General features: G+C 43.7%; 2 protein-coding genes across 3 annotated transcripts; one reads left to right on the forward strand and one right to left on the reverse strand.

Moving 5' to 3' along the window:
- Nucleotides 1-2,064: 2,064 nt before the first annotated feature.
- TSR3 (TSR3 ribosome maturation factor) lies at nucleotides 2,065-11,422 on the reverse strand. 2 transcript variants are annotated; one of them, XM_066576334.1, is made up of 7 exons: nucleotides 11,165-11,417; nucleotides 8,958-9,084; nucleotides 7,428-7,644; nucleotides 6,726-6,919; nucleotides 6,468-6,641; nucleotides 3,679-3,742; nucleotides 2,065-2,366 (listed from the first exon to the last, which is right to left on the reverse strand). In XM_066576334.1, exons 2-7 carry the CDS (start codon nucleotides 9,070-9,072, stop codon nucleotides 2,183-2,185), a joined length of 948 nt encoding a protein of 315 aa, XP_066432431.1. In that variant the 5' UTR covers nucleotides 9,073-9,084; nucleotides 11,165-11,417; the 3' UTR covers nucleotides 2,065-2,182. The 2 variants fall into 2 exon arrangements, with proteins under 2 accessions (XP_066432431.1, XP_066432432.1); XM_066576335.1 differs by lacking the exons at nucleotides 2,065-2,366; nucleotides 3,679-3,742 and adding an exon at nucleotides 3,756-4,741 and having other exon boundaries at nucleotides 11,165-11,422.
- A 27-nt stretch (nucleotides 11,423-11,449) lies between these two features.
- On the forward strand, nucleotides 11,450-31,215 carry GNPTG (N-acetylglucosamine-1-phosphate transferase subunit gamma). Its single transcript, XM_066576336.1, has 11 exons — nucleotides 11,450-11,514; nucleotides 13,956-14,010; nucleotides 15,528-15,595; nucleotides 15,918-15,972; nucleotides 19,365-19,448; nucleotides 19,702-19,795; nucleotides 23,815-23,929; nucleotides 24,006-24,088; nucleotides 24,212-24,343; nucleotides 25,385-25,463; nucleotides 26,152-31,215. Exons 1-11 carry the CDS (start codon nucleotides 11,481-11,483, stop codon nucleotides 26,238-26,240), a joined length of 888 nt encoding a protein of 295 aa, XP_066432433.1. The 5' UTR covers nucleotides 11,450-11,480; the 3' UTR covers nucleotides 26,241-31,215.
- The last annotated feature ends 20,104 nt before the right edge of the window (nucleotides 31,216-51,319 follow it).

Below are 51,319 nucleotides of genomic sequence, written 5' to 3' on the forward strand. Positions count from 1 at the left end.
ATCATCACTGACCCCTTCCACTCTGTAGGCGCTGCGTCCGAACACCACAGAACTCCAGGCGTCGTCGATGTCACCAGCACAAGGGTGTCACACAAGAAATATGCGGCACTACTGTTACCTTGGGCTTCCTCATCTATAGGACCAACCTCTCCTGCTCCGTAGGAGCCGTGTCCTTAGCACACAGGATCCCCGATGCCGTGGACACCATTTCCATTGAGGCGTTTTCCCGCAAAACAACTTTCTTCTACCCCTGGATAACGGTGCAGCAGCTCCTGTGAGGTCTGATTGTACTGAAAGTGGAAGTCAGGTGACCACTGCAGCCAATCAGAGGTCACAGTTTGTATTTTTTATTATTTTATTGCATGGACAGCTGTTGAAAAAAAAATTAAAGCGGTTGCACAGCTTTAAAAAAAAATTTAGTTTTTCAATCGACATAGCTGCCTCGAGGTCTTGTTTTTTGCAGGACAAGCTGTAGTTTTCTATGGTACAACTTATCGTACTGAAAAACTTTAAAATATTTCTCCGTGGTATGAAATGGAAAAAACCCTTGTGCTACTTTGGGGGGCATCTTGTGTTTACGGCGTACCTGGTGCAGCTGACTTTATTCTGTGGGTCAGGACGAATAAAGCATAAATTTGATACGGCCATATTTTCTTTCACTACTTTCAAAAAAAATATTTTTTGTAAAGAGAAAAAAGTTACGTACTAAAAGTTTCATTGTCATCTTCTAACCCCGTGACTTTCCTTTTCTGTCGATGAGGCTGTAGGAGGGCTCATTTGTTTGCAGCACATCCTGCAGTTTCTATTGGTATTATTTTCAGATACATCATGACTCTTTAAATGCTTCTTAAATCTTTTCTTCGAGACAGGATGACCAAAAACAACACAATTTTAGTGTTGTGTATTTCTTTTCACTGTGTGGGATAAATCTTTTTGTTTGTTTTACAAATTCATTGATAGGACTTTAATAAATCCAATGTTAAAAAGGAGAAGGGGGGGGTTGAAACTGTATTTTTTTTTCTTAAGGTAAACAGATTTCTAATTTTTACATTTTTTTGTTTGTTCCCACAGGGAACTTAAACTTGCAATTATTTGAATGCTTATAACATACTGCAATTTCTCAGAATCACAGTATATTGTATTTTTGCAGACATTCTATAGGCGAAAATCCATGGCAGCCCGTGATCTCGGACATCGGCATACAGTGGGAGCCCCTTCCGTCTGTTGGGCCATTTAAATGCTGCTGCTAGTACTGACCACAACATGTAAAGGCTAGAGATAAGCGAGCACGCACGGTAAGGTCAGTTACTTGAGCGAGCCTTGCTCATCTCGAGCAACTGCCTTCTCCTCCGAGCGTGCTCGGGGGGAGAGTTAGAGAGATCTCTCTCTCCCCCCCCCCCCCTGCTCATAGGAGGAGAAGGCAGTTACTCGAGATGAGCGAGGCTCGCTCGACTAACTGACCTTACCGAGCGTGCTCGCTTATCTCTAGTAAAGGCCCATTTAGACACAACTATTATCGCTCAAAAGATGTCTTTTGAGCAATAATCGGGTTTCCATTTACAGCGCAAGGTGATTGCTCAAACGTTGAGCGATCACCTTGCGCTCCAAGCTGGGGATGCAGAAGACAAGCGGGGCTGCATGTCTTCTGCATCCAGCTATTTCCTGCTCAGAGCGACCGGCTGTTATACAGCCAAGCACTCCGAGCGGGGGATGAAGAACACAGCTGGACAGCTGTGTTCTTTATATCCCCCGCCTGTCTTCAGAGAGCGGGATACAACTGAAACAATAGTACCAGCTGTATTCCGCTGTGAATTCCTGATAACCGATCGCTATCTTTCAGCATGCTGAAAGATCAGCAACTGCTTAACGAAAACTTGACAATGTCAGTGCAATTAGACACAACGATTATCACTCAAAAGACGGCTTTTGAGCGATAATCGTTGTCTAAACGGGCCTTTACTTGTTAATAGCCAGATAGGGCCCACTTCATACAAACCCCATGCATATCCGATGTACATCAGCTGTCAGCCAAAGGTTCAAACAAATCAATATTAGTGCCCAATATGTGATGACTAATGAAAATTTAAATTAATTTTAATACTCAACATGTACATTTACAGTACAAAATACTATACATATATGATTTCATACAGAGGGATGTGACCATCATGGTTTTCACAATTCAGTCTCTGAGTCTCTTTTTGACTCCTTTCCAAACAACAGGTTTACTACAGGCTGCCTTATCATCCTCCTCCTCCTCAGTCTCCTCTCCAGAGGCTTCATCACTTCCTTTCGCAGCATCACTACTACCCTCTTCTTCATCCTCATCAGAGGACTCTTCTTCATCACTTTCATCATTTGTTAATCTGAAAAATTAAAAAACATCTTTTTAAGACTGCATAGATACCAAATGCCGGTGCCAACGGAATAGAAAAGGTCATTGCCAATTATACAGCTAAAGGCTACATTCCCTCATCGTAAAGCATTCCGCTCTGGATTTTGGTGCAAATCAGGCCAACTTTGTCATGGATTTCAACTCCATTTATGAAACGGTGAAATCAGCGCTAAGAATCCGCAGCATGGATTGACAAGATGCAGAATTAAAATCTGCACTGTAGGTTATTTTACGCAACGGATTTCCACTGCAGCGTTTGCTTGAGATTCCTTGGAGTCTCATCTACACTGCTGATTCTGTAAAATCCTGTGGATTTTCTGCAGCCAATTCTGCTGTGGAAGGTTTGCAGCCTTTTCATGATCTATCAGCATATTTGCATCAGTATTGCAATTATTTTCTATTGGACAAATGCTGATTAACATTTGCCCAATAGATCGCAAAAGGCAAATACTGATGACAAACGGCTGTCACGTCATCTAAAACATGTCCATAATACCCATCAGTGAACGCCATTTCCACCTTTACAATCATAGCAATAAAATGGCGCAGCTCTACAAATGGTTAAAAATCTACACTTTTGCGATGACAAGTTCCATACAGATTCATCATAACAAATATAAATAAGCCACATGCTATAATTTTTCAAATGGTCTCTGAAGATTGACAGCTGGAGACTGACTGGTTTCTATGAGTAACTTCTTCACTTTACAGTTACGGGGCATATTTATAAAAATAAGTGCAAGACAAAAGATTTGCCATGTTGTTGCTCTTAAAGGGGGTTTCCAGGGAAATACTACTGATGACCTATTATCAGGATAGGTCATCAATAGTTGATTGGCTGGGGTCTGTTGCCCGGGGCCCCGATTGATCAGCTGAGCGGGTGCATGCTGTCAGCGCCGCAATAACAGAGGTCGGAGTGGAAGCCACTAGATGGGAGGTCAGCACGGAGGCTTCCGCTTTAAATACACAGAGGTGGGGCGGAAGCCTCTGCGCCGACCTTCTTATAGTGGCCGGCGCTTGTAACTGCAGGCACAGCCCCCATAGATTTCAATGAGAGCCGTTCCTGCAGTTACAAGCGCCGGCCACTTCACAGAAGTCGGTGCGGAGGCTTCCGCTCCGACCTCTGTGTTATTGTGGAGCTGACAGCATGCTCCCGCTCAGCTGATCAGTCAGGGTCCCAAGCAACAGAGCCCGGCCGATCAACTATTGATGACCTATCCTGATGATAGGTCATCAATAGTATTTCCCAGGAAAACTTTTTTAAGTTTGTAAAATCAGATTACCTTTTTGAGCAGATGACTCGATTGGGATTTGAAAATTCTCTGCCAGAATCAACATCAAATGGATCTAAAATAAAAATAGAGGTGTGTAACAGGAAAAATGTAAAGCGTACATACAATCAGGCAGTATCATACTATTAGGATATGTTCACATGTAGATAAAGATTTTCCACAGCGAAATTAGCTGCAGGAAATGCACAGTATAGTACAGTAGCTGCAAAATGAATGGGATTTTGTGAATTCGCATTCACATGTGAATGCGTGGATTTCCCCCACCGGTAAAGAATGGCCCACTGGAGAAGCCTTGTGTGAAACTGCCTGAATAAGAGGGCCTCAAAGGATGAAACCATCAGTCCCAGTACTCTCTTGCAGTGGCGAATAGTCATTGGAGACTAGGTCTGCAGGCCGCACACTTATGGCTAAAGAAAAACCACTTTCTGTGGAGGTCCATGTCATGTTGAATTACAGACCCAGAAAAGTTAGAAGTTGAGATTGTGAATGACAAAACTTGGGGTGGTTGATAATCCACCCAAACCGGGGCACAGTGTCCAGAGTAATATGGAGGATGTACAGATTGTCCAATTGAGTCGAAGCTTTCAGCAAAATGTCATTGAGGTATCCCCTTGAAGTGGAGGACAGCCATCACAGATGCTATAACCTATGTGAAAACTTGTGGAGCAGTGACCCGAATGGCAGAGCTGTGATCTGAGCAGATGGCAAATTCATGGGATCGCTGGTGTGCTCGACATATGGGGACATGAAGATAAGCGTTTTTGAAATGTATGAATGACAGAAACTCCTTCCATTTCCATAGAGGCTATGACTGACCTCAACGACTCCATGCGGAACTGTTGGACCTTGACAGAACGATTCAACTTTTTCAGGGTCAAGAACGGGTCTGACAGTGTCATCCTTTTTGGGTATTACAATCAGGGCAATGAAGGAAAGAGAGAGGGACAAGGTGGGAATAGAAGATACTTACCCCGGCGGAGAGGAATACTTACCTGTCCATTGAATGAAGTCCAGCTCCTGGTCCTAGCAGTGTATTTGCCAGTGTCACACCTGCCTTTGACAAGGGAGAGAATGCTAAAGTGTGGGGGTCACTAAGGCTGACAGGTTAGGGTCAAAACTAACGTTGACTATGCCTCCTTGTCTTTTTAGGCTTGGACTGTCAAAAGAGAGGTGAAATCCGGTCTGTTCGCCCTCCTCGGTGGGGTAAACAGGGAGAGTCTAATGCCAGCCCTGTAATCCCAGAGTTACGAAGACTGATGAATGAAGAGGTCTGCCTCCTACGGACACCAAGCTAAAACTCAACAGCTTGGTGACTGCAGGAGGGCTTTAGCTGGTAAGAGGAGCTAACACTTTTTTTCGCTTCGTGTCCGCCTCCTACTGGCAGTAGCTATACCCATGGTCCTAAGATGTGTTCCCCAATACAACGGACAAGAAATGCCACGTTTTTTTAGTTTATAAGTCATAAATGTCTGCCTTTTGAGAGAGGTCCGATAATTGATATGTTCGAAATGGGGGCATCATATTGTGAAATCTCCCGAAGCACTGGCTGTAGTGCAAGGTCAGTATGGAGTAATTACTCAGTGGACACAGAAACCCTCCAGTACTTGCAGATCTATCATAGGTCCATGAAGAAGGACAACACCATGTGAAGACCACCAAATTGTGTAGATGCTGATAGACAGGAGACTGCAGCAGAGATCCGAGCAGTAGTTGGAGTGGCCCCACAAACAATTGTAAACAGATTGCATGAAGCTGGATTGCATTTTCAGACCCCCATGCAGTGTGTTCCTTTAACTGCCAGCAATGACTAAAATTTGTCTATCAGCATTTTGGAGAAATGGCCCACCCTGCTGTGATTTCAGAGCACCACACAGGTCCTGGACTCATGGTCTGGGGAGGAATCAGTTATGACTGAAGGATGGAGTTGGTAGTAGTTGGAGGCACAATGACTGCCCACCAGTATGTGGACAGAGTGGTACATCTTGCTGTCATACCCTTCATGACCACCATTCCAAATGGCATCTTCCAACAGGATAATGCCAGTCCACATACTGCAGCCATCACAAGACAAGGCGTTACAACCATGGATCGGCCAACATGTTCACAGATTTATCCCCAAAAGAGCTTGTCTGGGTGCCATACGTAGATGCATTACGTTATATGGCCACCCACCACAAACTGTACAAATCAGGCAGGCACAGAGAGACCCCAACAAGATATACGAACACTTATCGATTCAACGCCTAAAAGGATCTAAGAGTGTATAGGTGCTCATGGTGGCCACAGTTCTTACTGAAACCTGAACCCAACAGTAAAACCTTGTATGATCCATTCTAATTTGCTATCATTTATTTTGGGTAGGACTATCTACATATCTACCATGTTTCACGACATTCCATCAATTCCTTCTGAGTGTAATACTTTCATTTTCCACCAGTGAGTTTATGACACAACCCCTTTAAATACAGAAGTGCACTTCCCTTCTGTAATGTAGACATCATATTAAAGGGATTATCCAGGCAGCGCCCGTAGGGATACACTGGGGTTGGAGCAGAAGCGTTGCTGCGACCTCTATATAGCCGCCGACGCTCATAATTGCAAGCGCAGTTCTCACTGAAATCAATGGGAGTTGAGCTTGTAATTGCAGGTGTAGCTCCTATTGATTTCAATGACTGCCTGGATAACCCCCTTAAGTACTTACCGATAGTTTGGAAATGCAAAGGAACATTTTAGGAGTTTAGCTAAAATAAACTAGCACATAACAGATGGGTGTAACGCACCTATTTCTTCAGCATCCTTATCATTGTCTGCAGCCAAGAATTCAGCTTCTACTTTCTTCACTTCTTCCAGGTCTTGGCACTTACTGTACTTCTCCAGCAGCTCCTTGTTCAGTTCAAGAAATACTTTCCCCCATTTAAATTTCCTTAATAAAATTGTGGCCAAATCTGGAAATCCTAAAAATAGTGAAGCAAATAAGATAAAGGAGGGAGGGACAGAATTCTAACCTACCGTATACGTACAGCAGAGTCATTACTAACCTACAATGCAAAATGTTGCAGCAAAAGCTTCCACGCAGGACAGTTTGCAGGGGCGGCCATAATTGACAGGGTTTGCAGCCACCAGGTACGGCAAGAGTCGAGGATGACTTCCTTTCATTTTTGTAAATGGCGTCTCCTCCAGCTTAGCCCAAGAACAATCAATAACTGCGACTCCACTGTCCGCAACAATCTGCCTGATCATACCAAGAAATAAATCCGGTCATCACAACTGAGAGGAGTTTACACCTTATGGCGTATTGCAGGCAGCACCAGAGAGGTTTCTAACGTCTGACAAACAGCTCCATATATCATATACTAGTAATCATTAGGAAATTATAGCACCAGTGCGCCACACACATGGTACATCCATTATGCAGATGCGGGGAGGGAAAAAAAAAAACGCTCATGTGTATGACCACATTTAAAAGAATGGCGTATATATCCGTGCGAGATCTGTTCCTCTCACAGCGCACAAATCTCGTGCGAGGAACCTGCTCTTGTGAAACTGGCCTTTGGTAGTTAGTAAATGGCTGCAGCCATCTTGGACGGCTGAAAGTAGGGACCAGAACTTGTGAGTCAGAGCAGTGGCAGATAAGAACAACTTTGTTCTGAAAGCGGACGGTCACATTAATTTCAAAACTAGTTTAACCAAATTACCAGGTAAATCTCATTTGGATTTGTATGACATTGTGGACAACTTACTTGTCCGTGGGTGAAACATACATCGTCCCCATAGGACTTAGGATCAGACCATTGAATCTCTGGTTTAGGCGCATGTTCCTAACCAGTCCTTTTCGGGCTAACTTTCGACCTGTACATCTCTTGGGGTCACAGTGCCCCAGGTCCCACATTGCCAGGGCACACGGGAACTTCACCTTGTTCTCTCCATCCTCCCCAGCAGTGTCTCCCTGGATGCTGGCTTTAACAGCCAAGAAAAATAAGAGATGGCATAAGAAAGAGTGTAACATTAAAGTAATTAGTCATAGGACATTAAATATATGCGAACCGAGGACCCCTGTATAAGGGCTGATTTATAGGGTCATATCTGAGGTCCAGTAGAAGGACCCGAGAAAACCTTCTACTGCTGGGATCTGTTCCTAAACATGGAGATCAGACTCATATAACACACCCTAAAGTAGGGGGCATGCTTGCAAGTATGGAAGGGTAGAGAGCCCAGGTGACTTCAGCTGTGGAACTGACCAGAGGATGGTCCCACGGCGATTTCACAGGAAGCGGACAAAGTCCAATTTTTCACAACTGCACCAAATAATGATTGCGGAATGGCCGTGGCACGGACGGCTTCCATTGACTTCAATGGACGCTGGCCGGGCATGGCCTGCAGCACATTGCAGCATGCTGTGATTTCTTTCCTGCGAGCGGAAAATTGCTATCTATTTTCGCTCATGGGAGGAAATCGTGTTTTTCCATAGAATGCTATGGGCTGGATTTGCCGCGAAACATGGAAGCGTAATCCCGCTATGCAAATCCGCCCTTGGACAGGAGGCCTTACTGCTATCTGTAGTTAGCACAGCGTATATTGGGATAGGCTTCATAAGGGCCCTTACACAGAACCATTATCGCTCAAAGTTCAAACAAACGAAGTTGTGCAATAATCGTCTAGTGTAAACGCAAAAAAAATTGCTTAATATTCGTTCACTTCTCGTTTCGCTTTCAGTCTGCATAAAAATCGTCCCTAGATTGCTGGCTTCTGGCTCAGTGTAAACGCTCCCCGCTTCACAAAGAATGTAAAGCACTGAGCAAGAAGCCGGCGATCCAGCAGTGTTCTCTGCCTGTCCAAACGCTCTGCACGAGTGACAACGACCTTAGCAACAATGTCAGCGCTCGTGTGGTCGAACCGTAAAAATGGGACATTACAGTAAATAAGGGTGACAGACTTCCTTTAAAGCAAACCTCCAGACCCGGACAAACATAGATAACTAAACTACTTCTCTGACTACCTGATGTATTGGTAGTCTAAGACGCTACATGCTGATGTGATTGGCCAGGACTGCTCACATGGGCAGCACTAGGTAATCAGAGCAGGTGTAGTGTCTTATGCTAATGGTGTACATATACTAATGTACAGTGGGCATCCAGTAGTCATTGAAGCTGGTGCGGCCATCTTTGTTTGTCCAGGCCTGGAGGGTCGCTTTAGGAAATGTATTATGTTCTTCGGTTTGTAGCCACATTATAGAATAACGCCCTTATCCCATCCCTGGACTGAGAACTTACCATCTAGCGCTTCATGCACCTCGCAGGCGAAACTCTCCAGACTTTTGGAAGTTTTCTTAAACCGAGATTCTTTGTATTTGGGTCTACAATCCTTCTGCGGCTTCTTCCGCCCCATGACAAGTCACAGCTGGAATACAAAACATCACCTTAGGTTGGGTGCATACTACTGTGTGTGGGACCATGCGCTATCTATGCAATGTGGGACCATGCGCTATCTATGTAACGTGGGACCATGCGCTATCTATGTTAATCACGGTCCCATTATAGACCTATGCAGCTATACATATTGCCTTACTATTTACTAACCAATGGTCTGTGTGAAAAAAACTCACGGCATGTCCTAATCCAGAACGAGGAATGGGACGTGCCGATGCCCATCAATCTGCAACGCCTGCGGAAATGAGATAGCACATGGGCTTGTGTCCGTCTGCTGACCGATGCCAGCTGCTGCCACTCACAGAGGCCTCAATATACTAAGTACACTGCATATATGACGGCAGAGCTAAACCAAGGCTTCCTCCATCCCTCTATACCAGCAGTTGCCAAACTACAACTCCCAGTAAGCCCCAAATAGCCGCCAGCAGTCAGATTTCAACCTGTTGAACCAATTGTCTGTAAGGGTGCGTTCACACGTTGCCGATTTGCTGCGGGTTTTGTTGCTTATTTTGGCGCAGATCTGCTCCGGATTTCAACCCTTAAATTTGAATTGAAAGGGTGAAATATGCTGCAGATCTGCGCCAAATTGTGCAACAAAATCTGCAGCAAATCAGCGACGTGGGAGTGCGTCCTACAAAGGGTTAATGCCACTATAGGGGGGTTTCTCCATAGATTCCTTGACCCAACAGTCACATTACATTTGTAAAAACCCTCCTGAAAATGTCACCTTTTTTTCGATTTGAATGTATGTATCACGTAAATATATTTGGCGCACAACTCAGTCGCCTTAAGTGCATTTTTAACCCTTTAGTGACATAACTCATGCTAGCCATAAGAACCAGTTTCCCCTTCTGCGCTCCTGCAGTCATAACTGTATTATTTTCGCAGTGTAGCTGTGTGACATCTTGTGGGACGGGTTCTAGCTTCTAGAAGTACCAGTTTTTAGGTCTACATAAAGAATAATTTCATTATTAACCCCTTTAGTGCCACGCCCGGAAAATCTCCAGGGCTTGCTGCCCTGACCATGCAGTTAAACCCTGGAAGATTTCCGTGGACAGCTCTAGTGCTGAAATGTGCAGAGCACTAAGCTGTCATCTGAAATCTTCCGGGGTTTTTACTGCATCATCAGCGCAGCAAGCCCCGGAGATTTCCCAATGTGATTGTTGCATTCCTCAATAAGTACTTGCCAGATTAAATTGCATTGTTGACTCATTTAGAAAACCTGCCCTGTGAGGCATGAGATGGTAATAATAGAGCTGCCACTGAAGGGGTTAATCTTTGGCCAGGGGTAAGGGAAAAACAGCTATTTCCCCACGGTTTTCTGGGATTTAGTTTTATGGCGTTCGCCATAAATAATGTAACATGTTATCGTACGGGGCGTTATGGGCGTGACGATACTGAATATGTATTAGGGGGCTCTTGTTCTTTTTTTTCAATATTTAAAGCCTTGTATAAGGGGTTAAAAAAAAAAAGTTTAACATTTTCTGTAAAAGCGTTTAGATGTTACGGTCAGCAATAACTGCAGCATCTGCGGGGTTAACTAGTGTAGATGAGCAAATCTTCATCTTTTTACTCCTTTTCTCAGAAAAAGCCCCTGATATGTGTCAATGAGTTAGGCCTGGGTCGCACGAATGTATTAGCGCACGCAATACGCAGTGAATAGAAGCCATTGATTGGTCCGCTCCCAGGCCTGTAGTTTGTGAGCGCATTTCAGTATACAGTATTTTCCTGAACATTTGCGCACGAAAATAGCCTGCTTGAAGCTGCATTTCTGCTGCGGAAATCTCGCGTGAGGTCCGCTGCGGTCATTGTGCGAGATTTCCACCCCCGTGTGAACCCAGTCTTTCACAGGCTGCTACAGTTTATCTACTTTTCCTAGGTCTATACAGGTTTTTAGCTTCTGCGTGGAGTAAGAATGTGTCCATTCACTGACAGCAAACAGAAAGCTTGGAAAGTGCGAGGAATTGGAAGAAAGAGTATAGCAGAAGGGCCCCATTGCACGGCGACCACCGCTCAGACAGTAGAACCCCTCGATGCCTTCCACATCTCACCTCTCCGCGTCTTCTCACGTGGTCTCCACAACAACAACTTTTAGTTTCACGTCTCCGCCTCACCGGGATTTGTCCTCTTTATTGATAAACGCTAAAACCAATAACACCGGACGTCTTCGCACCGTTTCTCATATACACCGAGCATTACACATTTCTTGTCTGTGATCTAGTGATACGGCTGGAGAGCGGCGCGGGACACATAACAGCCCTCCCGCTTCACTACGCCTTACATTCCTGAACGTCACCCACAAAATCGTCCGCTGAGAACTACGCGGCTGCAGTTCCGGGCGGTGGGTGCGTCACGTGACCGCACATCATGGCGTCCTGCTTGTGGCTGTTCTTGTATCTTGGTGAGGAGACTGCTCACCATATGTATCATTAGAAGCTCAACTACAAGTCCCAGCAAGCCTGGGGAGGTTATTACTGCTGCGTACTTGTAGTTCGTCAGGGACTTGTTAGTAAAATAGCAATTGCATGATATTCTGTGAATTGTGACAGGTCAGGGGATTGTGGGACTTGTAGTCCCAAATGTGAATTGTGGGGTGTGCCGGGGTCGGGCCGGCTGCACGCGGGCGTATTTACATGGGAATGGAACCCATTGACTTAAATAGGTTTGTTCCCATTTCCGTGATTTTGCGCACGCATTTCAGTCTCGCAAAAAACAAACGGCGCCCTGTTTTTCTGTGTGTTTGCGCACCGAAGGTCTCCATAGAAGTCAATGGGGAGAGGTAAACCGCGCACGTAACAAGCTAAGGCGTTCGTGAAACACGGCGTAATCGCGCTGGATAAAGAACGCATCTGGAGGTCGGTACGACTAATTGGCCATTTCAATCGTCGCGTCTTTGTTTGTCGCGCGCAAATGAGCATATCCTGCGGGGCCAAAAAGTATGGTGAGCTACGCCAATGGGCGCGTAAAAAAGCTTCGTTCACACCGCAAAACGGCAGCGCTCAAACGTGCGCAAATAGTATCACGTTCGTGTGCAGCCGGCCTCGGGCCACGCACACACCGGGTTTTACCGCGTTTAGCGCTCCTCTTCAAACGTCACGCTAAATGCTGCAAAACATCTCTGTTTCTAATGTCGCAATTTTTGATCGCTGTCTTCTCTTTTTTTTTTTTTCTTTCACGCAATCGAAAATGGGGGAAAGTATCTGTTGCTATGAATGGTCTCTATTCACTGCGTATTACGCGCCCCGCTACTGAAAGTAGTAGTTCGCCAGTTGTGCCGCAACACAGGGTCAGGACAGACTTCTATCTACTGTTGTAGCTAAAGTCTCATGGGCCCCGGGGCCACAGCATGATGTGCAGCACAGTGCGGGGCCGCTCACACTAGGGTTTAAGCATACGTTTAGCTGCATGGACCTAGAGGCCGGAATACGTCTTTTTTTTTGTTGTTGTTGTTATCAAATGTCTTAAAGCAAAAAAGAAAAAAAGTTTTAATTATCAAACTTTATTTAGAAAAAAAAAGTTTACACTGAAAATTGTATATAAATTTTTTTTAATGTAACGCCGGACACAGACCTGTAGGAGCGTACGGCTGTATCGTGTATGTTATATAAATAACGTATATGATAATCCTAAAGCGGACTCCCCTTAAAGGGGCGTTTTAACTGATGACCCTATCCTCTGGATAGGTCATTAGTAGAGATGAGCGAGCATACTCGCTAAGGCAAACTACTGGAGTGAGTATTGCCTTATTCAAGTAGCTGCCCGCTTGTTTCTAAAGATTTGGCGGGGGCCGGGGGAGAGCTGGGAGGAACGGAGGGGAGATCTGTCTCTCCCCCCCCCCCCCCCCCCCTCCCCCCCCCCCCCCCCCCTCCTCACCGATGCAACTTACCTCTCACCCTCGCTGGCAGCCGAATCTTTAGAGACGAGCAGGCACTACTCGCTCGAGTAGTTTGCCTTAGCGAGTATACTCGCTCATCTCTAGTCATTAGTAGTTGATGGTCAGAGGTCCATCACTTCGGGCGCCCCGTCCATCAACTGATCATCCGGCCTCATGTCCAGTGCAGCGGGCTGCATGTTGTCATCAGCAGATGGGAGGAAGTGCGTGCGCCAGCATCACTCCCATAGAAATCAGTGGGACAGCCGCCTGGCTACGGCACTTCCTGCGCTTCTCCTCTGTAGAAAGAAGAATAAGGCCGCCTTCACATGGGTGAAAAATTCACACTAGTTTTGTGTTTTGCAAGACTCACGGATATGAGCCCCATTCTTTTAAATGAGGTCCTACACATGAGTGATGATTTCCCTGTCGCACCACGATGTGATGCAGGAAACTGATCGCGGTATGTCCCATCTTGTGCGCGCCCTCGCATCCCGCCGCCATTGTTATCAATGTGGCTGGCCGTAGCATCGCGCCACATGCTGGGTACACGCAAAGCCATGCCGGATTTCTTCCCTGATGTGAGGCGGGAAATTCACTTGTTGGCGAGCACGGTATCTGACCGTGATTCACGGCCAATATCGCATTTACCAGTGTGAAGTTAGCCTAAAGGCCCTGTTAGACACAACGAGAATCGCTCAAAGCCGTCTTTTGAGCGATTCTCATTCTGTCTAAATGCAGGGACATCATGCAGTTTTCGGGGACGAGTCGCTGATCGCTGAATTCTAGCTTGCCAGAATTGAGCAATCAGCTGTTGTCAGCGGAGCAGGTGGTTATCAGCTGGCTGCGCTGATAAGATTCTCTGTGCCTGTGTCCTGCTGTGAATTCATTGCTCGGGTGGGGGAATGTCTGCGCAGTCTGATGGTAGACAGTTATTTCACAGCTGCCTATTTGTTATCTTGTCTTTTTAGTATGTGATGCCGCAGCCACCAAGATGAAGATTGTGGAGGAGCCCAATACATTCGGGTTGGTGATTATAGTCCTCTTGTATTTTATTGTCCTCAATCAATGCCAAATACACACAAAAATAAAGGAATGTGGTTACTTTTCCTCTCTGGGGTACATGAAAGGGGATCTCCATCGCTGCAAGGAAACCATCAGCAAGCTGATGTTGGATCTGGGAACATTTAGTACTTTGGAATTACCAAATCAGTTGGTTTTGTATCACACACATCCTGATGCTTCTGCCTTTGCAGTTTAGGTGACGGATGCTACTGCTGGTGGGGGTCTCCTCATTAGAGACCACCCCCTCGGCGGATGTCATTCTGTTAATATATTTAGATCGAGTTCAAGCGCAGCAGATTTGGTGCGGTTTCGATTATTATTTGTAGCAGACTTCACCCCTTGAAAGGGTGACATCTGCTGTGGATTTGCCTCAAAATCCACCATGTATGATCGCACCCTTAACCCTTTAGTGACGTGGCCTATTTTGGATCTAAGGACCCGGCATGGCCACGCGAGGGCTTGCTTTCTGTGTGGTGAGTTGTAGTCTATATTGGTATCATTTTGTGAGTATATATAATGTATTGCATAACTTATAGGAGTGGATTGGGAGGGCAGTGAGAAAAAAACTATTCTGACATTGTTTTTCTTTTTACAGCAGTTATCATGCAGCATAAGCCTCGTTCACACAAGCGACAGTCGTGTTGCTACAATGCTACAAATCGCATGTATGTGAAGCCCATGCTTTTTTATGGGTTACTGCACACTTGCAATGTTTTGTAGCATGCGACATCGCGACACAAAAACCTCATGGGTCCGGCGATATGCCCACGACTCGTGAGGTTTTGTAGCCTACGTTTCCTTATAGACCCTTCCTCTCAGTTGCATCGCACCAACATGCAATTTTCTTGCCGTATGATACAACCTTTACAGTAGGAAATCCTACTGTCAAAGCGATGACCTAAGCCCTAGCAGTAGAAAATTCGTTCACATGAATGAATTTGCTCAATAATCGTTCACATGAATGAATTTGCTCAATAATCGTTACACGTAAATGCGAAGCCATCGCGCTATTCGCTCATTTATCGTTGATCACTCAGTTTTAGCCTGCATAAAATTGGTTGTTAATTCGTTTGATTTTCGTTTCATTTAAATGGCATTCATTCAGTTTTTGAAAGACTGAACAACCTGAGGGGAGGGGGGAATTGTTTGCTTTGCAAAAACACAATAACTACTCGCTTACTCATGCCATCAGAAGACAATGGGTTATCTTCACACTAGTTAAAATCCTCCTGGCCAGAAACTCCTCGCATAAACACACGCCCACAGGAGCAATCAACATATAAAGGGTTTACTTTAGCTAAAGGAAGTGGTGAGGATTTCACACCAATATCTGTACATTTAAATACTCAGTATTTTTTATGCAAAAAAGTGTTAATTTGTTCAGTCTTATGTTCGTGCAAACGCTAATCGTTGTGTGTAATTGGGACTTTACTGCGACTGATCAGCTGGTAATGACTTCTCATATTAATCTCTTCAAGGTTGAACAATCCCTTCTTAGCACAGACAAACAAGCTGCAGCCCAGGACGGAGCCTTCTCCAATCTCAGGTAACAGAGATATTTAAGGATGTCGCGTGCATAACAGTCATACTAAAGGTTTTCGGAGCCTACAAGATAACAAGTAGGCTTTGTACAAGATTAGAAAAACATGGCTGCTTTTTTTAGAGAAACGGCGCCTCACCTGCCCATAGGTTGCTTAAAGTATTGCAGCTCCGCTTTGTTAAAGTGAATAAGGCGAAGCTATAATACCACCCGCAGCTGCGGCGCTGTTTTGGAAACAATAACCCCCTTTACAGATGGAAGTGATTATCTTGGGTGATGGTTTTCTACTCTGCTATTGGATTCATAGGTACTTGCATTGTATTTACAGGACCACCGCATCTTTTTAGGTTGGCTGGAAGGTGTTTCAGTTTTATAGAATCCACGTAAGTAAACAACACTAATACTGGGTACCAGCAGGGGGCAGCAGAGCATGCATGACTCAGATATGAGGGATAGAATGGGGTGCTCAGGCGCCATGTAAAGGCGTAAATGGGAAAATGATAGTATTCAGTAATAAGATGACTGGGCTTTATATCAGTGGATAGAAGCATCACCCCTGTCACAGTCGGTCTACAGAAGCTCAGTGTACGGACTCGTAAATACGCTGCGTAATATGCAGTGAATGGAACCCACTGATTTAAATGATTTAATTTACATCTGCATATTTTTTGCCATTTTTTTGTCATTTGATAAAATACGCATGTCCTATTTTAGTGCGTATTACGCCCCGACATAGGCTATAGAAGTCAATGGACATATTTGTGCATCAAAATAATGGGCCCTTCTGTGTGGTTTTTGCACACACAAATGCAGTGTGTATTTACGTGCACAAATAACCTGCAGAAGGGCCGAAATATGCAGGGAATAGGAGTTCTTCGGTCAGCAAATACACTGCATATTCACTGATCAATATATGCCCATGCCTTTGTGAATGAGCCCTTGAGATCGCTTTAGCTTCAGAGATAAAGACACCTGACATCGCGGGGTGATCTCTTTCCATATATTCTGGGTGCCGGTTGTTTTTTAGGCTGACACCTGGCGACAACAGCGCCGATAAGCTACGCTGCTGATCGGGGCTGTTAACCCTTTAAATTCCCCGAGCGATGCCCCTGCCATGCCGGTGTCATGGCAGCCGGGGGCCTTCTGAAGGCCCCAGGGTTGTCATGGCAGAATGCCCACCAAGCCATCCCCATGGGGTGGCTTGATAGTCTGCCTGTCAGATTGCAGTATGATGTAATGCTATGGTATTATATCATGCTGCAGGAGCGATCAAAGCATCGCATGTTGTTGTTCCGCCTGGGGACTAATCAAAAATAAGATAGAGTTTTGCTGATTTATTAAAAAAAAAAAGTAATAAAAGTTTAAAAAGGAAACCGTTTTGCCATATTTATAATATAATTTTTAAGAAATCAAAAATACATATTTGGTATCCCTGCGTTCGCAAAAGTCCAATCTATCAAAGTAATGTGTTATTTAGCCAACACGGTGAACGTCGTCCGAAAAAACAAATAATGAGATAAATGCGCTTTTTGGTAACCCTGTTTCCAAGAAAAAATGCTATAAAAAGTGATCAAAAAGTCGTATGTATTCCAAAATGGTACCAACGCAAATTACAGGACGCCCCGTGAAAAATGAGCCCTCGCACAACGATGTCGTCGGGAAAATAAAAAAGCTCTTGCGCGCAGAAGATGGCGGCAGAAAATTAAAAAAACATTAAATATCTTTGAAAAAAAATAAATGTAGTACAGCAAAAAAAAAAAAAAAACTATATAAGTTTGGTATCGTATTAATTGTACTAACCCACAGAATAAAGTTATCATGTTGCTTTTGTTGCAGTTTCTCATAGAAACAAGACGCACTGAAAGATGGCAGAATTTCATTTTTTTTTCCCATTTCTCTCCACTTAAAATTTTTTAAAACGTTTTTCAGTAAATTATATGGTACATTAAATAGTACGATTGAAAAAACTCATCCAGCAAAAAACAAGCCCTCATACAGCGACGTCGATGGATAAAGGAGTTATGATTTTTTAAAAGGGAGGGAGGACAAAAACGAAAATGGGGGAAAAAAACAATAAGGCTCCTTCACTAAGGGGTTAAACCGCTTTCAACTTGTCTAAATTACAAAACAGAGAAATGGGAGTGAAAAATGAATTGTGAAAAATGTATTGGGCTTTAGGCTGGGTTCACACTAGGCGTATTATCGTCGGAAATCCCGCGGTTTGGCCGCAGCCGAAACCGCGAGATTTCTGACGGGAGAACCGCCGCAGAAAAACCCACGGCGGCTTTGAAGCGGCCCGGCCGCTCGCTCTTCCGTTGCAGCCGGCGCTCCTATAGAGGAGAGCGCGGCCGCGGCGGAAGTAAACAATAAACAGACATGCTGCATCCTTTGAAACCACGGCTGCGGTCGCCGCAGCCGCGGTTTCAGCCGGTCTTACCGCAGCGGATTAGCCATCCCGTGTGGACAAGATTTATGAGAAATCTCGTCCACATGGCTGGCTAATCCTGAGATTAGCGTCCGCAGGCGGATTTGCCGCGGCAAATCCGCCCTGTGTGAACCCACCTAAAGCAGTCTTTTTTGCCTACACTCACTTTTGTGGTGTTTATCTCAGATTTAGATAATACAAATATAGAATATCTTAACCCCTTAAGGACCAGACACCTTTTTTTTTTTTTAGTGGTTTTATGGCCAATTTTTTTTTTTTTTTTTTTCGCTGCCAGAATTATTTTTGCTGTTTTTGTTTTGTGACATAAAGAACGATTTTTTTTTTTTTTTTTTCCCCACAGAATTTTTCCATTGCATTTTTTTTCTTTTTTTTATTAGGGGTAATGTGTACAAGAAGCTTTTTTTTTTTTATTTACAATTTTTTATTTTTAAAATGAATACATAAATAATAAATAGAGATGAGCGAGTATACTCGCTAAAGGCAATTGCTCGAGCGAGCATTGCCTTTAGCGAGTACCTGCCCGCTCGAGACAAAAGGTTCGGGTGGCGGCAGCGGGCAGAGAGCTGCGGGGGAGAGCGGGGCGGATCGGAGGGGGAGATCTCTCTCTCCCTCTCTTCCCCCCCACCCCGCTCCCTCTTGCTGACTGCCGCTACTCACCGCTCCCCCGCACCGGCACCCGAACCTTTCGTCTCGAGCGAGCAGATACTCGCTAAGGGCAATGCTCGCTCGAGCAATTGCCTTTAGCGAGTATACTCGCTCATCTCTAATAATAAAATAAAGTACAGGAATGGGTTCCCAATTTTGTTTTAAACATTTTTATATGTCATTTTGTATAGCCTCAGATCACAGGGCAGCTGTGGCAATGGTTTAGGTTGGTGTGGGCGCAGGGTTGTTTTTCTTTTTATATATATATATATATGTATGTATTCTGTCTTGGCATGTTTATGGCATTTGGTCCTTATTGGATGAAAGTGGTTATCCCAGGGACTGTGCATTTTTACAAAGCTGCCCTATTGTAGAAACCTAACAAAAGCCATACTCTCCACCCTGGTCCCCGCTGCCTTTTACTTCCAGGTGCTGAAAGAAGCCATCTCAATACTAAGTCACGTGATCACTCTAGCTAGATTGGCTGTAAAGATCACATGGCCCTGGTGTCGGTGATATTGGACCAGAAGCTGCAGGAGTGGCAAGTATGGCTTTCTATGGTATATCGGGTGGCATTGTAAAAAAAAATGCATAGCCCATGGATAACCCCTTTAAGCTTATGGTTTAGTAAGAGAATATGTGTAAACTCCATGTATTGACCTTCTTTCATCTTCTCCATACTAGATACAAGTACGAGTTCTGCCCTTTTCACAATGTTACTCAGCATGAGCAGACCTTCCGCTGGAACGCTTACAGTGGGATTTTAGGGTAAGTGTGGAAACTTATTAAAGGGTTATCCCTATCTTATCAAGTAATGTCACTTTATGATCAGGGTGCGAGCTCTGGGAGCACCACTAATCCTGGAGAGGCCCTGTGGCTAGTCTAGCACTGCAGCCCTTCTAAAGAAGACAAAAACTTTCCTTTGAAAGGTTTTCCTTCTGATGAACCAGATTTGACTGTATGAATACACTTTACCTTCCTTGATATATTAAATACTAAGGCTACTTCTGTTCTGTTTTAGGATATGGCAAGAGTGGGAGATAGAGAACAACACATTCACAATCATGTGGATGAGATCAGGAGATTCTTGTGGAGGCATGAACCGACAAACAAAGGTTTACATGAATTCTTTGTGGCTTATTCAGTAATGTCTTCTAGGGGCCCTTTTACACGGGCTGATTCCTGCACTTTGAGAAGCGTCGATCCATAAGATCAGTGCTAGTTTAGATGGCTTTTACATAGGCTGATGCTGTCTGTATGGGGGAAGGACAGTCGTTTATAAGGTTGGGATATCGAAAACCGATATATCGCTGATGCTTTGGCGATACTTTGCATCGATATTGTTATGTCCAATATATCGGTAACATCGATAGTTTAAGGCGTTATATCGATCTTTGTAAGGAAGAAACGTGTCTTGTGGTCCGGTGACCAGATTTTCTTCCTTTACATTCTGCCCTTTCCTTTGTGTTGTACAGGATGTAGTTTTGCTCGAGGCACTATTGAACTTACAAACAAGTTCTAGAAGCTTTTGGAAAGTGTGAGGTGACTTTGTTACCAATAAGGTTTGCAGCAGGCAAAACGACTCTCAGAAACAGGGGGGTCTTCGGCCCCTTTTCCACATGCGTTCATCGCGTTAGACGCAGGCTCTGAACGCTTGTGTCTAACATGGTGGCTGTGGGCAATGCTTTCTAAATGAAAGCATTTTCACATGCCGATAAAGGGCTGCGCTGAACGCACGAAGGTCGCGTCCAGTAAAAAAGATGCGACATGTTGTGAGTTCAGTGTCTAACGCGAACGCAGTGCCCATAGAAAAGATGGGACACCCATCTAATGCAATTACTATTGCGTTCGGGGTGCTGCGTTCGCGTTATCAGGCCCTGCGTTGTTTAGAAGTTGCCATGGAGACCGTTGGTCTCTCAGCGGCAACTTGAAAAAATGCAGGGCACACAGCTCCACAAACACACAGAGATCATGTGATTATGATGAGCCAAGAAATTAATATTTCTTGGCTCTTTAGATAACAATTATTGGGACCAATGATAAAAAACTTCTTTTTTTTAATATACTTTTTAATTACCATATATAATTACCAAATATACCATATTTAATTTTAATTACCATATATACTCGAGTATAAGCCTAGTTTTTAAGCACTTTTTTTTGTGCTGAAAAAGCCCCCCTCGGCTTATACTCGAGTCAGGAAAGTGTTTAAAAAAAAAAAAAAACCACACCTCTATACTCCCCTCCCAGCCGGCGTCTGTGTCCCCAGCGGTGGTTCGGCAAGCTGCTTGAATTCCTGTGTTCCCAGCGGCGATGCCGTAAGCTGCCTGAATTCTCCCTGCTGTCATCCCCCGCTGTACTCTCCACTCGGCTCTGTCATCCCCCGCCATCAACGCTGTGATTGGATCGAGCGCCAGCCAATCAGTGAATGACATTGAATGATCGAGCGCCAGCTGTGATTGGCTGGCATTCAATCCAATCATAGCGCTAACTTACACAGAACTGACAGAGATGACAGAGCCGAGCAGAGAGGACAGCGGGGAGAATTCAAGCAGCTTGCCATACAGACACAGATGCCGACTGGGAGGCGAGTATGAGTTTTTTGGGTTTTTTTTTACCCAGTATGTAGTTGAGTATAGCTCAGCTTATACTCGAGTCAATAAGTTTTCCCAGTTTTTTGTGGTAAAACTTATTGACTCGGCTTATACTCGGGTCGGCTAATACTCGAGTATATACGGTATATGTTTCATCTGTAATTTTTTATTTTCATTTGTAACTTTAATATATTTTCATGTTATTATTAGTTTTAAATTAATAAATTCAACAGTTTAAAGTTTTAAAAGAAAACTATCATTTCTTTGTTGATTGTGTTGCTTTATTAACCCTGGACCTGTTTTTTATTTTATACAGCATTTAAAAAAGTCGATATATTGATAGTTTTCCACTGATATTTTACAATTATCGATAGTTTGTTCAGCGATAGTCGATACTATCGATATTTGTGTCGATGTCCCAACCTTAGTCGTTCATACAGCAGCATAGATGAGTCGATCAGAGGACTATCGCGCTGTTGATCATTATTGAGCTGATCTGGGACACTTTCATACAGTCCAGTGATCAGACGAATAAACGTTCCTACTAATGTTTGTGCCCAATCATTAAGCCGTATAAAAGGACCTTCACCCTCAATAGACTGCACTACAGATAAGTACAATCTGAGCCTGCAACATCAAGGACTGGTTTACTTTGAGGCATTTCATGTAGCAGCTGTCTGTGCTGTAATATTGTTTGTATTAATCGTAGGTTATATATCGGATACAATATGTTATTATAAGGAGGCTGTTACTGACTCTCGGGACTAGTAGTTCAACAGTCAGTCACTTCCTAAAGCAAGTGATGATGTTAGCTACACAGCTGTCACATATATAAATACCAAATTTTTTAGACTGAGGCTCCTCCAGATTTAGAGGACATTTTTAACTAAGACTTGTAAACCCACAGGCAATAAAATCACAGGCAGTAGCACTAGAGAGGTTAATATAGTTTATCTCTGGTGGAATAAGAGAACACCAGCACCTCTAGTAGTCTAGGGAATAAAAAGGGTAAATGCTAGCAATTATGGTGACCTAATATCATCATAAACACCAGCTTCCTTGTAGTGGAGGGGTGACTACCAGCAATTCCTAATGGTCTAGGATAGCGGAGGGGTAAATGCCAGCATCCCTAGTGGTCTAGGATAGCAGAAGGGTGCATGCCAGCATCCCTAGTGGTCTAGGATAGTGAAGGATTGAATGCCAGCATGCCTAGTGGTCCAGGATAGTGGAGGGGTGAATGCCAGCATGCCTAGTGGTCTAGGATAGTGGAGGGGTGAATGCCAGCATGCCTAGCGGTCTAGGATAGTGAAGGATTGAATGCCAGCATGCCTAGCGGTCTAGGATAGTGGAGGGGTGAATGCCAGCATGCCTAGTGGTCTAGGATAGTGGAGGGGTGAATGCCAGCATGCCTAGCGGTCTAGGATAGTGGAGGGGTGAATGCCAGCATCCCTAGTGGTCCAGAATAGTGAATGCTACCATTCCTAGTAATTTAAAGGTTATTACCTGTCCTCAGCAACCCAGTGCTGCAGCTCTACTATTCCCCATACCCCTGTTGACAGTGGAAGTCAGTTGACAGCTGCTTGTCAGTCAGAGGCTGCACCATCTCTGAGTTCTCCTGTCGCGCACATCCAAGAATGCGACCTCTAATTGGCAGGCAGCAGTCACCTGAATTCCACTGTCAACAGAACCCGGAGAGTTCGCCGGCACAGGTAAGAACCTTTGTGTTAGAATTACTCTTTAAAATCAGAGCCAAAAAGGTTAAAATAATAACTGGACAACCCCTTACGATAGTGGAGGAGTGAATGCCAACATGCCTGGTGGTCTAGGGTGGTGCATGGGTTAATACCTGGTGTCCAGTGTTCTTGGACCTCATTAAAGGGGTTGTCTCGTGAGATCAAGTGGGGTTCAGCACTTCTGTATGGCCATATTAATGCACTTTGTAATGTACATCGTGCATTAATTATGAGCCATACAGAAGTTATTCACTTACCTGTTCCGTTGCTAGCGTCCCCGTCGCCATGGTGCCGTCTAATTTCAGCATCTAATCGCCCGATTAGACGCGCTTGCGCAGTCCGGTCTTCTCCCTGGTGAATGGGGCCGCTCATGCTGGAGAGCTGGTCCTCGTAGCTCCGCCCCGTCACATGTGCCGATTCCAGCCAATCAGGAGGCTGGAATCGGCAATGGACCGCACAGAGCCCACGGTGCACCATGGGAGAAGACCCGCGGTGCATCGTGGGTGAAGATCCCGGCGGCCATCTTGGTAAAGGAAGAAAGAAGTCGCCGCAGCGCGGGGATTCGGGTAAGTAATAAACTTGTTTTTTTTAAACCCATCCCTTGGGTTTGTCTCGTGCCGAACAGGGGGCCTATTGAATTTAAAAAAAACCCGTTTCGGCGTGAGACAACCCCTTTAAGTCATGAGGAAAGCTGAACGCACCTACCGTTTAACTTGTATGGAGCTCTTATTAATACGGACTAGCATAATCTGAGTGTCTGGTGACTCTCATCCTACTTTCCATACGTATTACCTAATGTTGCCACAGGTTCATCTGGTTTGTGGAAAAAAAGACAAGTTGGCTGCGGTATCGGAGCCGAGCACCTGCGTCTACTCGATGACATTTGAAACCCCATTGGTCTGCCACCCACACTCACTACTAGGTAAATCCCTTTAATCTAGCAGCAGCTTCTCCTGTTGTTCAGAGGCCGGCATTAACGGTTGCTCTTATGATTGCAGTCTACCCTACTCTCGGAGAAGCATTGAGAAGACAGTGGGATGCAGCTGAGCAGTCTTTATATGATGAGCTTATTACTGAACAGGTACGGATGTATACAAGCCTCCGGCTTACCCGTAGAACATGTGAATAGGACTTTGTGGCTACACAGATTATCTTTAGGAATAATCAAGCAGATTGCTCAGCTATTTTCACGCTTGCTGCACAGGGATACAAGAAATTGCTTCAAGACATATTTCGAGAAGCCGGATACTTGAAAAAAACCTCGGAGAATGAAAGTGATGCAAAGCCAAAGCAGGCTCTGTCTAAGGGGTTTGAGTCATTGGAGCAGTGTACTAAGGTAGGTACATGAGTACTTGTGCGGCCTGGGCAATGGGTGTATAATGGATGACTCGAAGAGCATCGTCAACCAATAGATTTTGCAAAATCACTTCATCGAACCAGATGGTAATTGGGGGGAAGATCAGAAGCAATGTCACAAATTCAAGCATGTCTGGGACAAGCCACATTATGAGAGGCCTATTGCAAATTCGACGTGTGACCCCAAAGTACAACATAACATCAAGTGAGCAAATTTTTTGTGGGTAGTTTCAGCGTTAATCCACATTAGAATGGGCAAAGGCAGCAATCTTGAGTGACTTCTTACATTGACAACCTTGTAGGGTTTTTTTCATGCAACAGCGACAATAGAGAGTATACAGAGAATGGTGTGAAAAACATACAGCCAAAGGAGATTCCGCGGATATAAGCAGCTGATCGTCAAAAGGGGTCAGAGGAGGAGTTCAAAAATCGTTCTGAAGAACAGGCGGTGAACAATCAAGAGCCACCAAATTGAATGCTGGTGCTCCAACTAACGTGTCTGAACGTATGACTCCTCTTTTCTTAGCACGGATGAGCAGATGACCAGTTTCAGCGCCATTGCTGTCTAAGAGAAACGGAAAGACAAGACTCCAGTGGGCAAAAGAGTGCAAAAATTGGATCATTGAGTAGTGGAAAAAAGATTGCCTAGTAAGATGAAGCCAGATTTCTGTTGCACCGTGCTGATGGGACGTCAGAATTTGGCACAAGCAGCGTGAATTGATGACCCCCTTCCTGTCATCTGTTCAGAACATTATTACCCCTGTTAAAACACATCAACGTCAAGATGCTTCCTGTCCACATGGGCCAATGTTCCTGCAGATTGATTTCATCACCTAGTGGAATCTATGCACCATGAATTGATGCGCTTGTGAAGGCTAAAGGAGGTCCAACGTGCTACCAGATAGGGGGCTCTAATAAAGTGGTCATTCAGTGTACATCTGCTTGGTGGCATTGGTTTTGTGTAGGTGGCATTGAATGCACATTCTGAATAGTTAGATGGATTATACGGTTTATCTTTCAGTCTCACACGGAATTGTCTGAGGAAATAAAGAGACTCCAGGGCATTTTAGAGAGACATGGCATTTCTTATCACAAAAATGGTAAGCAAACCAACTTGAATTGAGTGAATGTACAGTAATGTGTGTTTAACAGTGCATAATGTGATTGTTCCCAGCAAGAGAATCCAAGTAATCTTGTAGATATGATACCTTTTTAATAGCTAACAAAAATACATGATGTTAATGCAAGCTTTCAAACCACTCGGGGTCCTTCCTCAGAAATAATGAAATAGATCCGAAGAGGCATGCATCTATATACATGCATTAACATACCATATTTTCAGTCTCCCCTTCCCTTCTCAGTCAGATCACAGAGAAACTGCTGCTGCATCCCTGTCTACTATTAGTATTGCAGTAGATGCATTTTGAAGGAATTGAAACTTCTGACCATTTATAGGGCTTGTAAACTAGAAAATGGAAGGGCTTGCCTTCGACTCAAAGACGGTGGAGATGAGGATATACCAATGTAGCAAAGTTTAAATTGACCTTTGACATATTTAGATAACTTTCTGTGCTACGGTTTGTTTACCCTTTCAAAGGCTTTGATGCGTTAAGACACTTGTCGCAGAAAGTTGTCACAGTCAAGTTAATTTTTGCTACATCTGTAACTCTTCCCTGATAAGATATGGTTCATAATTCCATTATAATTCCTAGATCCTTGCTGGATATGTCTTTCTTTGGAAAATATATACTTCAGCCTATTTGCTATATGTAATCTGTCTCCCTTCAGGATCACTTAATACAGAACTACAGCCTACGCCGAGAGGTGAAGAGAAATATCACCTACGTGGAGATACTGGAGATCGAGACGAACATTAGCACCAAACATGCAGTACTAAAGGAGGACATTTAGAGGGGCGATTCTTTTTTTCAGACCAAAGAGCATAAAGATCTTGTTTAAATGGCTTCTAAACTTTCTTCGTCGTATGAAAGAACAATGGCTGCCTCTGGAACGTAATCCTTGTTTCTATATTCCACCCGTTTCCATGAATGTAGCCAGCATGGATGTCGTCTTTGTGGTATCCACGGCCACATTCAATGCGTAAGAGTTGACCAACCGCCCTTAAGTGATACCTGTACAAGGCAGAGCTATTCATTGCAGAGAGCGATTTCTACAATGAAGCTGGTGCTGGATGAGCGTGGGATAAATGGCAGAATACTTCTATATTGTTACTTGGATTTGGAAGTAATGGGAATGTGGAGGTTCACTTTAATGATCAGGTATATGTGAGCAGGCTGCGTTTTGAGCCTTTTGTCTACATTTGTTGACCGCAGATAGTGATCCTAAAAGCAATGAATTTGAAGACCCTAAAAACAGGCATGTGAGGAAGTTGCAGAAATTTTCATTATGTACTGATTAAAGTGGTATTCTGGGACTTCTTCCACTTGTAGTATTGATGACCTATCTACTCAGGATAGGATATCAATAGTTGATCGGCAAGGGTCTGCCACTAGAGACTCCTGGCAATTAGCTGATATCAGGCCTGCATTCATTGCAGCCAAGTACTCCTTTAGCGTAAGTTCACACATAGCAGGTTTGGTGCAGATCTGCAATAGACTTCACCTCAAAGGTTGAAATCTGTTGCAGATTTGCGACAAAATATGCACCAATTGGTGCGGATCTGCACCAAAGTCCGCCATGTGTGAACGTATTCTTTAAGAGTTTGTCCCGTTACTGGACAACCCCTTTTCAATAGGACCCCCTGTGGGAAAATAAGAGCGAGATACTTGCCCCTCTGCAGCCGCCAGGAACCAACGCTGCAGCTTACTCGCTGCGGTCCTGCAGATTCCAGTCCTAAAAGATGTCACAGGAAATCAGGTGACCGCTGCAGCCTCTAATTGGCCGTTCTCCTGGCATCGGCGCTCACATTCTGCGTACAATGATGCCACAAGTTGATGAACGTGATGCTGAAGCTGGTTTGTGATTTTTTTTTTTTTTTTTTATTTTATTTTATTTATTTATTTGTTTTTTGTGACCTCATCTGTCACAACTAACGCCAGCACCACAGCAGGTTGCAGCGCTCGATCTCTGCGTCCATGGAAGGACAAGTATTTCTGTTTATTATTTTCACACAAGGAACCCAATTGAAAATGGGTTGTCCACTAATTGGACAACCCCTTTTATAGTAGCATTGCTATTTATTGTGTATCTTTATTATTGAGGATCCAATGACCCGTTTGCAGAGTTACAGCTGCTGCACTTTCTGTACAGCTCAGTGGAGAGTGATATGGGTGTTATAGAGCAAGCAGTGCTCAGCTCATTCCCCAACTCCTATAGACTTCAATGAAGAAAGCCATTGTAAACAAGGCACGCTCTTCATTGACTTGTATGGAGAGAATGGTGGCCAGCAACGGTCAACTTGGGGTCATTGACAGCCCTTATTCTCCTGCTAGGTGAGGGTCCTAGAGCTGAGACTTGAACTAGTGGAAATTTATGGCATATCCTGTACTTTTAAAGGGTATTTCCAGCCAAATCATTTATGGATAAAGGTGGTATTCCAGTTCTACAGTGTTTTTTAAAGCTTTCTCTACTGGATGGGTGAAAACTAATAGATCAGTGCGGTTCCGACCACTAGGGCCCCCAATGAACCTGAGAACAGGGGTCCAGTTTCCCCTATCAGTGCTGCAGCCCCCGCAGGGAGGAGATTGAATGGAGCACAGGTTACGTTTGTTCATTACTGCTCCGTTCATTTTCAGTGGGACTGCCAGAGATAGCTGCGTATACAGTGCTCAGCTATTTCTGTCACTCCCATCGAAATTACTCAAGAAGGAGCTGCGCAGGTGTGACCAACGTGCCTTTCTATCACATCACTGCTTGTGGGAGAAGCCACCCAAAAGTAAGCACAGGGAAAATGGCATCCCCTTTCTTGGGACCATGGGGTTCCCAGCATTCAGACTCCCACTGATCTATAAGTTGATGGTTCTAAAATTGATAAAAACATCCCATAATCGGCATACCCCTTTAAGCTTCAAATACATAAATCTTTATTATATATACAGATTTGACTCACATTATTATGACTAGCAGCTAATATTTAGAGTAACCAGTGTGTGCTGCATGGACAGCATGTAGATGGGCTGACAGTGACTCAATAAGGTGCTGGTAGGTTGTCACAGGTAGCTTGAGCTATGCAGTGCATCCCACGGTTGCTGGAGGGGGTGGTTCCATAAAGCGAGCATGACGATTGAGGCGGTCCCACAAATGCTTAATTGGGTTCAAGTCTGGGGAATTAGGGAGCCGGGAGAATACTTAGAAATCTTGCTTGGGCTCTTCCAACCATAGTTGGACATTTCTAGGCATGAGATGTTGCATTGTGTTGTTGGAAGATCCCAAGATCAGAGAAGGCAAGCAGCATGTATGGGTGTCCGTGATCTGCAAGAACGGATTCATAACCAAATCTGCTCAGAGTGCCCTCCACATGGATGAGCAGCCCAGAGAATGCCACAAAAATGTTTCCCAGAGTGTAACGCTGCCGCCACTGGCTTCTGTTTTTCCAGCAATAGTTACAGTGTTTGTTCTCTGACGTTTCTCACCTGACAAGCCAACGTCCATCTGTTCGATGACGCAAAAAACGTGTCTCATCGGAGAAGGCAACCCTTTGCCAATCTGTGGTGCAAATTGAAGCCATTTTTCCAATGCAGCTTTGTTAGTATATTTGCAGTGACCAATCATCTCTTTCGAAGCCCCATACACAGTAGGGTTCACTTAACTTTTGTTTTAGACACATGACTGGGAGCCCTTCGGTTTATTTTCATGGTGAGCTGCTCCACTGTAGTGTATCAGTTGGCCCTTGTGCATCTTTGTAGCCGATGTTCACCTCTTACATCAATGGCAGGTGGTCCTCCGCCGTTTCCATGTCGATTCTTCTCAGTGGTGCCGTTTGTCCGCTTACGATACACTTTCATCACAGCAGCACACAAACAGTTAAACTGCGCTGCTTGAGAAATACTGCCACCGCTGCCCCAAGTTAGTGATAGGTGAACATACAGCCTATCGCACACCTTATACACCCACCAAGCCAGCCCACGCCATGTCCCTTCCTTCATGGGCTACATGCTCCTGATGTCAACAGTAGGAAGTGCTCATAATAATGTGACTCGGCTGTGTAGAAGCATGAGTGTCTCTGTGTACAATGCTATTGCTGGCTGACAATCGTACATAAAAAGTTGATTCTACAGGATAGTTATTTTAGGACTAAACAGCTTTATACTTGGAAAGTGTTAAAATCCCTTTAAGGGACCTTTCTCCACAGGCTGGGAATATTCCGCAACAGCTTGTCTTCTGCATCCAGCTGTCCCCCGCTCGGTGCGCCCGCAGTTATACAGCCGAGCGCTCCAAGTGGGGGAAGAATGCAACTGGACAGCTGTGTTCTTCATACCTGTCTTCAGGGAGCGGGATACAGCTGAAACAATAGTATCTGCTGTATCCCGCTGTGAATTCATCGCTGATCTTTCAGCACGCTGCAAGACAACGATCAGCGATGGCTTAACGAAAACTGCACGATGTCAGTGCAGTTAGACACAACGATTATCGCTGAAAAGATGGCTTTAAGCGATTTTTGAGCGAAAAGCGTTGTCTAAAAGGGCCTTCAGTGTATAACTTCTGTATGGCTCATTTACAAAGCACACAGTATATTGCGAAGTGCTTTGTAATGGCCATGCAGAAATGCATACATACACTTATCACAGCCGGACAACCCCTTTAAGTGAACTTTAGGTTTAACCTATTGATCAACCAATTTATTTATTTATTTTTTCATCCTTTCATTCTTAGAGCCATAACTTTTTAATTTTTCCAGCACCATAGCTGGATGAGGGCTTATTTTTTTTTGTGGGACACTTAGGCTAACTTCACACGGGCGAGTGCGATACCGGTCCATGAATCACGGCCCAATATTGCACTCACTGAGATGCTATTTCCCACAGATGTGAGGTGTTTTAATGTCAAAATCACTTCGCATCACTTTAGCGAAGTAGCTATTCTCTGCCAAGGCGAGGAATGCGGAGTTTCTCCCATTGTTTTAAATGGGGAAACCTCGCACTCGCGTGTAAGTAGCACATGGTGTGATGTGGCGGCCGGGCCCATTGAAAACAATGGGAGATGGGATGCAAGGGCACGCCCCAAAATAGGACGTGCTGCAATTTTGCTCGCATCGCTGTGCGGGAAAAAAATTGCTAATTTGTGTGACCCCATTCATATTCGTACTAGATTTTGTGTCTCTCAACGCACAAATCTTGCAAGATTTTCTCAGTCACGTTAAAATGGCCTTAGGCCTATTTAGCACAGGTGAGTGTGACATCGGGCCATGAAACTCCACCTGATATCACGCTCGCCAACATGCGATAACCCTGCTGATGCAAGGCATTTTTGTGTTAAAACTGCCTCATATTACGTCAGGCAAGTAGCGGAGTTTTTCCTGTTTTCAATGGGTAAAGATCGCACTCACATACACGTCGCATGCCGTGCCAAACACATTGAATATAATGGGCGATGCAAAGCGTTCTGAGGGAACACCCAAAGATAGGGCATGCCACTATTTTTTTTTTTTTCCGTACCGCTGGATTTGTGCGACTTGCAGTGCACAAATTTCACATGACTTTCTCGACCTTAGGAAAAGATTGGCTTTTGTGTCACCTCATTCTAAGAGCTGTTATACCTTCATTTTCCCATCGATTGAGCTCTATAAGAGTTTGTTTTTTGCATGATGAACTTTAGTCTTCATTGATTCCTTTTTTGTAACAACATTTTGATCACGTTTTATTCAATTTGTGCAATAAAGGCATTTTTATGGCATTCACTGTGTGGTATAAATGAGAGCTGCAGCGAGTGTAACAATCTTCATTAAAATCAAAGCTGATGCCTTGCAGCAGGACTCTAAGGCCTCATGTCCACGGGGAAAAGAAGAATTAAAATCCGCAGCGGATTTTAACTCTTCTCCCGCGCGCGGATCCGCACCCCATAGGGATGCATTGACCACCCGCGGGTAGATAAATACCCGCGGATCGTCAATAAAAGTGATTTTAAAAAAAATGGAGCATGAAAAAATCCGGACCATGCTCCATTTTCATGCGGGGCTCCCGCGGGCTTCTATTGAAGCCTATGGAAGCCGTCCGGATCCGCGGGACACAAAAATCACATTTTACTTACCCGCTCCGGTTCTTCTCTTCGGCGCCGCGCCATCCTCTCTCAGCCGCGGCCGGATCATTTTGCTTCGGACCGGCGCATGCGCGGGGCACGTCACCGACGTCATCGTGCACATCCGCCGAGCCGAAGAATGAAGATCCGGCCGCGACGAGAGAAGATGACGCCGCCGCGAAGAGAAGAAACGGAGCGGATGGGAGGTGAGTTTATTCTTATTTATTCCTATTTTCAGCGCTCATGTCCGCGGGGCAGGAGGGACCCGCTGCAGATTCTACATGTAGAATCCGTAGCGGGCCCGATTTTCCCCGTGGACATGAGGCCTAAGAGTAGTGCAGAGCAGAACTGTGAATGTATAGAAAAGATATGGATACACAAAGCATAGGAGCGCAATGAACACACACCATTCACTCCCGAGAGGGAGATGGAAAATAGTCATGCTGCAGATTTTTCTTTGCCTCCTCCACACATGCGTTGCTGAAAGTGCCGTGATTTAAATCGTGGCGCTTTGCTGCGTTTTACTTTTGTTTTCAGCTGCAGCCCCATTGATGAGGAGCGCTAAATGGCTAAAAAATAGCAGACTCCGCACGAAAATTGCAGCTGTCTGAGAGGTTCTATTGAAAACAATACGAGCCTCTGACAGCATTTAGCGTTGCACTGAAAAATAAAACCGCTGAGGGAATCGCATGATTTCCCAGCGCTGCGAAAAACCACAAAATTATTAAGCCAATGACTTCCAATGGTTCCATGCACATTTGCGATGTTTTAACGCTTGCGATGCAGCATTAAAACAAAATCGCAGCATGTCCATTTATTTTGCAATCTCGACCGTTAATTCCAATGGGGCTGGAAATCAAAGGGTGAGGATCGCGATCCTCTGCTACTACTCGAAGGGAGGGGGGGGGGGCTTAAAATTTAAGCATGCCCCCCTCCTGAAAATAGTAACAAGAGGAAAAAAAAAATACATCACCTGGCAAGCGCTGTCCTCTCTGGCGCGTCTCCTTGCAGGTCCCGGCACTCTGCTTCTCTTCTGGACGGGGATTTTCCTGAAAGCGCTGCATCTGATTGGCTGAGCACTGTGACCAATCAGAGGCAGCGCTCAGCATTTTATGACTGCTGAGCGCAGTCTCCGATTTGGTCACAGCGCTCAGCCAATCGAAAATGACAGCAGGAGATGACAGCGCTTCCTTTATTTGACAGCGCTTCCTATATTAAGTTATTGGCTATTTTCGGGTGTGCGCTTACATTTCAAGAACCCCCCCCCCCCCACACACACACACACACACGATCCTCTGTCACAGCAGTGGCAGAGGATCGCGAGCATCTCCCATTGATTTCAATGGGACTGGCGCTGCTGCCGCCAGCACTATTGAAATGAATGGGAGAAGATTACTATCTGCTGCCACGGCTGTGACAGCCACAGCAGGAGATGGGAGGCTGTCTCCCTGTGGAAACGCCTCCCATCAAGGGCTTCAGAAGGATTGCGAGAGCGATATTGGGGCATCAATCACATCCTGATACCACTCTCGCCACTGTGCGGGGGGGCCCTGAGGGAGGCCTAATTGCACAGTTAATTCCACATGCTCTGTTTGTCACAGAAAAGCGATGTTTTCACAATAGATCTCATTCACTACAGTACAGTATGTGAAAACTGTGATGAAAATCCGCACCACATGAAGCTGTGTGGAAAAAGTCTGCTAAATTTGCATCTACCCTTACAGGAATGAACTGTTGCCTATTACTCCCCCCCCCCCCCCCCCCCATCTACTCTAGAATTCAAAGAAAGGAGGCACTACACTGGACCACCAAAGTTAGCAACATTGTCTTGGTGGTCTGAGGAAGAGGAGAGGCCAGTTTTAATTACTGTGTTTTTTTGTTTGTTTTTTGTCTAAACTTTCATGCTTCTTTTAGTCAGGTGCGCCTTATACTGTAAAAAATACAGTTTGGGTTTTTTTTGTATTGCATTCAAAGACACCCAATTTTTTTTTCTTATCAGTAGTGCTGGGTAAAGGCTTTTTTTTTTGTACTTTTTAATTCTACCATTTGATGATCTGCATGACTTTGAACGCTGTCTATTCCATTTCTTTTGTAAAGCACGATATACAAAATAGGAAACATAGCCCAAGACAGTGGGTATAGAGCTTCTGCCACTAGCCAAGGGACACCAAGCAAGACAAGTATTAGCTCCTCCTACCAGCTATACCATTCCTACAAGCACCAAGCTAGCCAGTTTTAGCTTAGTGTCTGTAGGAGGCAGACCTCTTCCTTCATTGGTCTTCGGTTTTCCTGACTAGGGAACTTCAGGGCTGCCATTAGCCTCTCCCTGGTTACCCCACTGCGTAGGGTAACCAGACTGGATCTAACCTCTCTATTGGCAATATGGACATCAGGAGGCAAGAAGGCTCAGTCAACGTTAGTTTGACCCTGACCTGCCAGCCATAGTAGCCCCCACCTTGGAGCACCTTTCTTCTCAAAGGTAGGCGAGCACCAAGAGCTTGAATTTATTTGGCAGAAAGATGAATATTCTTCTCCACCAGAGTAACTATCCTCTCTTTCTCTCCTCTTCTCCTTCCTTCCCCTACCACCACCGTCCTGCTTACTATTCCCTTCCCTCCCTCAGGAATGCCTTTCTTGGGGGTCCTTGCCCCCCTCATTTCATAGAATCATAGCATGGTAGAGTTGGAAGGAATCTCCAGGATCATCAGGTACAACCCCCTGCTCCATGCAGGCTCGCTAAATCACCCCTGACAGATATTTGTCCAGCCTTTGTTTGAACACTTCCATTGAATAAGAACTCACCACCTACTGTGGCTCCCTATTCCACTCATTGATCACCCTCACTGTCAGAAATTTTTTTCTAATATCTAATCTTTGTTTCCTCTAGAGATGAGCGAGCATGCTCGTTCGAGCATAAGCCTACTCGATTTACTCGCTACTCGAGCTGAGCACCATGCGGTGCTCGAGAAAATTTCATTTCCCTTCCCTGCATGTTTAGCACCATTATTTAGCCAATAAACATGCAGGGAAGGCTTTACCACTTCCTGCTGTGACGTGCCAACCCTGTGCACATCCATAGCAGTGACTGGCTGGGCTGATCAGGTGACCTCCGAGTATAAACACTCTGGTCCCCTGAGGCTCACCTCACACGCATGCTACATGAGCTGAGGGATAGAGGTGCTGCTATCGGGAAAGTGTTAGTGTAGGGAATAGGTTGCGGTTAGGCAGGGATCCTTGCTCCAAGAAACCAACAGTCCTATCTAGGACTACTACTCCTCTCATTGTGTGCAGCAGCAGTTTTGCTGACTGAGACCAGTAGTGCGCACAAGTTTTTTTTTCAAGCATCCATCCTGTATACTGCACTGTTACTGGTTTTATGCAGTATACTGCTAGTGGTGTACACAGAGTAGATAGGAAGTAACAAAACTTCTATCATGTTTCCTTTTTTTATTTTTTTTGCCTGCTGAAAGCGTACGCTATATACCCGTGTGTTGGCGCTGTGAATCTACGCTATCTAACAGTATACACACTTTAAATTATTTTTGGGCCTGCTGGTAGTGGTGTGCAACCTGTGTCGCACCAAGATCAGCAGGGGAGCCACCACTACCACCTTGACCACCACCAGCATGCGCACGCATATGATAGCTAAGCACCCGACAAGGTGAAACTAAGCCAATTCACCGCCTGCGGGTCACACCACTGCCTCTTCCCCTGTGTCACATCCTGGCACAGAAATGCAATCCCCCTCCCAGGACGCAGGCACGAGCGTCTCCCAGCCTGCACACACACCCTCACCTTCATGGTCCTCCACTGCCTCCACCAATGTGTCCCAGGGCAGCGTTCAGCTGTCAATAACCCAAGCATTGGAACGCAAGTGGAAATACGTGGCCACCTACCCGCATGCCCAATCTTTCAACGTGCATATTTCAAAACTACTCAGCCTGGAGATGCTGCCATTTAGGCTAGTAGAAACTGAGGCTTTCCACAACCTGATGGCAGCGGCAGTCCCTCAGTACTCAGCCCCCAGCCACCACTATTTTTCCCGCTGCACCGTCCCCGCCTTACACCAGCAAGTCTCACAGAACATAAACTGTACTCTCACCAACGCGGTTACTGGGAAGGTCCACTTAACCACCAACACGTGGACAAGTGCTGGTGGGCAGGGACACTACATCTCCCTGACGGCACATTGGGTTAACCTTGTAGAGGCTGGGACAGAGTCTGACCCTGGGTCCGCTCACATGCTACCCACACCAAGGATTGCGGGTCCTACCTCGGTCATGGTTTCTCCGGCTTATTATGCCACTTCCTCCAAACACCCCCCCTACTCCTCCCCCTCTCAATTACTATGTGTGAGCACGTTGCCTTCAGTCAGTAGCTTGAGGTGCTGCAGCACTGCCGTGGGGAAGAGTCAGCAGTCGGTGCTGAAACTCCTCAGCTTAGGTGACAAGAGGCACACCTCCCAAGAGCTGTTACAGGGTTTGACGGAACAGACTGATCTGTGGCTTTCGCCAATGAACCTCCAACCAGGCATGGTCGTGTGCAACAATGGGCGTAACCTGGTGGCGGCTCTGCAGCTTGGCAGATTAACACACGTGCCATGCCTGGCCCACGTGTTCAATCTGGTGGTTTAGCGCTTTCTTGAAACCAACCCCCATTTGTCTGACCTGCTTAGCAAGGCGAGTGTGCGCACATTTCAGAAAGTCAACCACAGATGCTGCCACCCTCAGGACACTGCAACATCGCTTACAGCTGCCAGTGCACCAACTGTTATGCAACGTGCCCATGCTGGCCAGGCTTTACGAGCAGCGTAGAGCCATTGTTAAATACCAGCTGCAACATGGCCGACCGAGTGGAAGTCAACCTCTGCAGTTCTTCACAGAGGAGTGGGCATGGATGTCTGACATCTGTCAGGTCTTAGGAAACTGAGGAGTCTACCCAATGGTGAGTGGCGATGTGGCCATTATCAGCGTAACCATCCCACTGCTTTGCCTGCTGAGAAGGTCGCTGCTAAGCATTAAGGCCAACGCTTTGCGGATAGAAGAGGAGATGGGGGATGACAATACGAGGAGGAGGGGGAAAGAGACTGCTGCCCACATTGCAGAGGGTACCCAAGGAAGGGTACTTCCTTTACATATGTTCAGTGTGTATGGGCTGAAGAGGAGGAGAAGGAGACAGTCATCCTTCTAGTGAGGACAGCGATGTGTTGCGTACTGGGACTCGGGCACACATGGCTGACTTCATGTTAAGCTGCCTTCCCGTGACCCTGGCGTTAGACGCATTCTAGCCAACACGGATTACTGGGTGTTCACCCTTCCTGACCCATGGTATAAAGGACAACCTTTCCACTCTCATTCCCGAAGAGGAACGGAGTATGAGAGTGATGCAATACCACAAGGCCCTGGTGAAAAAGCTGATGCTAAAGTTCCCATCCGACAACGCTAGCGGTAGAGGACGTACTTCAGTGGGCCAACTAGTAGGGGAGACGCAGGGAACAGGGAGCATGTCCAGCGCAGGCAGGGGAACACTCTCCAAGGCCTTTGCCAGTTTTATGGCTCCCCAGCCAGACTGTGTCACCACTCCCCAGTCTAGGCTGAGGAGGGAACACTGTAAAAAGATGGTGAGGGAGTACGTAGATGCAGAAAAATGCTGTCTTCACAGAGATAGTGTCCACAAGCCTTTATTGAATGAAGTGCTACATAAAAAGTCAGACGTGTACACCGGACGCGTTTCCACTCTGTAAGGAGTCTTGATCACCTCAGGTAGTGATCAAAGGAAGCGTAACTGATTTCATGAGACATTGACAGTTTCACTGTAGACCTGTAGTGGCATCTTTTGTGACACCTCCTGCTTAAAAGAAATCTTTTGTTTTAGAACGCATTGCTGAATTGTGCAGATGGTTAGAAGTACTAGCATCAGAGTCCGCTTCATGGCCACGTTTGTGGCTCCTGACAATTTTGTGACGGAGGTGGCATGGGCATTGGAATTCTGATCAGCACTGCATAGCAAGACAGAACTCATTGTACACTGTCTGTTTTTGGATTTAGGCGGACATAAAATACCCTGAGTGGTAAACAGCCGGTTTGGTTCTGATAAATGCACGCATCCCTGGGGTTTAGCGCTGGTCGCCATGTATTATCTCTCGTTTTACCACTGGATTGGAGCAATCAAAGGAAGCATAACTGACATAATGGGACTTTCACAGGTTAACTGTATACCTGTGGTGGCTGGTTTGAAGCAGGAGCTGTCGCAAAAGTAATCTTTGGTTTTAGAAAGCATTGCTGAATTGTGCAGATGGTTAGAAGTACTAGCATCAGAGTCTGCTTTATGGCCATGTTTGTGGCTCCTGAGACTTTTGTGACGGAGGTGGCATGGGATTGGAATTATTGGAACCCAACAGTCCTTTCTAGGACTACAACTCCTCTCATTATGTGCATCATCAGTTTGGCTGCCTGGGACCAGTAGTGCGTACAAAGCATTCTCAAGCATCCCAGCTATGTACTGCATACTGTTACCTGTTCTATACAGCATACTGCTACTGGTGTAGACAGACTATATAGGAACTAACAAAACTCCAAATTTTTCATTTTTTTAGTTGTTTTTGGCTGAAATCATTTGCATAATAGGCCCAAGGGTTATATAGTGCAGATCGAGAGGACACACAAGACTGTATACATTTTACACTGTCTATTTTTGGCTGAAAGCATACGTGAAATACCTCGCAGTTTGCGTAGCATTTTGACGCAGCACATTATACAACATGAAGACTAGGGGTAAGGGTCAAGGACGTGGACGTTGGTGCCCGAATGAGGGTGTGGGCAGAGGCAGAGGTCCTGGGCGGGGTGCAACTGTGCATGGTTTGGCCACTCAAATTTCTTCATGGTTCATGCTGTCCTAACGATCAAAGGAAACGTAACTGATTTCATGAGACATTGACAGTTTTACTGTAGACCTGTGGTGGCATCTTTTGCGACACCCCCTGCTTAAAAGATAGCTTTTGTTTTAGAATGCGTTGCTAAATTGTGCAGATGGTTAGAAGTACTAGCATGCAAGTCCGCTTTATGGCCACGTTTGTGGCTCCTGACAATTTTGTGACGGAGGTGGCATGGGATTGCAATTCTGATCAGCACTGTATAACAAGACAGAACTCATTGGACACTGTCTTTTTGGATTTAAGCGGGCGTAAAATACCCAGAGTCGTAAACAGCCGGATTGGTTTAAGCCTGAGAAACGCACACATCCCTGGGGGTCACCGCTCGTCGGTATGTAGAATCTGCTCCAGATCTTCACCAAGCTTTGTATGAAAAGGACATTGCACTTTAACAGACATGAAACTCAAGGACATAAAACACTCTGTGCTGGCAGAATAAAACTTTTTGGGCCTAATTTAGCAAAACAGTCCAACAGTAGGACTGTCCTTGTTGTCCATAGCAACCAATCACTACACAGCTTTCATTCTAACTCAGCAGCTCGAGAAATGAAAGCTGCACTTTGATTGGTTGCTGTGGACTACAAGGACAGTCTTATTGTTACAGTTCTGCTAAAATGAAAATTTTTTAGTTTTTTTCCATTGATGTCAAATGTATGTATCAGAGTCATCAAATGTGAGTTATGAGAGTACCAAATCGAGAAGATAATTTGTAATAACCCCATACTTTACTTTTCCCGAGTAATGAAATGTGTGCACATATTTACGTACTAACATATCAGATTATCCCATTATTGAAGACCAAGATGGTCTTCTGGGTGTGTAGTTGGCATGTTGAGTAACTACAAGAGAACATGTTACTCTGTATTCGTAAAAGAAAACCCGCACAACCGTTAAAGATCAAAAATTATTTTAATTCCCATATTGATAATAAAAATAATTCCATGAATTTTGTAAACCATTGCATAAATGCTATAGTGTAAAAGGTTTTTTTTTCTTAAAAACAAGTGTTAACAATTTAAAACAATTCACTATAAGTAAAATGATTATGCCATTATAAATAATACCTTCTTTATCAGGGAAAAAAAAAAAAGACAATCCCATTCACAAGACCATTCTTTTTTGTTTGATACAAGCAAGCCAGATTAGCTTCCATAAATTAATACATGTAAAATCTATAATAATATTTAAGGTCTTCTATTGACCACAGTTACACAAATATACTGTAACAATATTACTAATATTTAAACACTAGTTAAGATAAAGATAGATAACCCAAAACGATATGTTCTTAAAAGAAAACTAGAATATGCATCTTGAATTCCATCATAAACCTTCCAAAAGTCTGCAAAACCCTGAGAAGCCCCCAAAAAGATGCATTCTACTTATCCCAAGTCACTGCTGTATGGCAACATTCACATAAATCTGCGCAAGCTACAAGTGTGGAGGATTAGTCATATATTCGGCAATATGTTTAACAAGGTTACCTAAAAGGAGTTGTGCCATCAGCAAATGATCGCCCCGACTCTCACCAAACACCCGATTCTTCTAGGGAAAGCTACAGCCAGCCATCTGCAGGGGAAATCTATTACAGGTCGGCCTTTCCGATTAACAGCCGTCTTGTTATACAAAGTTTGCGTAAACAGCAGCCACTCTTACAGAGTGGTTCTCCATTCCGAATCACACAAGGGCCCCCCGAGTGGGGGACCCTGCTGTATGTCGTCCATATACCTTAATAGGACATATGAATAAGGGTTGTGTGCTTGGCACAACAGCTTCATTGACAGCATGATGAACAGACATCGGACTGTCCTTGAGCCAGTTGCACATAAATTAGGGACGTAACCCTTCCAATGTCCATAAAGACTCAATAACTAGAAACGTTCTAACATGGAGGGCAATGGTGAGTAATTTTACCACTAATAATTATCAACATTTATTTGGGGGCTGCTTTTTTTACCCTCTCTGAAAAGGAGATCGTAGATTTTCCATCTACGAGAATACAGTTGTTACTACTATAAATGTTAGGACAAAGTTATAATGTGGCAGTTCTTAGAGGTGTTGTCGAGTTGAACCCCCATTGCCTGGGACACCCGCCAATCATCTGTTCTCTGGGCCTATGCGCCAAGCTGATTTCTGAAGGAAGGAGACAGCTCTATTCTCACCGCAGTGGTCAGGCTTGGTATTGCAAGCAAAGTTTCTATTGAAATGAATGAGAACACTGTCTGTAATACCAAGCCTGGCCACTGCATTGGGAACGGCACTGTCTGCTTGTTGCAGAAATCAAATTGGTGTATGAGCACACCGGCCCGGTGAACAGTCGATAGATGGAGATCTTAGGCAGTTGACCTGCACTGATCTATCTAGAGGATAGGCCAGCAGTAGTTTTATAACTGGACAACCCCTTTAAAGACAAGCATCAATAAGGATGTTTCTGCAATCTATTTTAATCTAAAAAAATATGCAAGGAACTAAATGTAGATGTCAGATTGTTATATTTGCATTCTATAAAAGAAAATGATTACACTATGCTCTCCATGCAGAAGGCTCCACTATGAATAAGACAAGCTGCAGCGTAAACAGTGGCAGGACAGAGCACCAATTTCAGATTACCTTAGACTGCCATGAAAGGGATTGTCTACAGTTAGAAAAACATAGCTGCTTTTTTTTCAAACAAAGTGCCACCTTTGTCCATAGGGTTGTGTGTGGTATTGCAATTCAGCTCCATTGAAGTGAATGGGAGCTGAGCTGCAGTACCAGACAACCCAACGGACAAGGGCGGCGCTGTGTTTGGAAGATAGCAGCCATGTTTTTCCAACCCTGGACAATCCCTTTACTCATGCTTCTAAGATATAGGGCCAGCTGTGGCTGCTATAGCTTAATAGATGGGAAATAGTAAATGTTTGTAATTATATACAGTCTTCAGAAGAAAAAAAAAAAGAATCTGCTTTTCCCCTCCTAGATACACAGCTACCCTTGTCTATAGACTGTCTGGTATTGCAGTTCACCCCATTCACTTGAATGGACATGAACGGTCAGACTTGAAATGTATTACATTGTGCAGGATAATGTGCTGTTGTATTGCAACATGTGATCGATCCTCTTTAAAGGATTTGGTCAAATGTCTAACGATTTCCAAGTGTGTTTATTGTAAATGAAGAATTTGATAGTTTCTTATAGTGCATTTATTCATTTATTACTTTCATTTTATAAGTGCAACATTGCAGTATTTGCATACACCATGTAGACTAATATAAAAGTCATCTATGGCCAGAATACTACAATCCACATCATATCAATGTATCCAATTTCAGAATCAAACTCAATCAAATCAAATGAAGGTTAGCTTACAGAACAAGGAAAGGGTCTTCAAACAAGTGGAGGAAACTGCATACACCGTAACAGAATGGAGCCCATCATTAGGTAACGAGTGAGGAGCCGGCAGTTGTAATCGGATACAATGGGCTCTCAACTACAGGAAAAAGAAAAACCTCACAAGCCGCTCATTCAGATAGTTTCACATTTTGGTACATTTCTTTGGTCTGTTACTTTTCTTTAAAAAATTGTGCTAAATCTAGAAATAAAGAAAAAACAACATTTGCTCAACTGATATAATGCAAAAACAAAAAACACTGCATGTTGGTTAAGTAGACCCGAGGTCACACGGACTCATGGCGGTTTCAGTGAATAGTCCGGTCACCCTCTCCAAGCACTGTGGACACTGGGTGCAAAGCATGCATTAATATTATGTTCCCCATTCATTACGTGCTGCAATACTAGTTATTTCTAGCCTTAGACATTGTTATTGTTTAGTCGAAAAGCCCCTTGATCACCTATCCAAAGAATAAGTGATAAAATGTAGGATCGTTGGGGGTCTGACTGCTGGGATCATGAGAACGGTGGTCCTAAAGTCCCCCTAGTGAACAGTGCGGTGGTGCATGACCACTGCTCTATTCACTTCTATGGGATTGAGGAAGATAGCCAAGCACAATCTGTGCTCGGCTCTTTCTATTGACAGTGAATGGAGTGCGTTCATGCATGTCTACCACACATCTCCATTTATTAGGGGGACTCTGGGATGGCTGTTCTCATACTCAATGGGGGTCTCAATAGTCAGACAACCAGTAAATGACACATTTATCATCCTTCGTGTGAATAGGTGATGCGTGTTTAATCAAAGAATTTAGGAAATTCACTTTTCTTTTCGACTAAAGTGGTTATTCAGCTCTTAAAAATTGTGGACTTATCCAATATCTGATCAGTGGGAGCCCCGTGCCCAGAACCCCACTGATCAACTGAGTTAAGGGTGCAATGCACTCATCTGAACACTTCAATCTTTACCTCCGAGCAAGATCCTGTATGCTGAATTATTATTATTTTTTTAATAGTGGCCATTTTGAGTACTGCGGCCTTGTTCCACTAATGTGAATTGAAGCTATGAAAAACCCTCCAAGTACGATCCTGTTTGCACTCAGAATGCAGAGATAAACATTGAAGCGACTGTGGTGCGGATTGGAGGAGGTCCGGGAAAGCGGACTCCCATTGATCAGATTTTGAAAAGCTGGATAACACCCATCACTTCTTAATATAATTTTCCCAGTGGTTAGAACTCCCATTTTTCTGATAAAGTGCTCTAATTTTCCTGCAGACACAGAGTTGAAAGCTAAGAGTCTGGCAGGCTTCAGCCAGCAAGAAGGGTAATTTAGGAGCTCAATGCATGCAGATTATACATTGAATTCAATAGTACAAACAGTATGCAGAAAGGTCCCCCAAATGTTGGCTGCCGGTAGATAGAAGGCCATCATAACGGTAGATCTATGCAAGGGGTTTGAAGCTCTGCATCAGAAAGATGGTACCCGGATAACTATAAACACAAATTAGAATGAAATGTATTGAAGTGTCTGTAGAGGATTTGACAACCATGGCTGCATCTGTCCACAAGTAGAGGGAGGTACTGCAGCTCACCCCCTTAGACGAAATGATAACATTTGGATAGTCATTGGATTGTACAAAACTGAACAATATTCGTTCAATGTAAACATGGCCAGCGATCAGATGAATGAGAATTCACTTTGTTTTATGCATGCGTAAAAACTGAAAAGTCATCAAAAGAATGCCCATTTACTCTGAATGGAGGCGGGTGGCCGGAGATCTCCAGCGCACTCCGCCTCCGTTATGTGAGCTATTATCCCTCCTGTGTGAACGCCCAGCCATGACATTTGTGGGGCAATTTAGGGCCTTTAAGTGCATGACAATCGTCCCGTGTAAAAGGATCCCAAGCTGTAATACAAGATTCAACCCATGGACAGGTGTGGCACTTTTTTTGGAAGCAAGTTTTTCTAATCCTGGATGACCCCTTTCACGTAATGAAAAGTCATTATTATAGTGAACGAGGTCTTAAGTTGGGATCCATATAGCATATTCACCAAGTAACTACCAACTTTCAGTTTACACATTTTAAGTATTCAAGAGCCCTGTCAGTAAACGAGAATACTATACTTCACCATAGAGATTCCAGACCCAAACGATAACGATTATCTGTAGTAATCCGTATTCTGTAATATGTCTGCTCTACTAAATTAACCCTTTCCAATCCACTGTCTGGCCTCTGAAGACATTATGATTTAAGGCTGTACAGCTCCGATGTTGGAAGACGTCCGTCGGGGTTCTCTTACTGTATATTGCCAGCCTCTCTGCTGTCATAGCCTATCCAATGTGTCACCTCATGCAGTACTGGCATTAGCCAGCAGATAGCGCCATTGTATAACAGCAGAAAAAGAGTAAGCACCCTGGGAAAACCAAGATACAAATTGGATTGGAAAGGGTTAAGAAGCATCGACCAACATAAAAACAAAACTATCATATAGGGAAACGTCTGCGACACAAGAATTCTACCATGTAGAGTGCAAGTAGACACCACTAGATCCTGGCCCGAGCGAGTCACACAATCCTACAAATCAGCATTTACATTAGAGGGCATTAAAAAGGCTGAATGTATACAAAATATCAAAATACTATGGAAGGCAGACACTGACCACAGATTTAGAACCACATTAAAAATTCAAGGACATTTTAAAGGGAATCCGTCATCTACTTCTAGCCCTACCAGCTAAGCTTATGGGCTAAAAGTAAGTGCTCAGTTCAGGGATGTTAGGAGTTCTACTTACCTCCCCTGTCGTTCTCCCATTGTCGACTCTGGAAGCCACCGCTCACTGCGTTGAGCAGCGCTGCCAAGTAGTCCGCCTGTTCAAATTTTATAATAGGAGGACTACTTCGTAGCGCAGCTCAATGTATTGAATGGCTGCTTCCAGCGCTGACACCGGGGGAACAATGGGAAAGGTAAGTATACCACTTACATCCCCAGACTCAGCAGGTCACCTACTTATAGCCCATAAGCTTAGCTTATAAGGCTAAAAGTAGGTGACACAGTCTCCTTAAGAAACTGGTGTGATACATGTAAAAGGGTTTCATGTTACTCTATAAGTGCCTTGGTGTCTTTAAGAAGCTGTTCACTCTCAGTAGTAGCTTTGAGCTGCAAAAATGCCAATTTGGGCAGGTTTCATAAGGCTATAATACATATATCTTAGCATTCATATTACAAAAGTCCATATAAAAATATGTAATAAAAGAGCACATAAGAGAGTAATGGTAAAGTGTGCCTACAGTGGGAGAAGTCTATGTTCTGTTAACCAAAGCTCTGTTTAAATCGTGTTGTAGGTCTTGGAGCACGACAGAGGCTCCAAGGTCTCTGATGTTTAACAGTACACACTCGGGAACAGAAGGGCAGTTTTGCCATTGATAATTCAAGACTTTTCTGGTGCAAGTTGTGCCAGAAGACTGTCTTACGTGCTTTGCACCTCATTTATTATGCGTTTTAGAAAATTTTGTACAATTTTTCTTTGCATCTGACAAACTTGAAAAAGAGGTCACGGCCTAAATGTGACAGTCTGTCAAAATTTAGCAGAAGCTAAACCAACTTTAGGTGGTATAAAAGTTAGGCTGGACAACCTAAGGATACACCAGCTTTACCATCCAGATGTGATAAATCTGGCCCATTAAGTCAGTCTAGCCTTAGGTTTACACAGTTTATTAAGCTGTGTTCACATGGCGGAATTCGTCTGTGGAAGAAAAAGAAATCCACAGCTCTTCTGCCACGGATCGGCACGCGGATTGAGCCCCATCGAATGGCAAAGTCTGAGTGTAGAATTCCACTGCATTTCAGTGCAGATCGTTGTCAAGCAGCAACTTGTCACTTCTTCACACAGAAATATGTAGGAATAACGCATGCGGATCTTGGGCATTGATAAAGCCAAATCTGCATGCGCATCCACAGCAAAAACCATGGGAGAATCGTCGGGGATTTCTGCTGTGGTTTTACAAATGGAATGCACAAAGTGAATTCTAGTGTGTGAACATGGCCTTGGTATTAGTAAATCAAGCCCTTCAGTCTTTGCATCCAAATTCCACCACTATTATTACAACAATAACTCTTTTTGTCACACTGGATTTTGTATTATCAACCCATGGCTCTTGAATTTAAAAGACGTGTTTTAATTCATAACGAGTCTCTGCAGGTTGAGCATCCATCAATAGTGCTTGCCTTCCTGATTACAGATGTCTGTTAGTCAGCAGTCCCCAAAGGCAAAGCTCTTCCTCAACATTCGATCAGCTATTGCGAGCAGCACTACTAGGTGAAAGTTACAAAGAGAAGAGGTCAACGTGCATGGGCCCATTGGAAGAATAAAAAACCTGCTTCTTTATTTCACTTGCAAGTCACAATAAAACTTATGCTCAGATAATGATGACCGATTGCACAACTCCCATAAAAAGAACAAAAGCAGATGTTCTTTTTACTAGACTTGTGACTCACACATTGGGTTACCTTTAGTTTTACTAGTCCTGCTTTTGCAGTCAGGCACCGTCTGCAAGTAAGTTTTTATTGGGATATAAAAGTTGGAATCCTGAAAGTAAATCAAATAAGCAACTTTTTCAGTCTTTATCTACTCCCATGCCTCTTCTCTCCGCAGTTCCTCTTCTATAGACGGTCTCATTAATAGAATGCGGCAGATAGCGACAGCACTGAGTGTATCACTCCGCTATTTGTGGTGGTGGGATTGGCCGCCTGTCACTGGTGCCGATCAAGATCGTGACTGTCTCTGACCAGTGAAGACATTGGTGATCTACTCACTCCAGTAAAATTTAATTGTGCAACCTTTAATTGATACTGGGTTTTTATCTGAATGTTTTTTTATAAAATTAACATGCAAAATTAAATGTAATAATTTTTTGGAGTGAGTAGATAGCCAATGCCTCTCCTCCGGTTAACAGATGGTCATGTGATCGACACTAGTGAAGTTTGTCACAGGTGGCCAATCCCACAAACCTAAACAGTTGAGTGATAAACTCAATGACGCCACTAATGGTTGAATTCTCTTTGTGAGATAGACTGTAGAAGTACAGATTTTAATTACTGACCAGACATCCAGGGAAACCTATCCTTTTTGGGGCGGCTGAACACCACACACAATTAGGAAGTGGAGGCAATTACCAGGCCTTTAACATTCAGAAGCCACAATTTAATCTTACAACAACTTTATGTGATTGTGGAATTTGCATTAATTAGTCCACATTAAATTATTACTAAGTTCCTGAGTGTGTACTGTTCATAAACCAGAATCTGGAGTTTGTATGATGCTCCAAGACCTACAATACTGCTTACATATTACAAATGTAACTCCTGGTATCCTGAAGGTCTATTGAACAAATTTCAGATCACCATAGGGTTTAATGGTGATCTAACCACGTTTTAGTAGAGCCAGAAGGTGGTTCAGGTGTTAAAGCTAAAACATGGGAAGTACAATGCAGCCATACTAAGCTGTATGAAGCCAGCATCCTAAAATTCACGCAAAGATAATCATTCAAAAGAATGTTTTGCTTAAACTGCTAATGGACACTAGTGTCCATTAGAAGCTTATCAACTTCTTTTGCATGTTAATGAGCCTCCAGGAGCTGTATGCAGAGAACAGTATGTGGTCTTTTCTCTGCATTCAGCTGCTTAGCCCTGTCATGGGCTGCTGCAGGCTTTCTGCTGAAAACAATTAAAATCAGCAGCTCCCATGGAGAATACAGCATGCGGTCTGTGTTATCTCCTCTCTGGCTGAACGGTGGATTTTATGCTCAACTAAAAATCATCGTTCAGCCGAAGAGTAAAAGATGAGAGCATTTACACACAACAATTATCGTTCAAACGATGGCTTTTGAGCGATAATTGTTATGTGTAAATGGGCCATTACTTAGGGACAATACTGTAAACACACAAATAGGATATATTATTTTATTAGCTTATAATCCTGACATATATCTCCTAGTTTTATGGATTTGGGACTTTTTAGGCTTTACTGTAACAAGATGCACTGAGAACAAGAACTCATACAAAATGGTACTATAAATTATTATGGTCCAATACACGCAGCTACATTACAGTTAACGAACAACTCTTTATAAAGGCGATGCAGAGCCAAAATCCCATCCTAATATGTCCATCAGAAATCATGTACATTAACAAGGAAAAATAAGTGCTATGTCTATTAGAGTTACAAAATTAGGTCTTCATAGCAAAAAGTTTTTGCCATGAAATTTTCCTTATTGTATGTAGATGGGGAATTCATATAAGAGCTTCTAGAAGTTCTTGTCCGATGAAACTACCAGTTCCAACAATGAAACGCGTCACCTTGCTTGTACTTTTAAATTGTCAAAAGTGAAGCAGCTTTTATTATACTAACTCCTGGTCCTCTGGTCCGACGCTCTGAAGAGTCCCTTTCTGTCTCTGTATTCTAAAAGTCATGCCATTTCCCCTGATGTCTGTTTTAGCGAATACTTGTATTGCCCAATGAAATAAATAATTTATAAGCAGTAATGTCTTTTCATGTTCATAAGCTATGTTGCAGCCGTTGATATGGGTTACAAACGGTGATCGCTGTAGTGTATCTTTTATAGTATCCTCAAGAGGATTCATATTATCTTAATTTTCAAGTTTGTGTGAACAGCACTCCGTCAAGTTTCCTTTCGAAATTTCCTAAATTTATAGTTTATCTATGAAAAGTTCACTTTCTGCTTTTGGTTCTGTTTCAGTCAAACAGAAGAAAATCCTTGTCTGATGAACATGTAGGATAACCAAATAAAAAAAAAATGCGGAATCGCACTAAAAATGCAGCATTAAGCAGAATCCAAATTGCAATTTTGTGTTTGCGCAATCTACTCTATGAAGCAAGCAGATATATACGATCACAGGGGTAAAGGCCAAGAAGTCAATCCTTCTACCTGGGCAAATCAAATTTCATGGACTCTTCTCATCTGAAGTGGTATTTCCATAGTTAGTAACCCTGATGGATCTTTCTGCTTGGCCCAGCATACGTGTCATCCCTGAGCCAAAGGCAAACCTGGGCTGGCGGCAGTCATATTGCTAGGAAATAATTCTGCAGCACTATTTTGACTTAAATGTTTTGCGTGGTTCTTCTGTTATACCTCCTGAAAAATTATTAAAAAACTGGACGTTACCATTCCTCAGGTCAATAGAATGTGTCCCTATACAGTAAGACACTGTCCAATTAGTGTCATTGGATGGTGACAATGCATTGGCCAGGTGACCAGTAGAACCTACTTGTCACATTAGGAAGGAATAACAGAGGAACAGCACGAAGCTGAATTTTAGGACTAGATGCTCCAAAATTGTGTTTTTTTTAAATAACATTTCTACAAGTATTCATTAAAACAGACGTATCAGGAGAGCCAAGAGGTCATCTTTACAACACAACACGCACACTACAAAACTGTATGAAATGTTATTCGCAATTAAACTAGTACAGAATTTTCATTTTCTGATCCGCTTTGTAAAATTAAAATAAAAAAGTGATCGGATGATTCGAGGGGATCAGAAGTCATAAATTCTGCTCAGAGTTCATAGGATTGCTTATCACCATTAAAACAGGAGGAGGGAGAGGGGTGGGGTGGGGGTGAAGTGGAGAGCTATCCGCTAAGAAATGGCTACAAAATTAAGAGCTTATGTTTTTCCATCAATCCTACAGGTAGATATATAAAACATACATTTACTCATAGCAGTGCTAAAATTCTACACTTGTAAGAAAAATGATTAAATGTATATAAAAATTATATTAAAAAGAAAAAAAAGAGTTAAAAGACCAAAGAAAAACACCATAATTCTGGTTGGTTTACCCCAAGTGCATAACAAACATAAAATCCACAAAAAAAAAAGAGGAAGGAAAAAAACCAAAACAAAAAAAAAACTACACAAACCTAAATATATTGACTGTACCACAAATCAATACTTCTAAACGTTACAATGACATTAACAAATATGGCCACTTGTTAATCTAAATATTCTCATTCCATTACATATTAAAATGGTAAAAAAGTAAAATAACTAAATGAAACAAATGCTACGTAAGGTTTGTTACATCCTAAACAGCTACAAAAGGTCATTCCACATGTCCAACAAAATTAGCGCCTACTCTCTAAAAGGAATAGCAAGTATCAGTAACTGGAAAGAAATAAAGAAAACTTTTCATACATCAACACATCTAATTTGGTCACTGTTAAAAAGGGGGGGAAAGTCACTTTGCACATTTGTTCTGCCTATCAAAATGCTAATCAACAAACATCTTTGGCAAAAAGACCACACAAAAACAGGAGGAAAAAACTTTCTGCACAGAAACAATATTAATCCCACAGAAGCTCACATAACGCACAGCAAATTGTGGCATTTATACAGCTACCTAAAATTTTGTGTGTTCAAATGCATAGATTATTATTCCGGTCCAATCCCACCGTGTGGTTGATTTATTGCGCAATTTGTTTTGAAACTTCATTTAAAAAAAACAATTTTACCAATTGTGGAGAAACTTAATCGCCTGTGAACTAAAGCCTACCTTTGCCACGTCTTTGCTGGCCTTACGGATACATTTCTCTAAAATGTGATAGCTGAAATACATACATAATGCGACACAGTAGTTGGTCATTTACAATTCGCGATGTGCGTCACTTTTGTTTCTTAATTTTTGCTTTCAACAGGAAAAAAAAAAGCACATTGTTTTACGTACAAAAACAGCTCATTCAATTAATTGTAACTAGATACAGTGTTAGAATACAGTATTTCATAGAGTCCTGAAGTGCATTTACCAAACCATCAATTCCAAATAAAAGCAAAAGATTGGAAAAAAAAAAAAAAAACTTTGAAATTATTTCACTTGATGCAGAACATTTCTAAAAGGGGTCATAAAACTGATTATCATCATTTCAAAGAAAGTATCTGAAAATCTCAAGTGATCAAAGAATGCAGAACTTCTCGTGAAAACACTCCCTCCCGCCACACCTAGCATATCTTGTACATACAAAAAGTATTTATGTTCTAAAACTGTAGGGATCTTCATGTAAGCTATTGTAAAACCGTACCAAAAGCAGTGGAAGCCAATATGAGGTATGAGAGGGGAGTTAGCAGTTATTTGCCGATTTATGATAATCGGCCATTGAAAGGGGGTTTTCCGAGAGTCAAAAGAAAGTGAGCAGGTAATGGGCTAAAGTGAAAAAAAAATAAATAAATACATACAAGCCCTACTCACCAGTCCGCGGTCCGTACCTGTCCAGCGCAGGAGCATCAGTGCCAGCCGCTCTGGTCCCATAAGAAGCTGCAGCATTTACATGCCCTTCATTGTGTGCTTTGGCCAATCACTGGCTTCAGCTTTGATACTTCATAGATAACACATCAACACTAAGGCTTGTGATTAGCTGAGTGGTCATGTGCACAATGAATGGCACATA

This window comes from Eleutherodactylus coqui, chromosome 8 (assembly GCF_035609145.1).
Source record: "Eleutherodactylus coqui strain aEleCoq1 chromosome 8, aEleCoq1.hap1, whole genome shotgun sequence".
NCBI lineage: Eukaryota > Metazoa > Chordata > Amphibia > Anura > Eleutherodactylidae > Eleutherodactylus > Eleutherodactylus coqui.

Excerpts from the sequence above, each read along its gene's own strand:
- TSR3 (XM_066576334.1), bottom strand. The coding sequence starts at position 9,072 with ATGGGGCGGAAGAAGCCGCAGAAGGATTGTAGACCCAAATACAAAGAA. Across the intron at positions 6,920-7,427 it reads TATGTTTCACCCACGGACAA|GCAGATTGTTGCGGACAGTG; the intron begins GTAAGTTGTCCA and ends TGGTATGATCAG. Across the intron at positions 6,642-6,725 it reads TGCAACATTTTGCATTGTAG|GATTTCCAGATTTGGCCACA; the intron begins GTTAGTAATGAC and ends CACTATTTTTAG.
- GNPTG (XM_066576336.1), top strand. The coding sequence starts at position 11,481 with ATGGCGTCCTGCTTGTGGCTGTTCTTGTATCTTG. Across the intron at positions 15,596-15,917 it reads GGAGCCTTCTCCAATCTCAG|GACCACCGCATCTTTTTAGG; the intron begins GTAACAGAGATA and ends TTGTATTTACAG. Across the intron at positions 25,464-26,151 it reads CATTTCTTATCACAAAAATG|GATCACTTAATACAGAACTA; the intron begins GTAAGCAAACCA and ends GTCTCCCTTCAG.